Here is a 70,726-nt window from a genome sequence, read left to right as displayed (position 1 = left end):
TTGAAGAGGCGCCGTTGCGCCTAATTCACCACACTGTCTGTGTTGGTGGACCATTTCAGTTTGTCTGTGATGTGTACACCCAGGAACTTAAAACTTTTCACCTTCTCCACTGCTGTCCCTTCGATGTGGATAGGGGGGTGCTCCCTCTGCTGTTTCCTGAAGTCCACCATCATCTCCTTTGTTTTGCTGACGTTGAGTGAGAGGTTGTTTTCCTGACACCACACTCCGAGTGCCCTCACCTCCTCCCTGTAGGCTGTCTCGTTGTTGTTGGTGATCAAGCCCACTACTGTTGTGTCGTCTGCAAACTTGATGATTGAGTTGGAGGCGTGCATGGCCACGCAGTCGTGGGTGAACAGGGAGTACAGGAGAGGGCTGAGCACACACCCTTGTGGGGCCCCAGTGTTGAGGGTCAGCAAATTGGAGATGTTGTTTCCTACCTTCACCACCTGGGGACGTTCCGTCAGGAAGTCCAGGACCCAGTTGCACAGAGAGGGGTTGAGACCCAGGCCCTCCAGCTTGATGATGAGCTTGGAGGGGGGTACTATGGTGTTGAATGCTGAGCTGTAGTCAATGAACAGCATTCTTACATGGGTATTATTTTTTGTCCAGATGGGATAGAGCAGTGTGCAGTGCGATGGCAATTCCGTCATCTGTGGACCTGTTGGGGCGGTCTGTAAACTGAAGTGGGTCTAGGGTGGCCGGTAAGGTGGAGGTGATATGATCCTTGACTAGCCTCTCAAAGCACTTCATGATGACAGAAGTGAGTGCTACGGGGCTGTAGTCATTTAGTTAAGTTATCTTTGCCTTCTTGGGTACAGGACCAATGGTAGCCATCTTGAAGCATATGGGGACAACAGACTGGGATAGGGAGTGATTAAATATGTCCATAAACACACCAGCCAGCTGGTCTGCGCATGCTCTGAGGATGTGGCTAGGGATGCCGTCTGGGCCAGTAGCCTTATGAGGGTTAACACGTTTAAATGTGGCTCATTACAGATTTGCTTCCTCCAAGCAGTTGTCAATAGTTGCACTGCAGGAGAGTAACCTGATGCAAAGGAAACATTGGACCCCAAGTTTTTCCTGGTCAGGTCACATGGTTAGAAAAACACCTGGTACTATAGGCATGCTTCATGGGTGTAAGTACACTACATGATCAACAGTATGTGGACACCTGCTCATCGAACATTTAATCCCAAAATCAAGGCCATTAATATGGAGATGGTCTTCCCTTTGCTCCTATAACAGCCTTAACCCTTCTGGTCAAGTCTTTCTACTTGATGTTGGAACATTGCTGTGGGGACTTGCTTCCATTCAGCCACAAGAGCATTAGTGAGGTTGGGCACGGCTGTTGGGTGATTAAGCCTGGCTCGCACTTAGTGTCCCAATTCATCCCAGAGGTGTTCGATAGGGTTGAGGTGCAGGCCAGTCAAGTTCTCGACAATCCATTTATGTATGGACCTCGCTTTATACACAGGGTGAATTGTCATGCTGAAACAGGAAAGGGCCTTCCCGATGAGGGAATTTAGACGTTTATGGTAATGACTAAACTATTCCACCCTGAAACGTAATTATAAGATTATGTAACAGATATAATGAATTAGAATGATAAACTTCAGTCCAATAAGGTTTGGTCAGACAATTAGAAATGTGTGTGTGTGTGACTAAGAAAACACAGAAAACAATTAAACTATTCATGACCTGACCTGGTTAGAACTCTGAAAAATGTACGGCTGGAAAGGGAGTCCCGTCAAGGTCCCTCTAATCTCGGGGGGGTGGAACTGCCAGCTTTGTAGTGATAAACGAGTGGTGAGAACTATGAGGAAGGATACATCCCACCTACTGTTTGTGTATCTGTGTGTGTAATCCCCCTACTGTTTGTGTATCTGTGTGTGTAATCCACCTACTGTTTGTGTATCTGTGTGTGTAATCCACCTACTGTTTGTGTATCTGTGTGTGTAATCCCCCTACTGTTTGTGTATCTGTGTGTGTAATCCACCTACTGTTTGTGTATCTGTGTGTGTAATCCCCCTACTGTTTGTGTATCTGTGTGTGTAATCCCCCTACTGTTTGTGTATCTGTGTGTGTAATCCCCCTACTGTTTGTGTATCTGTGTGTGTAATCCACCTACTGTTTGTGTATCTGTGTGTGTAATCCCCCTACTGTTTGTGTATCTGTGTGTGTAATCCCCCTACTGTTTGTGTATCTGTGTGTGTAATCCCCCTACTGTTTGTGTATCTGTGTGTGTAATCCACCTACTGTTTGTGTATCTGTGTGTGTAATCCCCCTACTGTTTGTGTATCTGTGTGTGTAATCCCCCTACTGTTTGTGTATCTGTGTGTGTAATCCCCCTACTGTTTGTGTATCTGTGTGTGTAATCCACCTACTGTTTGTGTATCTGTGTGTGTAATCCACCTACTGTTTGTGTATCTGTGTGTGTAATCCACCTACTGTTTGTGTATCTGTGTGTGTAATCCACCTACTGTTTGTGTATCTGTGTGTGTAATCCCCCTACTGTTTGTGTATCTGTGTGTGTAATCCCCCTACTGTTTGTGTATCTGTGTGTGTAATCCACCTACTGTTTGTGTATCTGTGTGTGTAATCCACCTACTGTTTGTGTATCTGTGTGTGTAATCCCCCTACTGTTTGTGTATCTGTGTGTGTAATCCCCCTACTGTTTGTGTATCTGTGTGTGTAATCCACCTACTGTTTGTGTATCTGTGTGTGTAATCCCCCTACTGTTTGTGTATCTGTGTGTGTAATCCACCTACTGTTTGTGTATCTGTGTGTGTAATCCCCCTACTGTTTGTGTATCTGTGTGTGTAATCCCCCTACTGTTTGTGTATCTGTGTGTGTAATCCCCCTACTGTTTGTGTATCTGTGTGTGTAATCCACCTACTGTTTGTGTATCTGTGTGTGTAATCCCCCTACTGTTTGTGTATCTGTGTGTGTAATCCACCTACTGTTTGTGTATCTGTGTGTGTAATCCCCCTACTGTTTGTGTATCTGTGTGTGTAATCCCCCTACTGTTTGTGTATCTGTGTGTGTAATCCCCCTACTGTTTGTGTATCTGTGTGTGTAATCCCCCTACTGTTTGTGTATCTGTGTGTGTAATCCCCCTACTGTTTGTGTATCTGTGTGTGTAATCCCCCTACTGTTTGTGTATCTGTGTGTGTAATCCCCCTACTGTTTGTGTATCTGTGTGTGTAATCCCCCTACTGTTTGTGTATCTGTGTGTGTAATCCACCTACTGTTTGTGTATCTGTGTGTGTAATCCCCCTACTGTTTGTGTATCTGTGTGTGTAATCCCCCTACTGTTTGTGTATCTGTGTGTGTAATCCCCCTACTGTTTGTGTATCTGTGTGTGTAATCCCCCTACTGTTTGTGTGTCGGTATGTGCGTAGTAGTAGATAGGGGGAAGGAGAGTTATAAAATTACATGTCCTTGCATTTAAAAAAACTTTAGAACGTTCTCGTGAATAAAGGACCGTACCTTTTGCATAAGCTGAGTCTTTGCATAATAATTATTAAACCCAGGGTTTTACAAACCTCGGGAATTGGTCAAAGCTTAATTGATTGTTAGTTATTATCATTGGGATTGAAAATTCTCGTGACAGCTTGGTCCTTTCGAGCCGGATCTCAATACCTGCTTCTGTCGGTCCAGGGAGACACCGAAAACCGTGCACGGGCGGATGAAATATCCGTAGATTAAAGACCTGGCCCCTTTCTGAGGGTTCTTTACAGGCCGGTGGCGAACTGGTCTGCGACAGAAACGGTGACGAGATCCAACCGACATTGAAACCTCAGCTGCAATAATAAGGTCAGTCCTCTTTATTCACGGATACAGGGGATAATATCTGTATGATTGCCTTAAAGGATTTGAATGTACTCTGGGTGTTAGACGCTGAAATATCCAAAGGGGTTTATGTCTGGTGACCTGTCTTTAGAATTTTGTGTGGAGAAAAATGTTTTAAAAGGAACCAAGTATTCTGTGCAAATGGAAGACAGGAATTAGATATAGATCCAAATCGAACGTAAGAGTTCTGGGAATGGGGTCCGTAATGACCCTAGGCATCTGTGGCTATTTAAACTAACCGATTTAAACGAGCTAACATTGAGACCTAAGAGGAAACCTGGTCAAAATATATATTAGGCTGCGAACGTAAGAGTTCTGGCGGAGGTAAGAGTTCTGGCGAACGTAAGAGTTCTGGTGTGGATAGTCGAGATCTACCGGAGGGGCGCAAAAGAGGTCTGATTATTCCATGAAAGTGTGTCCCGTCGAGGTCCCTCTAATCTCGGGGGGATGGAACTGCCAGCGTTGTAGTGATAAACGAGTGGTGAGAAATATGGGGAAGGATACATCCCACCTACTGCTCCAGAGTCCAACGGCGGCGAGCTTTACACCACTACAGTTGACCAGGGCAGCTCTAGCAGGGCAAACATTTTACGAACTGACTTGTTGGAAAGGTGGCATCCTATGATGATGCCACATTGAAAGTCACTAAGCTCTTCAGTAAGGCCATTCTACTGACAATGTTTGTCTATGGAGATTGCATAGATGTGTACTCGATTTTATACACCTGTCAGCAACGGGTGTGGCTGAAATAGCTGAATTCACTCATTTGAAGGGCTGTCCACATACTTTTGTATATACAGTGTATCTCATGTTTGTTCATTGTTACTTGCTCTATAAAGAGTGTTGTTTTACATTTACTATGGGTGTTTAGAAGCCTGTGTGTGAAAGCTTTGATTAAAGCATCACTATATTTTAAAAGAGCAACTCTTAGGTGAACTTGATTTAGCTTGCCTTGCACACCAAGAGGGTGTGGTTAATAACCCCTTAGAGATCATTATGCTGTTACTCCACCCTCACAAGATTACATTTATTTCATGAATCCCTTTTTAAATCAGCAGTTGTCAAAAAGTGCTTTACAGATATCCAGGCTAAAACCCTAAACAGCAAGTAAAGCAGAAGCAGAAGCACAGTGGCTCGGAAAAACTCCCTAGAAGGCAGGAACCTATAAAGACACCTAGAGAGGAACCAGACTCCAAGGGGCGGCCAGTCCTCTTCTGGTTGTACCGGGTAGATGCCACTGGTGTCACCAACCCCCACAGCTGCTAATCTAAGGGTTTTCAAATGGATGCATTTCTATTGGCCATGGTCTCACAAGGGCAGAGTGGACAGAAGTACAAGGGTCGTTCCATTCAGTTTATTTTGTGGATCACTTCGCAAAATACAAAAGTCAAGAGTGTCATTTTAAGTAATTTTACAGCTTTTTTGGGCTCCTATTACATTCTTCTCTTGGCAAAACGGAAAGGAAAATTAAAAGGGAAGAAAACACACCCCAAATAATCAGTTATAGAGAGCCATTGGTGTTAGCATCCTCTGTTTGAAGGCAGCAGCAGACCACCGCCAAACCCAGGTCGTATCATACCCATACTTCTAAACCATACAGGTTGGTTATGATACAACCCTGAGTCTGGGGATGATATTTATCTTGCACCCGTTCTCTCACTCGCTCTCCGTCATTTCTTCGCCATGTATCTTAAAGGACTGTAGTGGTCCTTCATCTTCCCCTAGTTTGAGGAACAAAATCTTCGAGGTAAGGGTCATCACAATGCATGGGCTTCGGTTTGCCATACAGTACAAACACAGCTTTGCTTGTCAATAGTGTCAAACTATATAAAATACTTTTTAATGCTAAAAGTTCTATACATTTTTCCAAAGATCTAATCTCGGTCAAATAAGTATTGTCGTTAAAATCTTAAACTGATCCATAAACCTCAAATTAAGCAACCTAACCAAATGCTAAACTGAAATACAGCCTACTCACCCATACAAAAATACTGGAAATGAAAAAAGCATACCTTTATTTCTGCTGGTAAATTGAGAGAACCTCTGGTTTTCAAGAAAAAACTAGCTCAAAACTAGATCAAACTAGCTGGTCCCTACTGCCTCAAACTTAACGAGAGTAGCACTGATCTGAAAAGACACGAGAGACAGACAGAGGCGGGCGGAGGAGGAGGATGGAGGAGGAGAAGGTTCCTTGGAAAGGTTCCAAGGGAAAGAGGATTGGCTGACTGTGTGCAAGTGTATAAAAAGGAGAACAGGGGGCACGGTGAGAAGGGTAGAAGAGTAGGGAGATTTACCAGTAAACCCACCCTTGATCCTTCCTCAAATTAGTCATTTGACCCAACAATCTGGGAATAAAGGGATGATCCTGTAGTTTGATCCTAATCCCATGTTACATCCCTGCAGTTTGCAGAGATTTGAAGGATTGGCCAGGTACATCTCAGGTAAATCTTGTTTCCAGATTAAGGCTCATCCCTGTATTGTGGCATTTTAAGACCCCAATGTCATGTAACCTAATATGCATGGCAGGCAACAGGCAGTAGGCGGATGGCAGAAAGGTTTCACATGTGATGAAGCTCAGGGGAAGGGCCACTGACAACAAAACTAAGCATCTTATGTAGCTAACACTAGCTGTAATAACTTCAACTACTATAGCATACAGTTAATCAAGTAAACCAATAAGATGGGGGAAACTTTTCCATCATTACATAGTGGGGTGGTGTCGCTACAATGGCCTATTTATTGCCCTACTTCCTCACGCCATTTGCAAACACTGTATATAGACTTTCTTTTTTTTCTGTTGTGTTATTGACTGTACGCTTGTTTATTCCATGTGTAACGCAACACTAACTGTGTGGTTGTTTCTGTCGCACTGCTTTGCTTTATCTTGGCCAGGTTGCAGTTGTAAATGAGAACTTGTTCTCAAACTAGCCTACCTGGTTAAATAAAGGTGAAATAAAAAAAATGACAAAATAAATGCAGACACACCAATATGCAACACACTCTCATGAGTTATCGGTTGAAGAACAAAACAGTAACTGAAAAATCGTAGCCTGAGACACTTTGCAGATCAAATGTCTGCGGCTGCCATCCCTGACAATACATGCAACAATATCGTGAAGAGTGAAAACATATTATTTGTTAGTGAGGAATGTTGATCAGAATTCACCTGATCAACTCTCAGAAACGTTCTAGACACCCTTTCAAGGGAGGGAGGGAGGAATGGACGAGGGGGTGGGGTGTATTGGGGGCTGATGGTGCTCTAATTGGCTTGCTTCTGGCTAGTCGTAAGCTTTCTGTTTTCACCCGTTCAAGGTCTAGAATTATAAACCGTAATCTCTGTCCCATGTCAAAACCAAGGAGCAGTTTAAGGGTCAAATGCCTTGCTCAAAGGCCATATTTTTTTGGTACGAATTAGGGATTCAAACTGTCCCACCCCTCTAACCTACCTGCTGTTCGTTATATGGCACTCTTTTTTTGTTCCATGCTAGCTACATCTTGATACCAGTAGGTTAATTTAGATCTGAATGTGCACTGTTCAAATTAAGCGCTTTGCAATACCCAAAATAGCGGCAACTGAGCTGCCACCAACTTGAAGGAGACAAAACTTTATTGAAACACATCATATTGAAATGTTTTGAAACATGACACGGTGTATTGTAACACCACTTAATTAAGAGTAGAATAAGGTTGTAAACATAATTTTGGTGTTTTGAGTTCCTGCCCAGCGCAAAATTAGACCACTTCATCTGGAGAATTTGAACAGTTAACATTGTTTTATGTATTTAATAATTTGCCATTTTGGCAGGCATTGTCAAGCACAGTGTTCACATCACCATTAGTAACTGGAGATTGAACAGCAAGAATTGAGAATTCTGCACTTGCCTTTTCATTAACAATCATGATATCCGTTCATCATGATCCATTACACCTCATGGCACAACAAGCTAAATATTAATATGAAAATATACTTTTCTTTCATCAAACTTGTATACAACATTGTGTGAAATAATTATGAAGTAAAAAAAATGTGAATTACCCAAAATCATAGCCAAGTGGCAAGATAGAAAATGCAAGCTGATTAAAACCACTTCCAATGAGTTCAGTCACTAAATGTTCTCTCTCTTTGGTAATCCTCATGAAAGAAACATACATTTTCAGCAACACATTAAATTGTATTTAATCTTACATTATTTTGGTCAAATTAAATTAACAAATCATTTAAACGACTGCATAATTAAATATATACTGTATATATTTTGGGGGTATTTTTTTACAGTTTATTGAGACAGGTATGAAATGACAGAGGGGATACAGATAGGTGTGAGAAATAGTCTTCGGTGGGGAGAGGGGTGTCTTAGTGTGTTACTGCTAGACCATGGACTCTGCATGACTTGCATACATTTTTTTGGGGGGGGAGTCAATTTCAATTCACCCCAGAATCATTTCTTACAGTGTGGCTGTGTTCTTGAGTGGATAAAATTCCAAAGAAATGTACAATCTTACTGCCCCTCCTGTTTCTAATCTGTCTAAATAAAGCATTGAAAAAATAAAGATGGAATTCCACACAAAAAAAAAATACTACAAAAGTGTACTACAACACTTTACATTGGGTTTACATTCAAACACCCTCCAAACCTCAGCTTAGGTGCACGTCTTTTCAGGGTTTCATTACCCAATCATGGTGTTCTGAGACGTTCTAATTTCACAGTGTGACTTGTACGTGTACGATTGAAAAATGCATTGAAATCTAAACAGTCTTTCCCAGTGCTCAGTGTGCTAGAGCTTCCCTGTACTGTAGACAGGTATACAACAAGAGCAAGGCTCTCTATGTCGGCTCTCGATGTTTGCTTAGACCCTATAATGAATTCATTCATTGGTTGATGGATTAGCACTTAACAATAATTAATTGTTAAAGTGGAGTTTCCAAACATTGTGGAGGTGAGTGCCACTGCCCGTTCAGCTCCTTCTTTCTACCACTGTTCACCACATCCCCTTCCCCCCTTAGGTTATGTTTGGAGGAAGGTTAATGTCCATCAGAGATTAAAATAGAAACTGGATAAGGCAGTTACCACCTCATAAGAGCAGCCAACACAGCCTCGTTTAAATCATTGATATACATTACAAACTCCAGAAGTACGGCAATGCTTTCTATCCAAGCACTGTTCCCACCAACAAAGAATTGCTATAAATTCAATTCTTCTTCTTCTTCTAAATTGTATTCTTTCTCACTGGCTCTTTAAGATGGATTACTGCGCCCGACAAAGTAAGGTCTCTTCTGGCAAGGTCATGGTCACGGGGGCAGCTTAATCCGAAAGTTTATTCATCCACCGACAAGATCAGGAAGATCCGCAGGAGAAGCTTGTTCCTGACATCATTTATAAGAGGTTTATAAGTGGTTTATGGTCATATAAAAGGGAGCCTTTCAGCATCATAGTTCACATCTAAGGGACGGACAAGTAGTGGTCTGAGTCAGAGAGGAGCCAAGATGGGAAAGGACTTCCATCTGTACGAGAACATCTCTAAGGTCAGCCCATTTGAGGGGCCACAGTATCACCTGGCCCCAATATGGGCTTTCTACCTACAGACTGCTTTCATGGGCTTTGTGTTCTTTGCTGGAACACCTCTAAACTTTATCATTCTCGTGGTGACAGTGAAGTACAAGAAGCTGAGACAACCGCTGAACTACATCCTGGTCAACGTCTCGTTAGCAGGTTTCATCTTTGTGACGTTTTCTGTGAGTCAAGTGTTTGTTTCTAGCGCGAGAGGATACTACTTCCTGGGTTACACCTTGTGTGCAATGGAAGCTTGCATGGGTTCAATAGCAGGTAAATTCAAACGTCATCATAAGAACAACAACAACAAAAATGTACTTTAACGATTCCTTTTTTACTCTTCTGATTATTTGCATGCAAACTCGTTCTTGTGTTCGATGTCTTTGATATCTCCTAACATGTTGATGGCTTCTTCTCTCTTCCTCAGGGTTGGTGTCAGCTTGGTCCCTGGCTGTCCTTGCCTTTGAGAGATATGTGGTCATCTGCAAACCCTTCGGCACCTTCAAATTTGACAACAACCAGGCTCTGGCGGCTGTTGGCTTCACCTGGGTCATGGGGATCGGATGTGCCACCCCACCGTTCTTCGGCTGGAGCAGGTACTGATCCACAAACACTTTGATCTTGTAGTGTGTTATAGTCTGGATTAATAAATACTCTTTGTATTTGGCTATTATTAGGCTATTTGGTTCACATTGCACACACAGGGAATGGGGAAAATGGTAATTATCCTCAAATTTGTTAAAAGCACATGCATATGTTTTGCTGTACGTGTAAGGTTCTGAGCAGCAATTAATGTCACTAATTGGCTTCAACGTTTGCATCGCTCGCTGCTTTTCAAGTTAGATAAGTCACTGATTGATATGGGCAAGGAGGAAACCCTGCAGAGAGACAATGCGTGGGGCTTTAGTAGAAGTAACTTGGGTTTGTTTTACAGGTATATCCCTGAGGGTCTGGGCTGCTCCTGTGGACCTGACTGGTACACAAACAACGAGGAGTACCACTGTGCCAGTTACACCAAATTCCTTATTGTTACCTGTTTCCTCATGCCCATGTCCATCATCTTCTTCTCCTACTCCCAGCTGCTGGGAGCACTACGGGCTGTGAGTACAATGCTTTCTGGGTAAAAAAAACTAAGTAGAGTAAATTATTTGATTTGGAACCCACATGTGACCAGTGTGCGCATGTGTGTGTAGGTGGCAGCTGCGCAGGCTGAGTCAGCTTCCACCCAGAAGGCAGAGAAGGAAGTATCCAGGATGGTGATTGTGATGGTGTGCTCCTTCATTCTGTGTTACGGCCCCTACGCCCTGGCAGGCTTGTACTTTGCCTACACAACAAGCGAGAACAAAGACTACCGCCTGGTGACCATCCCTGCTTTCTTCTCTAAAAGCTCCTGTGTATACAATCCTCTTATTTACGCCTTCATGAACAAACAGGTGAGTCTATAACCCCCGAAATGCATAGATATACACCAACATAGTGGCACACACACACACTCAGTCATTGACAAACACTCAGAAATGAGGCACATCAGAGGTGAGTCAGAACAGGACACACAACCGTATCATGTTCATTGTCAGTCATATAAATCTATCTACTTCTCCCTCAGTTTAACGCCTGCATCATGGAGACTGTGTTCGGAAAGCAGATTGAAGAGACTTCAGTTTCAGCCTCCAAGACTGAGGTCTCCACAGCATAAACTGTGACGCTGGTCTCAGTCCATCAGGAGCCCATCCCCAACAGCCAACACCTGACCACCCCTTACCTCCACTGCTTCATACCAGGAAGGTCCTACTGTCAGAGAACTTTTCCAAACTCCGTAGTATTATTCTTATCATAATCAGTGTGTGATTTGTATAGGGTTTGTGGTGGTATTGTGGGCCATTTTATTTCTTATTCATATGGGAACACCCCTTAGCACACCATGAGAGCCAAAAAGGGGTTTATTTTCTCCTGCGCTTTCTTTCCCTCTTCCTCCTATCCACCTCTCTCTCACCTCTCCCCCACAAATCACACCCTGTTTAAGACAGTAATGAATCATGTACATTTCATTCTGAATATTGACCGAACCTGTCTGATGATGGCATATATTAGCTTACCAAAGCTGCAGTCTAAAAATAGCAATGCATGAAAAAAAATGAAGAAAAATACGAGTTTAGCAGTTTTATTTTTGTATCTCCGGAATGGGGGGTCTTGGGGTGGATTCAATAAACCATCAAAGGTTCCCTAACACATGATTGAAAATGTGAGTTCAGGGCAAATAGGGTTTATTGAATCTACTCCTTGATGAAATACTCAACATGTTGATTTATTGTAACATATCTAAGGTAAATAAAGATTTATATTGTATTACGATGCACTTTTATAACAGTGGTGGACAGTGTTTTATTTCAACCACGATCACCATTTATTGGATGTCTTAACAAAAACCATTAACACAAACACAACCAGACAAACAAACTCTTAAAAAGAAGTTGTGCCTTGAGGCTCAAACTTGAACAAATAAGTTTACTCAATTAGTTTTTTTTTTATTGAGAAATGGACTGTGGAATCAAAAGTACAGCATTCAATCCAAAAAATATGAATGTCCATACACTGTGCATAAATTCAGAAAATAAACACTTGCTGACTATGTAAATACTTCAACATAATCTTAATTGAATTTTAAGCAAGCGTAATTCAGCAACGACGCTGCAATGCACCAACCTTTCAGTTCAGCACGCCCCACAGGAAGGAAGTACAACCGCTCTTATTTCTAACCAATAGAACAACAGACGCGCTCTCACACTTGTGCTGCTACTCAATAGTCCAAAACGGTTTCCTTTTCTTGTTTCACATTGGTCATCTAACATACTTCTTTCACCTATCATTTGTTTCTAGACCAATGCAGATGGAGGCAAGGAGAGGAAGCCACTGTAGACTGCTGAGAGGCAGTGATTGACAGCGGAGAAGGCTACAGAAGCAGTGATGAACTGCTAATAATAACGGCCCTAGTCATGTAATAACGGCCCTAGTCATGATAGACAAATACAGTACATATGAAGAAAAGGGGGTCAAAGAAAGTGTTTATGGAGAAACAGAGCAGGGTGAGGGATGATTTCACTGTAGTGGACTCACGTTCCCATGACCCCCTGATTCACTGATATTTAGTGTCAGTTTCATTGGTTGAGCTCCCAAAAGACTACTCAGAGAAGGCACACACTGGGTTAAAGGAAATGTAGGAGGCTAATGTTGGGTAGCATCTCTCATCTACTAACTATACTAAGAAATGATGGGCTATCACTACAATCAGTGTCATTCAAAACATGACTGTAAAAAACACCAAATCATTCCCACACATGAAGGGTTTGGTGGAAGAATTATAAATGATTACAACTCCAAAAGGAGTATTCAGTGCTTGTGAGTATACCATTGTGTTTCAAACCAAGGCAAAAATAATGACCAATCTAAACTACCTATGTACGTAACAGAACAATAAAATGAAGTGTTGGGATGGGAAGTCAGTATATATAAACACACGTAACTATTAGGTGCTAGCAACCACAAACGAATTGGAGACAATGTACTGTATGAATAGGTTTCGTACAAAATATAAATCAAACCAAGTATAAAACTGTTTCATCTAGCTAGGACTAAATCATCTAAAACTCATCGTGCCGTACCAGCGCCTCGCCAAAGTCAGTTGCTTGACTTCCTACAAACAGGTCGTACTTGTTCAGGATCTCTTCCTTGCTGAGCTTTCCATCCTGAAATCAAAACAAAAAGGATATTTAGTCAACACAAGGTTCAAACAGACACAGACATTGTGAGTGAAATAAATAAAAGGGGAGAAAGAGAGAGAGAGATTGAGATTGTCTCACTTTGTTTGAGTCAGACTCGTAGACGAGGTGTTTGGCCTCGGCCTCTGCGTGGTCGTAGTCTGAAGGAAGGATCCAGTCCATAGTCTCCTCCCGATCCATCTTCCCGTCTTTGTTCTTGTCCCGGAACTCTGAGAATTGCTCGCGCTCTGTCGCAACCCAGTCTGGCTCCTCCATCTCATCTTCATGGTTGTACATGTCACCTAGGAAACGAAGGAGAGGAGGTAGAAACATCAATATACTACATCTATTGAATGGGGACCTCGGCATAAAGTGACTACTCACTGAGTACACCAAACATTAGGAACGACTTCTTCAATGCTTCCTATAGTTGTGTTAAGTTGGCTGTATGTCCTTTGGATGGTGGACCATTAATGATACACACAGGAAACTTTTAAGCGTGAAAAACCCAGCAGCGTTTCAGTTCTTAAAACAAACCGGTGCGCCTGGCACCTACTACCATACCCTGTTCAAAGGCACATACATCTTTTGTCTTGCCCATTCACCCTCTGAATGGCACACATACACAATCCATGTCTCAACTGTCTCAAGGCTTATAAATCCTTCTTTAACCTGTCTCCTCCCCTTCATCTACACTGCGTTAAGTGGATTTAATTAGTGCCATCAATAAGGCCTAGTCACTTTACCCTGCCTTCATGTACATATCTACTTCAAGTACCTTGTACCGCTGCACATTGATCAGGTACTAGTACTCCCTGTATATAGCTCCATTCTTGTGTATTCAATTGTGTTAGTTACCATTACATTTTTTCTAATCATTTATTGTACTCTGCATCATTGGGAAAGGTTCGTAAGCAAGCATTTCACTGTGAAGTCTAGACCAGTTGTAGTCTGCACATGTGATAAGTAACATTTGATTTAAGGGATCATAGCTTTCACCTGGATTCGCCTGGTCAGTCCATGTCATGGAAAGAGCAGGTGTTCCTAATGTTTTGTACACTCACAGTATGTCCACTTCAGTCCTTACCTATGTATTCATTCAGGTCAATGAAACCATCCCCATTCTTATCAATGTCTTCCATGGTTTCCTGTAGGGTAAACAAGGAGGAGAAAGAGGAGGATGGTCAGGGAGCCGACCGGTGAACACTGGTCCCGTGTTTCATTTTTTACAAATGCCTTTTAACCTAACTAACACAGAGAATGAAACACACATACCAGCACCACTATGTCCTTCATGTGGTCGTACTCCTCTGGGTGTAGGAAGGCGGTGAACTCCTCTTTGTTGGCGATCTGGTCTCCGTTCTGGTCGGCCATTTTGAAACGCCTCTCGTCCCTCGCCATCATGTGCTGGTAGTTGTAGCCATCATCTGGTTCCGGGTCATCTGTGTGTTCAAAGGGAAGCGGCTATGATCTCTAGTTAATCACACGTGATACACCCTGACCTGAATTTCACACGATAAATCAACCAAATCAGTGAAACTAATACTAAAGGCCCTGCAATTATCCAACCAATCATAACCAACACATTTATGTTTTGGACCAATTGCATTTCCCGGGCTCATGCTCATGCATGCTCACGTCATGCCCTTCTTACCCAGATAGGTACCATAAGTTACGTTCCTGTATTCCTCCCAGGAGATCATGCCGTCATTGTTGACATCAAAGTCCTTCCATTGGCGGTCCACGTTCTCATAGATGTACTTCTTCTGAGCCTTCTTAATCCACGCTTTCAGCTCCACCTCAGTGACAAAACCATCACTGTCCCCATCAATCTTCACTACAATCACACTGTAACAGAAAGGGGAAGAGCAAGAGAGAGAGAGAGAGAGACTGTTAAAAAAATGAAAAATGTAGTTCAAAGGAGGACAAACTACATTTACTATAATACCAATGTAATAACAGTCAACACCAAGATCTAGAACAGTCTACGTGAAAGTGACAGCCTGTTCTTTGAATCTGATGATGGGAAAGGGGAATTCTACCTCCTCTCCATTTACTGGCAAACAAGTCTATACGTTGATTAACTTTTACTGAAAAGAGAACATACTTCTTTGTATGAGTGACAGCATTAGTTTAAAATTGCAATAAGTACTTTTACATTTATATTACTCTGCCACGTTAACATACAGGTAACTTGTAGGTAGCAAACTACATGAACAGTCTCTGATTGGCTCCTCAACTAGGGCTATGACAGTCTTGGAATTTGAGGTAACGGTAATTGGCAAGGCCAATGTACACGGTCACCGACAGAACCGTTCAAGGGATAAGGGGTCAAAAAAGGAGAGATCACAACTCTATTTGTACACTTGTTTACATGGATATGCTTCTTAATAAAAGCCTACTTGAAACAAGCCATTACACATTGTTATCATCATGACATTTCATTATTATTATCATTTCAGGTTATTACTTAAATATTAATCAACAAATGATTCTGTCTCTTCTGCCACGAAGAGAATCATTAGATCACTTATTCTGGTATTGCAACTATGTAGCTTGTTCCTGGTCACAGGTTCAGGAATGGCTGAAAAATCACAACATTTAATCGAAATGAATCCTACTAATAGTACTGTTGGGAGATTTGGAAAGCCATAGTCAAACAATCAACAACATAATAATACTTTCAGTAAAAATATTTTTCTTCAACTTACAATCTGTAGATACTATGCAATTAGAAAGAATTTCAGAATTCTAGGGGCGCCACCCGGCGTGCCACCTAGGCGAGCCTGACGAGCCGGCCGAGGCATGAGCAACGGACAAGCCGGGTGGAGCGTAGAAGGTGTGAGGAGGTGTGATGGTGCGGGAGTGCTTTGCTGGTGACACTGTCTGTGATTTATTTAGAATTCAAGGCACAGCATTCTGCAGCGATACACCATCCCATCTGGCTTGCGCTTAGTGGGGCCATCATTTGTTTTTCAACAGGACAATGACTCAACATACCTCCAGGCTGTGTAAGGGCTATTTGACCAAGGAGGAGAGGGATGGAGTGCTGCATCAGAATGACCTAGACTCCACAATCACCCGACTTCAACCCAATTGAGATGGTTTGGGATGAGTTTGAATGCGGAGTGAAGGAAAAGCAGCCAACAAGTGCTCAGCATATGTGCGAACTCCTTCAAGACTGTTGGAAGAGCATTCCAGGGGAAGCTGGTTGAGAGAATGCCAAGAGTGTGCAAAGTTGTCATCAAGACAAAGGGTGGCTACTTTGAAGAATCTCAAATATATTTTGATATGTTGAACACTTTTTTGGGGGTACTACATGATTTCATGTGTTATTTCATAGTTTTGATGTCTTCACTATTATTCTGCAACGTAAAAAATAAAGAAAAACCCTTGAATGAGTAGGTGTGTCCAGACTGGTACTGTAAAACAATGTTTAATTTTGTCAGCAGAATATATATTTTTTTATACAAAATAAAAAAGAAACGGAAAAGCCAATAGAAATGCCATGTTGGAGAGGATCTGTCGCATTTACGTATTCACACAACATTAATGGAGTCAAAATAAAGATATGCCTACCTTGACCTTGTCTGTTGGCTTTTCTGCATATACTATTTCGACGCACAAAACCATTCAAACGAACTCTCACTTGTCTCAAAATATTTGCATAACGTCACAGACTCTGTTGCTGCGATCATTCAATGGCAGTGGCATTGACATATTTTCTTCAACGAGAGGACGCCATAATGAGAGAAATAATGTAGCCTAAGCTACTGAAAAGAGGCCTATTACAAGATTACATCACGACAGGAGCGCTTGATTCTTAATAAAGAAATGGAGTCCGGACTAGGGCTGTTGCAGTGACCGTATTACCGTCACACCGGCAGTCACGAGTCATGAAGGCAGTCAAATTCCACGTGACCATTTAGTCATGGTAAATTGGCTTCTCCAAGCTCTGATGCTGCTGATGGTCATTAGTAGCCTACCAAACTTGCCAGCTGCCTGGCACTCAACACTCGATTGTCCCTCTAATCACTCTGACATCAATGCAAATGAATTCGAAAATCTAATCAAACACTTCATGAGAGCCCATGAGCTCACGTTGCGCAACATTTCAATAGGCTATGCAATTTGTCGAGAAAACAGAGTGATGGCTTCTAATAAAAAATAGGAGGATGAGCTTTCTATAGGCCTACTATATTTATTTCTCAACTTTCCTAATATTAAGCACATTGCTTATATTTACAACAGGAGTATAGCCTACTTGGCTGGCATGAAAATAAACCACGGGGAAAACCGTCCTCTATTCGCTATTTAAGTGCATAGATGACATGTAATTTTTTCAACTGACCCTGTTTCGATACAGGTGCATGACAATGGTCCATTCTAAATCAAAACAAAAATAAATTTCACATATATTATTTAGTATATGTAAAGACAAGATTAAATCAAGAATAGTCTGATGGGTGACAATATTAGCCTATCACTTGTGAATAATGCCCAGCATAAGAAACCATGTTTTTTTTTTGGCGACTTTTTCGAGTCATCTAGCCTAGCCCATAGGCCTATATGTTTTAATACGGTTTGTATCACAACTAAAGTGGCCAAATAACGTCTAAAATCAGGCACATTACAAGGGGTGTAGAGCCTAACTGGCATACATAGGCAGCGCGTGAGTTTCAAATTTGGGGGAGATCATTTTCACCATAAAAATGCACCTTTATAATAAAAGCATTGCATGCATAATTGCATTTAAGGTCACTTTTGATAATGTTTTCCGCTAACGGAAAATGTGCGCTTTTAGCCTACTACCATGTGCGCATTGCTGCGCTTATAATGTGAAGAAATAGCCTAATAATTTATCAACATTTTAAACTAAACATTCAGATGTGTTGCGTCGGCAACATTGCGTAAACAAGTTTTTTTCATGCTAGTTTTTGTATTCATTTGGGATATATCGCATCCCACAACAGTCCCAGACTATGTTTGTCAAATTTCTTTCTAGCACAGAATAGGTCGAACTTTGGGGATAGTAGATTGACATTGGCTAGTGCTTTTGCTGTTCGTGCTTTTGCTGTTCTGTCTTCACTTGTAGCCTGTAAGAAAGACCGGATCACATGATGGAGCACGCAGCACTTAGGGAGAAGGGAACAATGGCCACTGGCCGCAAAAGGCATACATTTTTGGGGGGTGCATTACGGCCACACAAAGGGGATGCTGCTGTGAAATTCTCGGCATTATCAAATATTTGTCAAATTGTGAATGAGTGACTGATATAGTTTATACAGCCTGTGCAAAAAAACTAAGCAAAGCTCATGCGTTTCAAGCTACTTTTTTCAAATCATCATTAAAGTCACATCATGACGGGGCTTCCCGAGTGGCACAGTGGTTAAGGCACTGCAGTGCTAGCTGTGCCACGACTGGGAGACCCATGGGGCTAAGCACAATTGGCTCAGCGTCATCCGAGTTAGGGGAGGGTTTGGCTGGCACGGATCTTCTTGTCCCATCGCGCACCAATGACTCCTGTGGCGGGCGGACACAGTCGCCAGGTGTACACTGTTTCCTCTGACACATTAGTGCAGCTGGCTTCCGGGTTAAGTGGGCATTGTGTTAAGAAGCAGTGCGGCTTGGTTTAGTTGTTTTTCGGAGGACGACACTGCTCTTGACCTTCCGACTCTACGTACGGGAGTTGCAGCGATGAGACAAGACTAACTACCAATTAGGGTATCCAGTTGGATACCTCAAAACATACAGCCCAACGATTGTAGAACAACTAAAGATACATAAATAACTCAAAATTAAGCATATAGGAATACCTATTTCTTTGTTAAACACTCAACACAGAATAACCGCATGTGCACGCACACTCCTTCAAATCGTTTGGAGAAAATATAATTTCTATTTTATTCAGCTTTCTTCAAAATGTATTCTTCATACTATAAAATAATGCCACGGAATTCTAAGCAAATCTTTTCTGCATAATAACTAGTGCAGCCCTCAGCCATTTCAGCCAGATCAGGAACTAACATAAGGACAACTCACGAGTATGCTATTCTGTTCTTCTGAAATAGACTACATTTTCTTCATATCATGCTTCTTTAGACCTGTCTAAAATAAATCATGGACTTATTAGACTTTTTCAAATGTAGATGTTCCAAAGGTCTGCATCAGTGGCTTGTAGGCTACGAGTGTTAGCCAGGAGATGCTAAATGTGTTTATGTTAATTAACGGTCAATTACCGTGAGACCAACAGTTATTTGTAGCCCTAGTCCAGATAGTTTCCTAACGTAGCCTTTCTGAACGGACATTTTGGCCTGTAGAGAGAATCAGCGAACTCACACACGCACACCCCCATAAAAGCATTCAACAATCAAAACCACCAGCATACTGTACTTCAGACACAAGAGCAAATATTTATCCTTTCACTAAAACATAATAAAAAAACCTAGGCCTACCTTAGGCTTTCCTGAGAGTAGGTTGGAAGACATTGACAATGAAAGATAGTATTCTATGCTATAGAATGAAGATCAAATTGACCATCATTAAAATAGAAACAAATACAAGCAACATGTCCATAGCCTCTTTATCAGCGACGTTGATTACGGAGGGGGAGAGTATTTTTCAAATACTGTGAGTAGCTATTATAATGGACTTCATTGACTTACTATGTGAGGTGAAGAAAATATGACTTAGAAGCCCAGCTGGGCACTTTCCTACTTCTGACATTTGCGAAAAGCAGGCCAGATACTTCTGTGCGTGTTCAGCCGCTCTCTCCGTCAACATTAACTAGTCAGAGAAACCAGACACATGCTCACTGCTCACATGGAGCGCGTAAATGATGATATGAAATAAACCAAAACTTGTTTATCACAAGTGTAGCGGGTTTTTAACGGTGCAAACAACAAGAATGAGAACGGTAAATTACTGTAATTAATACATGCATTAACAGAAATGAATGTAACAGGTGACAGATGACAGGAATTAATGGGAAATTGCCTATTTTACAAATGATATCCTACCACATAGGCATTCCTAAAAGTACATTGCGGGCCTAGGCTACTATTCTACTTTGCGGGGATAGGAGGACAGCCATTTTGGGGGTCTAGTTTAGGGCAGCATATCAGCCAGAACCGGGCTTGATCAGCGTTGATTCGTTTATAATTTAAAAAAAGATCCTGTATCAAATTATACCATGCCAGGTTGGAGAGGCTTGGTGAATTGTCCATTTGACACAACATTAGCGCATTATAGGCCTCAGAGCCAGAACTACCATGCCGACTGCTGTTGAATAATTAATGAATAGTAAGAAAAATCTAAACTTTTTTTTAAGGAATACAGATTTATTTACTAGCAAGCAATGAAAACGTGTACTGTATAAAAGAAAGTCCACACATCAAACGTTTTAACTGAAGCGTCATAGCCTATAGCACTCTACATCCCACTCTACAAGCAATTAGCTGCTCAAGCAAATGAAAGCTGTAAAGAGGAGATGTAGGTAAAGTTTATCTACATGAAAATAATATTAATACAATTTTTTAAATTCTAAAATGAATGTAGGCCTATTTAAACGGTTTTGACGGTTTTATTTTCATGACGCTCTTCATCCATAATCGTCAGTTACACGGTTATTCAATTACCGTCACAGCCCTACCCTCAACTTGATACTATTGATACACAGCCGAGCCGAGGAATGGTGGCCACATTGGACTACTGAGACGCAGCCAGGCAGAGACTTGAGTCTACTCACCCTAGCCTGCGCTTGCTCTCCTCTGGGCTGAGCTCGTCAAAAGATTTGGCCTCCTTTTGTCCCAGGAAGGCATCGTGGTCGTAGTCGAAGCCCTGAGCATCGTCGTGCTCGCGGCTGCTGAGAGGTGCATCGTGGTGAACGCGTTCCTTTTTCTCGGTGGGTTTACTGGTGGCATAGACCACGCAGAGGGCAAAGCACATGAGCAACGGCCTGATCTCCATCCTATGAGAGAGAGAGAGAGCGCGCGAGAGAGAGAGAGAGATAGCAAGATTAAAGACACCTCCTCCAGAGTGTTAACATCACATCTGCTGCTCATTAAGGCTGTTCAAAGTCTTTCAGAATTTAAACATCTCTTTGACATTATGGTGTTACAGTACTTGTTTCACATATTCAACTGTTGGTTGTTTATTAAACTGTTGCTGCTGGCAGCATGTCAGCATAGACTTGTGATAGGACATTTAAAAATGGAAGAAAAGAGATAGTCCTGTAGACAGGATAGGACAGATGAGTCAGGCAGGAAAGCCAAAATACATGTCTGAAGTGCATGCATGATGTCATGATGTCGTATTTGCAACATTGAGGTTGTTATATTGTTAACAGTATTTGAATGCAGATCAGGGGAACCACAATATCAAAATTGCTCACTATAACGGTAAAGTGGAAAGAATGTAGCGTTTGGCTGTCTGAACACAAATATAGGCACAGTTTGTTAACCTACAATGTATCAACGTATACACCATTCACAGACGGAATACACTTTATGTAATATGTCACATTTCGCTACATTACCAAATGTGGAACAATACAACAGAAATCAGTTGCTGACTGTAATGTAAGCTATTTTGTCTTCAGCCACTTCATCATAATAAGAACGCCTGCTAGCCGCTAGCTCTCTTGTCAGACTATTGGAATGTGCCTGAATTGCATATCCTACCGTTAATGGTTAGCTGATCATACAAAGTAACACTATCAATATTAGCGTGTAAGAGAAGTAAATATCATTGTATTACCTACCTACCTGCCTGATGATTCCAGACACAATATCTACACTATATCTGTTTCACAAGTCAACAGTTTAATAAACACACCCTAGCATCGGCCTCCTTCCTTCTTAAAGGAGATCCAATGAGATTACAAATTTGAGCCTTTACGAGCTTTGATTGGTCCACTTCAGCAAAAAGGCACATTTGGACGATGACCTAACGTTCCATAATAAAACGTTTTTTCATCGTATTCAAGTTTGATTGGCTTACACGAAAAGCGTTGTAGTGTTTGAACCAATCGTGTTTTAGAGAATGTTTTTACATTGGGTAAAATCTCAGCTGTGGACCCTTTGTCCGAAACCTCATCCTGGGCACCTGATTGGCTACTAATTGCCACGTCCCCAAATTTGAGTAAATCTTTCTAGAACTGTCATCATCCGCTGAAGTTTACATGGATATGTTTTGCAGTTGCTGTTGAACATGGGATAAAATATAAATATATGTGAAGTGAACATGTTCTTCTGCGTTTCAGTCCGTCTATCAGTCATCAGTCTTGAGTGGACCTGCCAATTTTAACTAGCTAGCTTCAGTGTCGTGAACAAGACCTAAATGTATGCAGCTGATTAGGTGTTACATTTATGGGGAGATGGATATGGTAGAGGGTAAATAAAGAAATTAATTGACAGTATAATAAATGATGTTTAACATTTGGGTTTGAACTTTTGTGGGATTAGATGTCGCCCTAACATGAATTGTTATTTTTTTTTGCCCGCTATTTCACTGTCAATGGAGGTAGGCTCAACTCACTTTGGTATGAATGTATGTGCAACATTCACTGAAAAATCGAATAAAAGTTTATTGGTCGAGTACACAGCAGATGTTATAGCAGGTGCAGCTAAATGCTTGTTACTAGCTCATAACAATGCAGTAAAATGCCAAACATGTACACAAATAATAATAAAAATAAATAAATACAAATATTGAAATGTCGGAACAAATCCAATTAACCCAAATAGCACTGTAACAGTAATCCAAATGCAATCTATACTATATGCACAATAAATGTACACATTATATACTAAGAATGATACAGTATGTACAGCAGTAGATAAATTAGAGTGAGCTATGTCAAGAATTAGTCGAGAATACAGTGCTTAAATACACAGTAGAAAACCCCCATGTCAAAAAACAAAACAGAGTACGGAATATAAATATACATGTATGTGAATGGTGTGTACACTGAGTATAGGAACACCTTCCTCATATTGAGTTATTCAAGTGGTAAACTGTTCTTGACACAAACCGGTGCGCCTGGCACCAACTACACTGAACAAAAATATAAACGCAGCATGTAAAGTGTTGGTCCAATGTTTCATGAGCTGAAATAAAAAATTGCAGAAATATTCCATACACACAAAAAAGCTTATTTCTCTGAAATGTTGTGCACAAATTTGTTTACATCCCTGTTAGTGAGCATTTCTCCTTTGTCAAGATACTCCATCCACCTGAAAGGTGTGACATATCAATCAAATTATTAAACAGCGTGATCATTACACATGTGCACCTTGTGCTGGGGACAATAGAAAGGCTACTGTAAAATGTGCAGTTTTGTCACACAACACAATGCCACAGATGTCTCAAGTTTTGAGGGAGCTTGCAATTGGTATGCCGACCACAAGAATGTCCACCAGAGCTGTTGCCAGATAATTAAATGTTTGGTAGTGGGTCCAACCGGATTCACAACTGCAGACCATGTACTCCCAGTCATGTGAAATCCATAGATAAGGGCCTAATGAATTTATTACAAATGACTGATTTCCTTATATGAACTAGTAACTCAGTCAAATCTTTGAAATTGTTGCATGTTGCGTTAATATTTTTGTTCAGTATGGCCTGAAAATAGACGTTGTTAATCAGTTTCTCGGTTCCAGCTTTGATGCCCCTGTACTGTCTCCGTCTTCTAGATGAAAGTGGGGTGAACAGGCTGCTCTTGATGGTGCATCTGTATAAGTTCCTGAGGGTCTTAAGGGCCAAGCCAAATTTCTTCAGCTTCCTGAAGGGGCTTGAATATTTGAGCTCTCCCCGTAGATGTTGCGGTGACGTAGTGTCCCCATGAGTGTCAGAACACTGAGGCAATCATGGTGCAACTAGAGAACATTACCAACCCCTACGCTCTGTATTGTCCCACCACCACAGAAAGCACCGAGCTAGGCTGAAACACCTGCATTTTGGAGCTGCCTTATTCAAAAAAGCAAAACAGAGACTATGTTTGTATGTAGCTTTATTCACTTTTTTAAATACATTGGTTGCAAACTGGTATGTGACACGTATTAATGCCAAAATACCATCCAAAACAGGCACAAAAAATAATCTATATATTTTTTTAGCTAAACAGCTGGGGCTCAAAACAGGTCGGTCTCTGCCCCACCGGCCCTGAATGACGGGTCGCCACTTCCCGATCCAAATGTTTTAGATGGAGATATTGATAACTTAGGGAGCTAAATATAATCACCTGCGGGCCCAAGCTGTCAGTGGGAAGGGAACATTTCAGGTCCTCAGTGATGTGCACGCAGAGGAACTTGAAGCTTTTGACCATCTCCACTGTGGCTCGCTTCGGTGTGGATGGGGGCGTGCTCTCTATGCCATTTCCTGTAGCCCATGATCAGCTCCTTCATTTTGTTGACTTTGAGAAAGAGGTTATTTCCCTGGCACCAATCCACCAGGGCTCTCACCTCCTCCCAGGGTACCCCAACAGGCGTCCCGCAGGCCAAATTGGGCCCGCAGGTGATTATATTTAGCTCCCTAAGTTATCAATATCTCCAAGTTATCTCTATCTAAAACATCTGGATCGGGAAGTGGCGACCCGTCATTCAGGGCCGGTGGGGCAGAGACCGACCTGTTTTGAGCCTCAGCTGTTTAGCTAAAAAAATATATAGATTATTTTTTGTGCCTGTTTTGGATGGTATTTTGGCATTAATACGTGTCACATACCAGTTTGCAACCAATGTATTTAAAAAAGTGAATAAAACTACATACAAACATAGTCTCTGTTTTGCTTTTTTGAATAAGGCAGCTCCAAAATGCAGGTGTTTCAGCCAAGCTCGGTGCTTTCCGTGGTGGTGGGACAGCCAGCGGAAAATACAGAGCGTAGGGGTTGGTAATGTTCTCTAGTTGCACCATGATTGCCTCAGTGTTCTGACACTCATGGGGACACTACGTCACCGCAACATCTACGGGGAGAGCTCAAATATTCAAGCCCCTTGGGTGCTGCCATAGAGTTAAATCAGAAAAGCCCATCCAGGAAGGCTCAAGGTCATTGGCTACAGATAAAATGATATCAAAGTTTTTAAATTGAACCTTTATTTAACTAGGCAAGTCAGTTAACAACAAATTCTTATTTACAATGACAGCCTACCAGGGAACTGCCTTGTTCCGGGGCAGAATGACAGATTTTTACCTTGTCAGCTTGGGGATTCGATCCAGCAACTTTTTGATTACTGTCCCAATGCTCTAACCACTAGAATACCTGCCACCCCAAAATCACATTATATCTACCGTAGCTTTGATTGGACCGATCATGTCAACATCATACTTTCAAAATCTTAGCTAGCAAGCTAGACAAGCAGTCATCGTCATGAATCACGTCAACAATCTACTGGAAAATCCTTTTCAATCCAACATTGGAAATCGCAAATTCAACAATGAGTGGTTTGGAAGGAATCAGTGGCTAACTGCAAGCGTTGCAAAGCAATCACTAGCCTGCTATTCAGTGGAGAGGGTGTGTGGTCCAAGTCTGGGTTTAAGGGTCTCTATTCCAAGTTTAAATGGATAAACATTCAACACCATGGGTAAGAAAAGGTTGAATACATTCGCCATGCTGTCAATCCAGCATGACTTCTGCCGTGTTCAAAACAACCGGAAACTCAGAACTGGGAAATCTCAGACTTCAGTGAGTTCAAGACAACTGGGAACTCAGAAAAAACAAGTTCTGACTGGGAAAATATGTTTTGAACGGTGATCCAACTCTGAATTCCAAGTCGGGAACTCAGGCCTATTTCTAGAGCTCCGACCTGAAGATCACTGATGCCATGATTTAACCTTGTTTTTTTCCAGTTGTCTTGAAAGCACCATAAATCCAGAGAATTACTTTCCTGTTCAAGTGAGCACAGCACAACATGGTGAGTCCAATAATATATTGTATGCTGCCGCATAAATTATGTAAAATGCCAGGGAGATATGTATACTGTAGCTAAGAAAGTAATACTCAGTGTAAGTTGTGTAGTAAGCTGATGGTGGCCCATGTGCCTCACCTTCATTATTTGGTCCCTTTCCTCCTCATAACTTGGCCTACTGTTTTGACTTGGTGGTGGACATGTAGCCTAAAGCCTGTTTTAGAGAAATGCAATAATTTAATATTGTAAGAGCTTTCATTGTCTGCTTTACATGCCCTCTTTATTTAGCTTACGGTTCTGACTTGGTATACAGGGAGAATACTGTAAGAACGGCCCATGTTCTGAATTCTGTCGCTGTACATTTCAAAAATTCTGAACAAATAGTTATATTGACTACGTCCGTCCTAGCTCGCTCATTAATGTCTTAATCGAAATTACCGATGGCCTCTTATCCGCTCGTCGTCCCCTAATGCCATCATTTGTACATCTCAATTGTCAGTAGAATCCACATTTGTTTTAGCAAGTCAGCCATATCAGCTATGTTTTGGTTAAAGGCAGTAAATGATGCTTTGCCCCACAAAGATTTACATGCTAAAATCAGCAGTGGACCTGTAAAGCAGATCCCCTGAATGTTCTCTCCATAGCATGTGTTCTCTTATCAGTAATAGATTAGGGAAAACTGACAAAAGAGAGAGGAAACCTTTAGACTATTGAAACCATAACACATGTATATAAATGTAATTAATGGATAATAGGATGATTTATGAATATTTATAATATGCCACACCATTAGTTGTGTTTTCTATGATGCATGCAGACATCTGACAGTAAAGTGAAAAATAAAACATGATAACCAACTATTTATCAGCGAAGACTGAACCAAAATAATTCTCTACCCACAGCAGGTAGTTTAGCGGTCAAGAGTGTTTGGTCAATAACCAAAACATCGCTGGTTTGAATCCCCGAGCCGACTAGGTACAAAATCTGAAGATGTGCCTTTGAGCAAGGATAATTGATGAAGGATAAAAGCATAATTGCTTATGTAAGTCTGCTAAATGACTGAAATGGTATGTGTGTGTATATATACATAATTGACTGGAACTCTCTCGGCTGCAACTGTTGCTCCAGCAGACACAACAGAGACACACTCCCTAATGTCATCTGCGACGTTGCCTGTCTGAATGAATGAATACATAACTCAATTATATAATTTGTGTAGGTAAACTATTATCTATTGATAAAATAATCCTTAAAAAATACTTTAAAGATATTCGATCTGCATATCGATTCAATAAACAAAGAAGATTATGCCTACATGTCCTTTCAGGCAGAATGTTTGGTGCCTAATCAAAGGGGTCCTTTCCCGCACAAGGAAATCATTTTTACTTATTAACACAAGTCTGATGTTTATGTTGACAGAAATCGAAGGTAATAATATGTTTTAGACTATATTCCATAATGAACGACATGTAATGATTACTAATATATATATTGCCGCTTATGTTTGGTTTATGCAGACGATTGACATCGACGATCTCAGTGCTCGCGGGCTACCAAGCCATTTGTTTACCTCTACTCAAGCCGAAGCGGCCTAACAACAGTTAGCTAGCTAACACGTTAGCAACGTAAAGTTGGCTTAGTGTGTGCTGTTTTCTCGACACTTGTGGTAAAAAAAACATATGTTTTTACACGTTATTACATTGTTCTAAAATCATTGTACGTAATCGTCGTAATTTAGCAATTGTACGGCTAACGGTTCTCACCTAACCGTTGTGTGTTCAGCAAGTTGGCATGCTATGTTAGGCTAGCTATACGTGCGTCGTAGGTAAGACAATGTCAACATAGCTAACGTTACCTTAACAACACTATCAAACAACTACGATTTAATAGAGAAAATAGGCTCATAACGCACGTTGATAAACATTTAATTGGAGGGTAGTCAACTTGTTGGGGGGGGGGGGGGGGGGGGCATTTTATAACGTTAAGTTACCTATATAACGTTAGTTAGATATGGTAGTTCGCGGATATTAGAAAAATAACTAGTTAGCTAAGCTATTGGAATGTTCAATCACTGACAATTAATATTATGACGCTTTCACCAACGGCTGGCTAAAACTTTTAGCGGCTCGACCAGTCACAACACAGCTAGTATTGTTTTATCGACATTTTGTGATGCATGTGTAGCTAGCAATGTGAATTAGCCAATGTTATGATCAGCGAATATTAACGTTAAGTCAAAGTGTATGTTATTAACTAGGCTTGCCTAGCTCTGATATGTGTAACACTGCTAATGAGAATGACTACATTTGTTTTTTTGTTTTTCTAGAATGCCTGCTGAGGGCAAGAGATCATTAAACATGGATGATAAAGAGGTGAGCTCCTTTAGTAACAAGGAGAAAGACAGGGATGCTGATAGACGGCCCGCCTCCTCCCGGGATAAAGTGAAGGATGAGGCAAAGATGAGTGGCAAGAAAGATATTGGTAAGGCTGCAGAGGAAAAGAGGAGGCGGCTTGAGGAGGACAAAAGAAAGAAGGAAGAAAAAGAGCGAAAACGAAAAGAGGAGGAGAAACAGAAGGCAGAGGAGGAGCAGAGGAAGAAGGAGGAAGAGGAGAAGAAGCAGCAGGAGGAGCAGGAGAGGAAAGTTCAGGAGGAGGAGGCCAAGAGACAGCGTGAAGAGGAGGCAGCTCAACTCAAGTAAGAGCTCGGGGGAGGAACCACGATAATAATGTATCATGTTCTACTGTAGGTGCTCTCAACATCATGAACTTTGTGTATGGTCAGTATTTTTGAATTCAGATAACTGCTAACTTGATTCTCCATCTTTCTTCCCACTTCAGAGAGAAGGAGGAGGGCCACCAGCTCCACCAGGAGGCCTGGGAGCGCCACCAGTGCCGGAAGGAGCTTCGCGTCCGCAACCAGAACGCCCACGAGGGCCGTCCCGAGGAGACCTTCTTTAGCCGCCTTGACTCCAGCTTGAAGAAGAACACAGCCTTCGTCAAGAAGCTGCGCACGCTCACCGAGCAGCAGCGCGATGCCCTCTCCAACGACTTTGGCTCGCTCAACCTCAGCAAGTACATCGGCGAGGCGGTGGGCTCTGTGGTGGAGGCCAAGCTGAAGATCTCTGACGTGGGCTGCGCCGTGCACCTGTGCTCCCTCTTCCACCAGCGCTATGCCGAATTCGCCCCACTGCTCCTCCAGGCCTGGAAAAGGCACTTTGAGGCGCGCAAGGAAGAGAAGGCACCCAATGTGAGCAAGCTGCGCACCGACCTGCGCTTCATCGCAGAGCTCACCATCGTAGGCCTGTTCACTGACAAGGAGGGCCTGTCGCTCATCTACGAGCAGCTGAAGAGCATCATCGGGACGGACCGCGAGACACACACGCATGTGTCAGTGGTCATCAGCTTCTGTAAGCACTGCGGGGACGACATTGCGGGCCTGGTGCCTCGCAAGGTGAAGGCTGCACGGGAGAAGTTTGGCCTGGCCTTCCCTCCCAGCGAGATCATCAACACGGAGAAGCAGCAGCCCTTTCAGAACCTTCTGAGGGAGTACTTCACCTCGCTCACCAAGCACCTGAAGAAGGACCACCGCGAGCTGCAGAACATTGAGAGGCAGAACAGGTGATGGGGCCAAGGTTACTTGGAGAAACTTTACTTGGAGAAACTTTTCTACATGACCTATCTCACTTCTTCTCTTGTATTATTGATTTCAGTGTATACTCCTGCCACAGTACATGACGATTTGCCATTTTGAGTAACATGCTAAATGTGTTTGAGTGTACATACTGACAGCTCCATGTTTTTTCTCCCTCCAGGCGTATCCTCCACTCCAAAGGGGAGCTGAGTGAGGACAGGCACAAGCAGCATGAGGAGTTTGCCACGTCCTACCAGAAGCTGCTGGCTAACACCCAGTCTCTGGCTGACTTTCTGGATGAGAACATGCCAGAGCTTCCACTGGACAAGACTGTGCAGGAAGGTAAAGAGTAACAACCCTTGTATACTGTTTATTACTTTGTTATAGGGACAATGTAAAGACTGAGCTTTTTGTTGTACTTTTGGGTGATTTGTGTTATAAAGCCACATTGTATTCATATTTTATTGCTGTTGGTTATATGTAGCCTACAGTCTTTGGTGTCAGTGTGTATCTAGCCATCTTCTCTCCTCTCTGTGTGATAGAGCACGGCCCTGGCATTGACATCTTCACCCCTGGGAAGCCCGGGGAGTATGACCTGGAGGGGGGCATCTGGGAGGACGAGGATGCCAGGAACTTCTACGAGAACATGGTGGACCTGAAGGCCTTCGTCCCCGCCATCCTGTTCAAAGATAACGAGAAGTGCAAGGACAAAGAGGAGGCTGCTGCTAAAGGTACAGCCACCTACACATATGCACGCATGCAGACTCACACAGACACTCACGCTGTCTAACTGAGCCTGCTCTTGTTGCTGTGTCCTTTCCTCAGAGGCTAAAGATGCTGCGGCCACCACAGAGGAGTTGGAGTTGGAGCTCGAGGCTCTAGACATCGCTGATGACCCTCTGGAGCTGGATGGACCTGACGAGGCAGAGAACGAAGCAGAGCTCGCCAAAAAACTGTTGGACGAGCAAGGTAAAGATGAAGGTATTCTCTATCCACCCACCAGCCACCAAGCAGCACACACCACCCAGCGCTTTGCACACCCAGCTTTCCATTTTGACAAAGACAACAAGAGGGCGGCAATAATCTAATATCTACAACCTCTGGATAAAGGAACCATGTTGGTTATTGTCATGGACCGTGTCTTGGTGTTTGTGTGTCTTTTCCAGGGATCAAGTTAGGGTATGAGAGAGGTCAGGGAAACAGAGCTAGGGCCCACTCATGGGTGCTCAGGGCCAATCAAGTAAACAGAGGTGTGTTGCTGAGCATGTGGAAACCAGACAGTCATTCACAAGGTTTCTAATATTCCACATGTATCAACCCCGTTCCTAGGCTTATACCTATGTTTTGGCTTTGCTCTTTCTGTTTCTGTCGCTGAGTGACTCTTAAGTTAGCTAAGGAGATATTTGGAGCATGACTTTGCTCTATGCATGTTTGACTGTGTCCTCCCTGTTTCTGTATGAAGAACAAGAGGATGAGGAGGCAAGCACCGGGTCCCACCTGAAGCTCATTGTGGACGCCTTCATCCAGCAGCTTCCCAACTGTGTCAACAGAGACCTCATAGACAAGGCAAGGAGAGAACACACACCGTCAGCATACCAGAAGGATGTATTCCCAGCTTGACAATTTGAGTTTAGCCACAAAGGCAACGGTTCACAGTGAAATATGGTACTAAGTATACAGTTGTGCCGTGAATTAGTCTGACTGTAGGTGTGTTTGTTCACAGGCTGCCATGGATTTCTGCATGAACATGAACACAAAGTCAAACAGGAGGAAGCTGGTCCGAGCTCTCTTCACCGTTCCCAGACAAAGGTACCACACACACCATAAAGCAGATAGTTAATTTGGAAGGATTTGATCAGGAAGCTGGTCCGGACTCTCTTCACCGTTCCCTGACAAAGCACCCACGCATGCACACGCAGATAGTTAATTTGGAAGGATTTGATCATGTATTGATTTGTGTGGGAATAAGTGTTTTTTCCTCCCCCCACATTTTCCCCACTAGGTGGTGCTGTTGCTCATTTAATTTGAAATGGCATAAAGGAAGTTAATGGTACTTATGCTATTGTAAAGCTCATGGTTGTATTGTGTTCGCCCAGGTTGGATCTGCTGCCCTTTTACTCCCGTCTGGTGGCCACCCTTCACCCCTGCATGTCCGATGTGGCCGATGACCTGTGCTCCATACTCAAAGGAGACTTCAGGTTCCACGTAGGTCCCAAGACTTTACCTCAGCTACTAACACCTTCCTCGTTGTGTCTTTCATACAGAACCACTGTCTCATTAAAATAGGACCTATACTGAAGGAAACAAACCGTTTTGAAAGAGTTTTCAATACACAATGCTTGTTGTGTTTCCTTGTAGATCCGGAAGAAGGACCAGATCAACATCGAAACAAAAAATAAAACTGTGAGGTTTATCGGGGAGCTGGCCAAGTTCAAGTTGTTCTCAAAAACGGACACTCTGCATTGTCTGAAGGTAGGGGCTGCATCTCTCTCACCAGGAAGCTGTGCTATCATTAGCTAGGTTTCCATCCAATTGGCGACAGATATTCATGCGACTCTTCTAAAATCTGCATGAAAACAATATTCACATTTTCACACCATTTTCATGTACCAAATAAAAAGCAGGAGTTCAATGTTTCCATTTCATTTTTACCTCTACCAATAGTTTTGTCACAAACTGTTGCTATAAATAGGTAACTTGCCCAATCTGGTTTTGGCACATGCTCTCTAGATAAGTTTGCTGATAACGTGGACAAGGGTAGGTTCTAAGTTATATGTTGAGATATGGATAAGAGCAATATAATTAAGCAATAAAGTACGAGGAGGTGTGATACAGTGGGGCAAAAAAGTATTTAGTCAGCCACCAATTGTGCAAGTTCTCCCACTTAAAAAGATGAGAGAGGCCTGTAATTTTCATCATAGGTATACTTCAACTATGACAAAAAAATCCAGAAAATCACATTGTAGGATTTTTAATGAATTTATTTGCAAATTATGGTGGAGAATAAGTATTTGGTCACCTACAAACAAGCAAGATTTCTGGCTCTCACATACTTCTTCTTTAAGAGGCTCCTCTGTCCTCCACTTGTTACCTGTATTAATGGAACCTGTTTGAACTTGTTATCAGTATAAAAGACACCTGTCCACAACCTCAAACAGTCACACTCCAAACTCCACTATGACCAAGACCAAAGAGCTGTCAAAGGACACCAGAAACAAAATTGTAGACCTGCACAAGGCTGGGAAGACTGAATCTGCAATAGGTAAGCAGCTTGGTTTGAAGAAATCAACTGTGGGAGCAATTATTATGAAATGGAAGACATACAAGACCACTGATAATCTCCCGCGATCTGGGGCTCCACGCAAGATCTCACCCCGTGGGGTCAAAATGATGACAAGAACGGTGAGCAAAAATCCCAGAACCACACGGGGGGACCTAGTGAATGACCTGCAGAGAGCTGGGACCAAAGTAACAAAGCCTACCATCAGTAACACACTACGCCGCCAGGGACTCAAATCCTGCAGTGCCATACGTGTCCCCCTGCTTAAGCCAGTACATGTCCAGGCCCGTCTGAAGTTTGTTAGAGAGCATTTGGATGATCCAGAAGAAGATTGGGAGAATGTCATATGGTCAGATGAAACCAAAATATAACTTTTTGGTAAAAACTCAACTCGTCGTGTTTGGAGGACAAAGAATGCTGAGTTGCATCAAAAGAACACCATACCTACTGTGAAGCATGGGGGTGGAAACATAATGCTTTGGGGCTGTTTTTCTGCAAAGGGACCAGGACGACTGATCCGTGTAAAGGAAAGAATGAATGGGTCCATGTATCGTGAGATACATGGCCCCCTTCCATCAGCAAGGGCATTGAAGATGAAACGTGGCTAGGTTTTTCAGCATGACAATGATCCCAAACACACCGCCCAGGCAACGAAGGAGTGGCTTCGTAAGAAGCATTTCAAGGTCCTGGAGTGGCCTAGCCAGTCTCCAGATCTCAACCCCATGGAAAATCTTTGGAGGGAGTTGAAAGTCCGTGTTGCCCAGCAACAGCCCCAAAACATCACTGCTCTAGAGGAGATCTGCATGGAGGAATGGGCCAAAATACCAGCAACAGTGTGTGAAGACTTACAGAAAACGTTTGACCTCTGTCATTGCCAACAAAGGGTATATAACAAAGTATTGAGATAAACTTTTGTTATTGACCAAATACTTATTTTCCACCATAATTTGCAAATAAATTCATAAAAAATCTTACAATGTGATTTTCTGGATTTTTGTCTGTCATAGTTGAAGTGTACCTATGATGAAAATTACAGGCCTCTCTCATCTTTTTAAGTGGGAGAACTTTCACAATTGGTGGCTGACTAAATACGTTTTTGCCCCACTGTATATGGCCATTATACCACGGTCTAAGGACTGTTCTTAGGCACCACACATCCTTGCTATTATAAACTGGTTACCAACTTAATTAGAGCAGTAAAAATACATGTTTTGTCATGCCTGTGGTATATGGTCTGAAATACCACTGCTGTCAGCCAATCAGCATTCAGGGCTTGAACCACTCAGTTTATAATTTGTATTTGATAATTGGTAGCCATGCATCAATCATCATGTCACCAGCATTCATATAACACCTTCGAAGCTCATCACCACCCATCACTTAACCACCATGAAGTTCATCAGAACTTATTTCATCTGCCTATAAACTCTTTGTACATTTCCATGTCGTAGTGGCGGTACAATTTAGCATATCTTGTGACTCCAAATTTACATCAACATGATGGTTTATTATATCAGTATTTGCGCATTAAGGAGTTTTCACTGCAACTCTCACATAATTCATTTTACCTACACAAAGTGACAAATTGTTTGTCGACATTTCTGAAATTGTATTGACACTTCCTGTTTCCATCACAACTGTCGCCATAAAAAAAAAATACATGACTTCACTCGCATAAAAACTGTGGATGGAAACGTGATTACTGTTACAATTATTGTGTTACACTGTCATCATCATGTGTGTGTGTTCTACAGATGCTGCTGTCAGACTTCTCCCATCACCACATAGAGATGGCCTGCACCCTGCTGGAGACCAGTGGACGCTTCCTTTTCAGATCCCCTGACTCCCACCTCCGGACCAGCGTCCTTCTGGTACACACGCACACGCATGCACACGCACACACGGCAATGAACGCACGTACGTGTGCAACACAGGAGGTTGGTGGGACCTTATTTGGGGAGAACGGGCTCGTGGTAATGACTGGAGTGGAACAGGTGGATTGTTTTTCAAATCCAGGTGTTTGATGCCGTTCCATTTGCTCCGTTCCGGCCGTTATTATGATCCGTTCTCCCCTCGGCAGCCTCCACGAATGTACAAGCAAACACACACACACCTATCGAACACTGTACTGGAATTCCCCTAAGGTTGTGGAGTGCATCCAGAGTCCCGGAGAGAGACCTGCTTTGGCCTCCCTAACTGGTGCCAAAATCCAGGGTTATATCTGGTTTATAAAGCTCTATTAATCCAGCTTTATTGTCCCTAAATTGCTTTTGGACGAGGTTGTTCATGTCGCATGCACAGCTGCCATATTTTCTAGCTTACGTTTGGCAAGATAATAAGACCACACGCCTTTTTGAGGGCTTTTAGCTGTGTTCTGGGCTATATTGAATGACTCACTTGTTTTTTTGTACATTTGCGTGTCTCAGGAGCAAATGATGCGTAAGAAGCAGGCGCAGCACCTGGATGCTCGCTACGTGACCATGGTGGAGAATGCCTACTACTACTGCAACCCCCCGCCCATGGAGAAGACTGTCAGGAAGAAGAGGCCCCCGCTGCAAGAGTACATCCGCAAACTGCTCTACAAGGACCTCTCCAAGGTCACCACGGAGAAGGTAGGAAGATGATTACATTTGAGTTAGAGTTAGTGCATTCATCTTAGGGTACAGTGAGCTCCAAAAGCTTTGAGGTTAAAGTGCAGACTGTCGGCTATAATTTGAGGGTATTTTGATCCATATCGGGTGAACCGTTTAGAAATGACAGCGGTTTGTACATAGTCCCTTCATTTTAGGGGACCAAAGGTATTGGGTCAAATTCACTATGTGTATTAAAATAGTAAAAAGTATTTGATCCCATATTCCTAGCACACAATGACTGTACAAACTTGTTGGATGCGTCTGCTGTGCTTCAGATTATTTTGTGCCAAATAGAAATTAATGGTCAATCATTCATTTGTGTCATTTTGGAGTCATTTTTATTGTAAATAAGAATAGAATGTGTTTCTAAACACTTCTACATTAATGTGGATGCTACCATGGTTACGGATAATCCTGAATGAATCGTAATGAGTGTGATGAGTACGGATGCACAAATATCATACCCCCAAGACATGCTAACATCTCACGATTACAATAACAGTGGAGGTTAGCATTTTGGGGGGACTATGATATATAGGCCTCTGTAACTTTCTGTGGCCTCAGCAGCCTAAAGTGCCTGAGGCGTCACTAAAGACCAGGTTCGATCCCAGGCTGGGTTACCACCGGCCGTGACTGGGAGTCCCATAGGGCGGTGCACAATTGGCCCAGCGTAATCCGGGTTAGGGGAGGGTTTGGCCAGGGTGGCTTTACTTGGCTTATCACGCTCTAGTGACTCCTTGTGGCGGGCCGGGCACCTGAAAGCTGACTTCGGTCGTCAGTTGAACGGTGTTTCCTCCGACACGTTGGTGCAGCTGGCTTCCGGGTTAAGCGGGTGGGTGTTAATGAGCGTGGTCTGGCGGGTCGTGTTTCGGAGGACGCATGACTTGACTATCGTCTCTCCCAAGCCCGTTGGGGAGTTGCAGGGATAAGACAAGATCATAATTGGATATCACGAAAAAGGGAGGGTAAAAAATAAAAATATTAAACTTTCTGTGAAATGCTTTGAGAAATTGAGGCTGCTTTGAGGCCAAAAGGGGGTGTAACTCAATATTAGGAAGGTGCTGCTTTCAGACTCGTATTATACTGCTCTATTTATACACTTGCCCCCCATCCTCCCCTTCCCCAATATACATGTAAATATTGAACAATAAATGGTGCCTTCTTGATTTATACTTATGCTAAAATGTATTCTATTCTACAGCCATTTACTTTATGTTTGTGTTCTTTTATTATTTCTTATTCTTGTTGCATTTTCAAGAAGTAACCTGCAAGTTGGCATTTAGTTGGATGATGTATACCACTAAAACTTGAAACTAGTAAGGGAGGGAAAAAGTAAAGTGCAAGTTCATGGTGCCTCATTTATACAGTCACTGGCTTATGCATATTCATCATAACACTATTGAGGGGAAAAAAGTGGTGTGATTCCTCCCCCCCACCCCGATTAGTCTGGAATTTCTTTAACATACAAAACCACAACAGAAGTATCACAAACACCTGCCAATTATCATCTTACCTTCTCGTTCTCCGCTTCCTTGTCTCCCTCGTTTCCGTCCTCTTCTCTCCTCCCTCCCCTAGGTGTTGAGGCAGATGCGTAAACTCCCCTGGCAGGACCCAGAGTCTAAAGGCTACCTGATCTGCTGCATGGTCAACATCTGGAACGTCAAGTACAACAGCATCCACTGTGTGGCCAACCTGCTGGCCGGCCTTGTGGCCTACCAGGAGGACGTGGGCATCCACGTGGTGGACGGGGTCCTAGAGGACATCCGCCTGGGAATGGAGGTGAGCACCATGGGAGGGGGTGGGAAGCCCAGGGTGGTGAGCTGTTTCTGGGATTGGAGGTGAGGACCAGGGAAGGGGATCTTGTTGGAGTCAGACCCAGATTCAAGAGTTCATTCCTGGATGTTAGGGCCATGTGAAGAGTCCTAGCAAGAGAAATTGATGGTATGTTTCTTATGACTTGAATGATTGATTGTTGAGGCTACGTGTTGTCTACCGTGTGAACAGGCTGCATGCTAGGTTCTTGTGGGTAAGGTCTTCCTGGGGCTTCATATTTATGGTGTTTCAGAGCACGGAGGCACTCTGACATTCCATCTAACCTGCTTTCTCTCTCACTCTCCTCTCTGTCTATCCATCTCACCCCCTTTTCTCCTCTACCCCTCTCCTTTGCAGGTGAACCAGCCCAAGTTCAACCAGCGTCGGATCAGCAGTGCCAAGTTTCTGGGGGAGCTCTACAACTACCGCATGGTGGAGTCAGCGGTCATCTTCCGCACCCTCTTCTCCTTCATCTCGTTCGGGGTGAACCCGGATGGCGGCCCCAGCCCCCTGGACCCCCCCGAGCACCTGTTCCGCATTCGCATGGTCTGCACCCTGCTGGACACCTGCGGACAGTACTTTGACCGCGGCTCCAGCAAGAGGAAGCTGGACTGCTTCCTCATCTACTTCCAGGTCAGTCGGTTAGACTGTTTGACCTCTCCTTATTTCACTCCTCTCAGCCTCTGTCTCTCGCTCTCTTACTCTTTCTTTCCTTTAAGAAGCATTTTGATACTGTTGTGACATAATGTCAATGACATTAATTTATTACAAGACTGTCCCTAAACTCTGATGTGGTGTTGTCTGTCCTCCAGAGGTATATCTGGTGGAAGAAGAGTGTGGAGGTGTGGAGTGCAGAGCACCAGTTCCCCATCGACATTGACTACATGATCAGTGACACCCTGGAGCTTCTCCGACCAAAGATGAGGCTCTGCATCTCCCTGGAAGACTCCGCACGACAGGTCACCGAGCTGGAGAGGGAGTTCCTTGTTAAACTGGGTAATAGACCGAGAGAGATTGACACACAGGAACGCATGCATAAGGGCACACACACATGTACGCACACGACAACAAGGTTGTTAAAGATCCTTGTCATACGTCAGTCCCCCAGATGTGTGTGTGTGCCTGCAAGTCTCAGAAATGTATTTGTGTTTCTGTAGCAGCTAGCTCCTTGGGTTGGCCCAGTCCTGCTCTCTGTCCTCCCTGCTGAGCAACATTCCCATGTGTGTAGGAGGGTGCTTCAGCTCTGGGCACTCTGTCTGTCAGACAGGTCTAATTCCCTCATAATAACACACATACCTGGCCCTCTCACACACAAACACACAGCAGTCAGACCTGCCTCTGCTGTAGACTGCCACTTAAAAACATTCACTCTTAAGTCAAGACGAATACATATTTTCTGAAGTAAGGGGAATATTAATCAATACATGAGTAACACCCCAATGACATGATATGTGAATATATCGTTGCCCTATTGCACCTGCTGTTCTAATGTGGAACAATACTGAAAGTGTTTCTTTAGCTGAAATGCTCATTTGTAGTGCTCTCTGAACAGTTGATCAATATCTGATGGAGAGCAAAGAGATGCACAGAGATAAAAACACAATCAAGAGACAGACAGGATGTAGATAATGAAATACCCTGAGAGACTTAGAGAAGGAAGAGGGTAGCATTCCTTTTGCAGGTGTAATGGACAGTCAACAAGCACAGCACTTATACAAATGACTGATGATTGGCTGAGAGAAACTGATGATAAAATTATTGTGGGGGCTGTTCTTGTTAGACTTCAGTGCAACTTTTGACATTATCGATCATAGTATGCTGCAGGAAAAACATATGTGTTAGGGCTTTACACCCCCTGCTATAATGTGGATAAAGAGTTCCTACTTCTAACACAGAGGGTGTTCTTTAATGGAAGTCTCTCAAATATAATAGAATCAGGAATTCCCCAGGGTAGCTGTTTAGGCCCCTTGCTTTTATTTTTTTTTTACTAACGACATGCCACTGACTTGAGTAAAGCCAGTGTCTATGAATGCGGATGACTCAACACAATACACGTCAGCTACTACAGCGACTGAAATGACTGCAACACTCAACAAATTGCTGCAGTTAGAGTGGGTGGCAAGGAATAAGTTAGCCCTACATATTTCTAAAACTAAAAGCATTGTATTTGGAACAAAACACTCACTAAACCTTAAACCTCAACAAAATCGTGTAATAAATAATGTGGAAATTGAGCAAGTCGAGATTACTAAACTGCTTGGAGTAACCCTAGATTGTAAACTGTCATGGTCAAAACATATTGATGCGCTAGTAGCTAATATGGGGAGAATGCTGTCTGTCTAAACTACTGGCACACAGCTCGGACACCCATGCATACCCCACGAGACATGCCACAAGAGGTCTCTTCACAGTCCCCAAGTCCAGAACAGACTATGGGAGGCACACAGTACTACATGGAACTTTATTCTAGATCAAGTAACTGACACAAACAGTAAAATTGGATTTTAAAAACAGATAAAAAAAAAAACACCTTATTTGGGGGCTGTGAAGCAACACAAACATTGGCACAGACACATGCGTACACACACAGGATAACATACGGGCTATACATACACATGGATTTAGTACTGTAGATATGTGGTAGTAGGTGGAGTAGGAGCCCGAGGGCACACAGTGTGATGTGAATGTATTGTATGTTTTTAAAATGGTATAAACTGCCTTAATTTAGCAGGAACCCAGGAAGAGTAGCTGCTGCCTTGGCAACAGCTAATGGGGATCCATAATGAATACAAACACAAACATATCCTGACTCACAGAACAAGTAGTCAGCTGTATTAACACACACACAGCATTGTTCAAGGTTTCAAGGTGTTGACATGGAATGTGAGAGAACACTTTCGAAAACCCTGTGCGTGCGTGTGTGTGTGCGCGTCTGTCTGTAATGTGTGTGTTCTGAGTGATTGATGAGGGTGACGTAAGCCACAGGCTGTACAGTGGCCTCATTGTTGCACCTTTCATCCTTTAACCAATATAAGGCAATGAAGGCATTCCTCTGTTTCTGTTGAACCCCGCTTAACCAAGTTCTACTGCTTAGCAGCGTCTCTTCACGACACAACTATCTGCTCCTCTACTGCTCTCAGCTCGTCAGGCTTCTGAAGTTATATTCGTGGTCTCCAAGCACTGTGTTGAAGCACCTGTTTTAGTTTCACCGTGAACGTCACAGTGACTTGTATTTCTTGCAATGACTTGCTTTTCCTGCAGTTTCACTTCCTGTTTCTAAACGGGCTTGTCGTTTGCGTCAATCTGTCCTCGCTCCTGGACGTACTTCAAGTAGTTTAGGATATTATCTGTGGTAAATGTCTATGCTTTGTGTATAATCTGATTTAGTATGGAAAGAGCCAGGGTGTAAAGCCTGTTCAGAACATGGAGCGGTGGCTCACGAGAGGAGCTTGTTTCCAAGGACTGTAAATCAATGACTATTATGCAAATGATTTAGCGTTTTCTCTTGATCTCTTGCTTCGAGACTTAGTCTCGCAACCTGACGTTGCGCCGTTCCAATAAAGGTGTGTGTGTGTGTGTGTGTGTGTGCGCATACGTTTGTGCCCTGCAGGACTGGCCATGGATGGGCAGAAGGACGGCCGGCCCTCCAGTGCCATGGGGAGCGAAGGCGAGGCTTTAGACGAGGATGACGATGATGACGACGAAGAGGGAGGGGCGGACACAGAGGAACAGTCTGGAAATGAGAGCGAGATGAACGAGCCAGAGGAAGAAGTGATTATGTCAATCTTTTATTCATGGGCATCAGACCATTCATTGCACGTCTAAGACACAAGTCTCTCATAATAGGTGGATACTAGGTCACTCACTCATTCCCTCATCCCTATAGTTTCGTAGGGGCAAACTGAGGACAGAAGCCCAGTCCTAAGCAGGATACTGTATAAGAAAGTGGGTCATCTTGTGCGGCTAGAGTGATGTGTTGACACCACGGTCAGAAAAGCATGACGGGTCAACCTTCTGTAATTCTTTGTTCCTCCTTCATAAATCAACTCTATCATGCCAGGCCTACCCCTCCCAAGCACTCCTGGTTTAGTGTTTGTTTTTCTACCTTCCACAAGCTAGCACACAATCACCCCCCCCCCATCTAAGAACCCGCTGTATGTTCCAGGAAGGGTCTGAGAATGAGGAAGAGGAGCGGGAGGAAGAGGAGGAGGAGAACACCGACTATCTGACCGACTCCAACAAGGAGAACGAGACAGACGAGGATAACAATGTAAGAAGATGTCATGGAGGGAGGGAGGGGGAGAAAGGTTATTGTGTTGCTGACGGTCTTGCCCTGTAGGAGGTGACCATCCGTGGTGGCGGTCTGAAGCATGTGGCATGTGCTGAGGATGAGGACTTCATCCAGGCTCTGGACAAGATGATGCTGGAGAACCTGCAGGTACAGTATCTTGCCTATTCTCTCAGTTCACTGTGTCTGTACTACTTTAGTTCAATAAATGGGTATTAACAGGGGTGGTGTCTGCGTGTGTGTGTAGCAGCGGAGCGGGGAGGCGGTGAAGGTGCACCAGTTGGACGTGGCCATCCCCCTGCAGCTGAAGAGCCAGCTGAAGAAAGGTCCTGGTGGACCCGTCTGCTCTGGAGAGGGGGACGCAGACATCTCAGACACCATGCAGTTTGTCATGCTCACACGCAAGGGCAACAAGCAGCAGGTACACACACACACACACACACAGGAAAGATCACACACACTGAGTATGGACGCACACACACAAACTTGTTTAGGTCTTCTTCGCTGTGAGCTCAGTTAGATCCCTCCACAGAATCAGCACTGTCAGACAGACCCAGCGATAATATTGACTCTTAACTGTGTGTGTGTGTGTGTGTGTGTGTGTGTGTGTGTGTGTGTGTGTGTGTGTGTGTGTGTGTGTGTGTGTGTGTGTGTGTGTGTGTATTTAGGCCCGGTCCGCGGGTGGAATGTAAGGTTTTGGGGTAGAGACGACAAGCTCTTGTACTGTAGTAGGGTCAGGGTGTGTCCACAGTCTCTGCCCAGAAAATCAAGACGTTAAAGTAGAGCTCACTAAACTCAGTCCACTACACCTCCAGCAACTACATTTACCGGATTATAAACCCCTATGTAAACATTACGTTTTGACCAAATAACAGCACCGGTTACAGACGGTCTTTGTTGGTATAAAATGAAGCTATATAAATGACTTAATGCATTATAAATGACATGTCTCCATACTCCCCCATGGTAAACACAATATCCTCTCCTGTAGTGTGTTTCCTGAGGTGAGAATAAAGGGGTTCAGTGTGTGTTAGTCAGCGTCACATCTTCTCTATGTGACGTACCTGGACCCCTCCCTGTCAGACACATTCACTGCATTCCTCTGTCAGCTCCACACCATGGGAGTGGCCCTCCCTTTCTCTGCTGCCTGGGCCTTCGTCTGGGAAACACGTTTAAGTTTTAGGGAAAGTAGAGATCACAGGGAACGTTGTCAAAGGTTGAATAGTAAACCAGGAGAGCATGTTTCTGCAGTGTGAATACTGAGCCCCGGTCCCGTTGTCTGCCTACAGCATGAGATGTCCTTCTTGCTCCTTATCAACCCTTAAATGTGCCTTGTTTGAGATCTCCTAACTGCAGTTGAAGTTCTTGAATGTGTGTCTGTTTTGTCTCTTGTTTTCTAGTTTAAGATCCTGAACGTGCCTTTATCTTCCCACCTGGCTGCCAACCACTTCAACCAGCAGCAGGCAGAGCAGGAGGAGAGGATGAGGATGAAGAAGCTCACTCTGGACATCAACGAGAGACAGGAGCAAGAGGACTACCAAGGTATTATGTAGGGTGTCCACTCACTCGGAGCGGGTGAAAACACGCTTTGGTGACCAAATGTAACTTCCTTATGTCATAAAATACATTTCACCAAGACAAATAGAATTATTCGCGTTCTGAATCATTCAGCATGGTCTTTCTCGAACATATCACTGGCGTTTATATCCAAAATGTCGGACTTCGTAACCTAATACAGCCGACAATAAACAAACAGTCGCCACTAGCCAGGCCTCCGCCCAGCACCCTGCCCTGATACTTAATCACTGTTACTAGCCGGCTACCACCCAGTGCTCTACCCTTAACCTTAGAGACTGCTGCCCTATGTACATAGTCATTGAACACTGGTCACTTTAATAATGTTTACATACTGTTTTACCAACTTTACATGTACATACTGTATTCTAGTCATGGCTCATCCTATATAACTGCGGCTGTACACCTTTTCTATTCATATACTGTCTATACACACCATTTCTATATATACACATACAGAGACATACATACTACCAGTCAAAAGTTTGGACACACCTACTCATTCAAGAATTTTTCTTTATTTTGACTATTTTCTACATTGTAGAATAACAGTGAAGACATCAGAACTATGAAATAACACGTGGAATCATGTAGTAACCAACAAAGTGTTAAACATATTTAATATTTTATATTCTTCAAAGTAGCCACCCTTTGCCTCTGACAACTTTACACACTCTGCATTCTCTCAACCAGCTTCATGTTTCTGCAGGTTGCAAAAGAGCTAAATTAGCATGACACGAGCTGAATTAAATGTAAAAGGCTTTGAAAATAAAAAGCTTGGTATAGGCTCAGTGCTCCGTTGACATTTCCCAGAGATACGCTTGTTTTTGTGTGAAATCTTCTAAGTGAAAAGCGTATAATATGAAATGCGTATACTTAAATATGAAAATACTATATGTCATGTCTCAAAACCGATATCCATCTTACCTCTATTGTTTTATGTAAAAAAAAAAAACTCCATTGATTTTAGTTCTGGCCATCCTACAAGAGTTAAAACTCGTAAAGTTTTGGAACGGGTTACGATAAGAGACATCAGGCTTGGACAATTGGTTTTCGTAGAGGAGTGTCTACACAGCACTATTTTACACATTGGTCAAAATATGTGTTTTTGATTGAAAAGTACTAGTAAGAAAAGGGACAGATGGAGAATGAGGCATGCATTAGGGAAATAAATGGGGAGTGTGTTTGAGAGATGACGAGAGAAAGTAGCAAGAGTACTACCAACATTCCACATGCCTACACTTTGTTGGTTTGTGTAGCATTGTGTTAACATTGTTGGTTTGTGTAGCACTGTCTTAAATTCTCTTGGTTCGTGTAGCATTGTGTTAACCTTCTTGGTTATTATGTAGAAATGATGGCGTCTCTGGCCCAGCGGCCCGCTCCTGCCAACACCAACCGGGAGCGGCGGCCGCGCTACCAACACCCCAAAGGGGCACCCAACGCCGACCTCATCTTCAAGACCGGAGGAAGGTGAGACTCGCTCCTCAACTTACCTACGGACTACTCTCTCACACACACACACCACCAGTGACAGGAATTAACAGCAGACTACCAGCATTTGGCTGGTGGAAATAGGGTTGGCATTAGAATGGGATCCTGTCGAAGGACGTGGTGCTTGTCAACTTACTGACTCTCCCTCCTTGTTCTCTGCACCTGAACAGAAAGCAGGAAACAAAGCAGGAGAGAATTGAAAGGTACGAAAAGCGTGACAGACAAGAGAGGCAAGAGAAACACGAGTGAAAGGACAGATATGAGGGCCAGGAGGATAGGGCCAGCCAGCTCAGCCGGACACGCTACTGACAGACTCTGCACTCAGGCCTGCTTATGTTAAGACGGGAAAGGGTTTTAATGTCTCCCAACTGTCAAACCATATTTTGTTGGCGTATGAGTACTCTGATCAGAGACAGATTTGTCCCCCTTTTATTTTTGCACTGTGAAAGAAGCTATATCTTAAATTCTGTAAAGATTGCTTTCTATTTTTGGAAATAAAGATTGCATGAATTTTCTATTTTCATCAGAACAAAAATAGTTTGTGGTTCTTTGTCCTCCTCATATTTGTCTTGGAAAAGTGACTATAAAGAATTCAGAAAGGAGGTATTTAGATACGCGGCAACATCACGCATCATATTCATGCCTAACATACATTTGACAGATGCTTATTTATTTTTTGATTTCACCTTTATTTAACCAGGTAGGCTAGTTGAGAACAAGTTCTCATTTACAACTGCGACCTGGCCAAGATAAAGCATAGCAGTGTGAATAGACAACACAGAGTTACACATGGAGTAAACAATTAACAAGTCAATAACACAGTAGAAATAAAAGAATAAAAGGAAAAAGAGAGTCTATATACATTGTGTGCAAAAGGCATGAGGAGGTAGGCGAATAATTACAATTTTAGCAGATTAACACTGGAGTGATAAATGATCAGATGGTCATGTGCAGGTAGAGATACTGGTGTGCAAAAGAGCAGAAAAGTAAATAAAAACAGTATGGGGATGAGGTAGGTAAATTGGGTGGGCTATTTACCGATGGACTATGTACAGCTGCAACGATCGGTTAGCTGCTCAGATAGCAGATGTTTGAAGTTGGTGAGGGAGATAAAAGTCTCCAACTTCAACGATTTTTGCAATTCGTTCCAGTCACAGGCAGCAGAGAACTGGAAGGAAATTATACTGATGGCAAAGTACACAATGATGTTTTTGATGAATAACAAAACTTTATTTTGGATTGTCACTCACAATTCCATTTTCTTACGAACAGACGCTAGACCATCGCAACCTATGGATGGAAGGAGCTGCAGTAATGATGGTACTGAAGGAGTGAACGGGGATGGATATTGGGGTAGGAGGTTGAGGGAGGGAGGGATGGGTGGAGAAAAGGGGGTGGATGTTTTGGGGATTTGAGGAGGGGATAAATATTACAGTGAGTGTTCTGGAAGACAGCTACTGCAGTAAAAGCCCTGCTCTGTCCCCTAGGAGACGCTGATTGGAGTCTAGCTGAGGGAGCGAGCGAATGAGAGAGCGAGAGAGGGCGAGCGGACCATCGGTCTCGCCTGAGCAGGGAGTGAGTCCGCCAGCCGCCCACTGACGCAAGCGCAGACTCCCACACCTAACCCCGCCGCCGGAAGAAGAGAAAGAGAAAGGGCATCAACGAGGAGTGGGGAAGAGGGGCGCACCCCCTTCATCCAGCTAAGGCGTTCCAGAGAACACCCCTTCCTTTCTGTGCGTCGCCCGGGACGACACCAGCACAGCAGCACAAACACCCACCCCGTCTCAACAAGAGAATGAACCAAAAGATGAATGAAAGAGCGACTGACCAGCTGACGGACGGACGTATGTACGGACAGACAGACATGGACGCAGACAAACAGACGCGCGGACAGCTAGGCAGCAGGACAAGGGACCACAGTCGTCTTCTCTTCGCTCCCGTGCCGGATGAGGATATGGTGTACAAGGGCTCACAAGAGGAGGAGAACGGACAGAATGTGTGTGAAAGCAAAGGGGACGGGTGAGGGGTGGGCCGTCTTTGGAGATGGACTGTGCTTCTCTTACTAGGAACAGATCTGTCATTCAGTCTTTTTATCTCTTTATCTAGCTAAATCACACACTGTTCAAAGGCAGCTTCGAGAGGGGTATGGAGGAGGAGGAGAGGGAGCACAGACGGGTCACCACTACTAAATGACTTGATAAACAAGGGAACAAGGAGGACAAGATTATGTACAGAAAGGCGTGGTTGCTTGTGTGTGAGGAAGGGTTGCAGATAGATGTAGGATCTTAATTTGAGCCAGTTTGCTACAGCAGGACAATAATCCTGCAGCAATAGGAAATGTGAATTATTATGTGGATTATGATTAGTGGATATTTTTGTAGGGGTTGATACATTTTTGTAAGGGAAAATCAAGTCTGAAATTTCTAAGTGGAAATTACAAACTTCAGAAGCCTTTTTAAACCTCATACACTAAACGTTTTAAAATGCCCCGCATTGCAGCAACAGTTCTCCTGCAACAGGGTGATCAGATTAAGATCCTGCATCTGTACCATAGAGATGGTTTGCTCCTCCTAACCCTGTTGGAAATGGAAGACCTTGTCACAGTGACGACCCTGACCCGGAGGCGGGTACGAGACCAGTGTTGACTGACCAGCGTTTCATCATCAGAAATAAAATATAAGTGATGAATATAATACATATTCTTTATTTTTTCAGCATTTTGGCTTTCTAGATGTTTCCTTTATTTTCATGAAAAATCTATACTTTTTTGGGGTGATATACAGGTTGTTGATTTGGAATTTGTGTGCCGTATTGTAGTTTTTGACAAATGGATAAGATACTTATCTGTGCTCTTGCCTCCTGAGTCCTACTCAGTGATGATAACTTCTGTTTGATTATTTCTGTCTGTTGAATCTATAGATAGATCATCTGTACTCTACTGCATGGGCCTTTCTGCACCAGCTCTGTAAGCCAATTTCTGCCTGTTTCAGTAAAAGTGTCCGTTTGCGACTCACTCCTCTGGCTCGACTTCTTTACTGGGTCCATGATCTTTGTCCCACCCAGGGTTGGGTAGGTTACTGTCTAAATGTAATCTGTTAGTTACTAGTTACTTGTCCAAAATTGTAAAATGCTACTTTTGGATTCCCAAAACTCTTAACGTAATCTGATTACAGTCAGTTGCTTTTAGATTACTTTCCCCTTATAGGCATTAGAAGAAGACATACAGGTATGTTACCAACATAACCACATCATTGCTGGATAAATAATGTTAAAATGTACATAGCTGGCCATATATGGATGTTCATTTTTCTTTATGGGTTGGTTATGTAGGCTTCTTCTAAACCACCCCTTTCTACAACATATATGATTAAATGAATATCATCATTATAGTCACTCCAGTAAATGTTGTAACCCGTGACCTTCAAGAATAGGACTTGGAAGTATAGATTAGACAAATTGTTTTACCTGAGCATAAAATGTTTGCCATATGCTGCACTTGCTTTTGGCCTATTGTCTCCCTTTTTGTTGGTGACACTTTGATGTCTTGATAATATGCAGCTGTTTAAAGGGCAAATCCACAGATGAAACAAATAACAAAATAACCACCTCTGTTTTGTTAAAAAGCTGAGGGATGGGTCTGGAGAAATGTAATCACTCTCAGATTAATTGACAGAAAGAACTATGGACGCAAGGACTGACCATCCCTGATATCAAAAGTATTGTTTTAACAAACAAGCTTATATTTTGGGTTCTGATGGAGTACGACAGTTGATCTAAACTCAGGAGACATTTATAAGTTATATTCTTCAAGAATCAATGGATATATATATAATTTACATGTAAAAATATGGATGTAGCAACTACAGATTGCCCCTTTAAGTATATCAAAAGTATTCGAGTTTGAACATGTGTCCTTTTGGCCTATGGATTTTAAAAAAATGTACCAGCATGAATTAGATTCAGCAATAAAAGCCCCACTTTTATTCCACAGGCTGGGATCCGCACTGTGCAGCTGTTGCAAGAGCGCATTTTTCACTGGCTGACCACTGGTTTCAAAAACAACGATTGATAGGCATCTTAAACTTCTTGAATTCAACCATTAATGGGTTCAAATACACATTTAGATTTGTGAACAGCCATCAACAACGACCACTATCCCGTAAGGCGCAAATGGCTAAATGAGAGAGCAGCAGTGTGATTCACATCAATGTGCTATGTAGATATCAATAATAAGTGATATCCGTATCGCCGTAGACTACACCACTGCTGTCATTCTTACCTCCAAGCATTTATTCAAGTTGGATAATCGTTGGAATTCCGACAGCAGTCTCACCATTGAAAGGAATAGCTTGGACTGTAGCCTACAAAAGCCTATTCCTGCTCTTTTCCCGCGATCCATCAAACCCATGTGCTGTGTCATCATAGTGGTCTCTAACTTGTGTTCAGACTCGCTCAGGTGGAACAAACTTAACTTTGCGCCATTTTTCAATGCTGATTTGAATGTCATTGAGAAAACAGAGGTGTCAAATTTTTATTTTTTTTGCAAACCTCCTTTCTGAATTTTAAAGTAATCCTCGAAGTAAAGCATCTTGTTTTTCAAAAGTATCTGTAATCTGATTACAATATTTTTTACTGGTAATGTACAATTACAGTTACCATTTTGTAATCCCTTACTCCCCAACCCTGGTCCCACCAATATGGCTGGGAGCCTTAGCTCCTCCATTGATGTACCTATGTGTGTATGAGAGGGAGTGCAAGACAGTATTATGGGATCTGTGTGTAAGAGAAAGAGGTAGTATTGCACAGGGAGTATGTGTGTTTGTTAGAGGGCACTCTTAAAGGGTTTTTCTGCTGCCTCTAATTACAGACCCTAAACATGCTTATTTCCTCAATTCCTGTACCTCCCCTCAACACACACACACACACACACACACACACACACACACACACACACTCCTTACCAAAGCTTTAGTTGCCCTTGCTCACACTCCCAAAAAAGCCAATGCCCCAGATCTTCTTGGTCACACACACTCAGATACACACTTAGACCCATGCCCTATAGAGGAAAAGGAAGGCTCTCTGTTTTGGCTGGGTAAAGTGGTCTGAACTCTGCAGTGTAGACCGCATACCCATGTGAAACTGGGAGCGGCCGTCCACCGAGCAGAGAGAGAGTACACAGTGGGCTACAGCTCTCCAGTGAAATATTCTGTACGAAAGAAAGTATCTCAATAATCTTACGTCTTCCTCTGTCATCCGATCTGAAAAAGGGAAAGACAAAAACAATATTGAGAAAGACTTATGGGAAGTTTGACTGTCCAATTATTTCATCTTAGTGGCAGAAAGGAGATAGGGAACTTTGGAATCATGACCTTCATGGATGGACAGTCAATGAAGTAATAGAATGAGGGCTTCGAGTGTAGGCTGAGGTGAGTTGATGCCCTGGAAAGCTTGTCTGTTTACTGTGCCATTAAAACCATGGTGAATGAATTCCCAGGGAAGAGAAATCATTATAAACCATACACTGAGATTCTACTCGTTCATAACATGGTATAGTAAATGCCCTGCGAAGAATAACAAACTCTGGATAGGATAAGTCATGTTTGTTACTCTCTTTATTAGGTGACACAGACGTACATTAAACATTGTGTACAATATGACAATGAGACAAAACTATAAAAGGCGCTGTTGTACCATAGCAGCAACTTTTGTTGACAATTTGTAAATGTTAATTGAATGTCATATAACGATTTTGTACTTGAGTCTTTTTGGTTTCTCTCCCTGGGTCTGCAAACTACAGGTATATTTTCCCAGTGTGTGTTGGTGTGTATTAGATACTTCATGAGTTACTGTAGATGAACTACAAAACCGGAGTCTGACTTTTTTCATTAAAAAAAAAAACTTTAAAATGGACAAACATGTTTCACACACACGCACACACGCACGCACACACACACACACACACACACACACACACACACACACACACACACACACACACACACACACACACACACACACACACACACACACACACACACACACCAGGGTTATGTACCAATACATCTGCAGTCCAGTGAGAAACAAGAGGCATCAGTTATGATGACAGATAAATGACACACTGCAAATGCAAGTTCAGCTTACAGTACATGAACAGAGTATTTCTGGATTCTGTGGCTTCAGTGCTTGTGTTTTGGACATTGCAAGCCCTTGCCCGTCCTCACCAAGTTACGTTTTTTTCCCCTCAAAGTAGTAAAAGTCTACTTTTCAAACCACATTCAGTGGTTTTGTGTGGGAGGCACGTCCATGGAGTAAAAAATACCCTTTAGCCAGCGCTGTAGTTACATATCACTCCTTTCCTAGAAACTCAAGCCTGTTTTTTCCTGCAACTTACATTCACAAAAATGTCATATGAGGAGATAAAACACATGGGGTCACTTCAGAACTTCCAATAATTGGATAACCCTCCAGCTGAGCATATGAGGTCCATGAATGCAAACTACTTGAATCGCTGCTTAGTTTGCTTGGTATGCCAATCAATTGTTACATTCCTAAGCTTTGCTCTTGCATGGGGGAATGTACCCCCCTTCCGAGTGACCTGTCATTAACATACCATGAGGCAGCAGTGGAAATCAATGGGTGCATAAATACCTATCAAGTAGGATATCATCAATATTTATGAGTAGGATGGTTACCGTCCTCACAGGGAATATAGATACATTCTAATAGATTAGTGTAACGTGTACGCTGGGAGTCGGGGAGCACGTACAGGGAGTGAATTTAATAAATAAATGAACATGGAACAATGCAAGCAACACAAGTAGCCTATATACATGAACCAGCTAGTCAGAAACAGAGTCAATAACGCCTGAGGAAAGAACCAAGGGGAGTGACAGCTATAGGGGAGGTAATCAGGAAGGTGATGGAGTCCAGGTGAGTGTCATGAGGCACAGGTGCGCGTAACGATGGTGGCAGGTGTGCGTAATAATGAGTAAACTGGTGACGTTGAGCGCCGGAGAGGGAGTAAACGTGACAATTAGTGAGTGAAGTCAATTCAACCTTATTCTGCCGGGAAAGTCCGTCAAACTTTGTCCTTGTTCACGCTCATAAGAGCTGAACGGTGAGATACATCACACTCCTAATAACCCCCTGGATAACAACAACGCTGAAATCGGTAAACAAAGTAACATGTTGTGAGGCTCTTCAGTTCTCAGGTGACTTCACAGCCAGTTTATAATGGTTCAAGTCCACTTTATCAGTACCTGCCTCAAACGGATCAGTAATCAATATAGTGTCATACAAAGTAAGCGTAAATATATTGGGTATATATATATATATATCCATCTTTGGAGAGCGAGAGCATGTAAGGATTCTCACTGGTAGCTAAGGATGTGACATCCAGAAGGTGGCAAAGGTAGTAAAAAGTCTGTGCCCAAAGACATTCAGCTGTCTGCATTACCTTTTGAACAAGTCCGTTTTTTTGTCTGTTTCGGGCCCAGAGAACAATAGAGGTACATGTTTTCTGTAAAGTACAATATGTCTTGATTCAGAGGCAATGTAAAACACTTAGTAGGACCACAGTTAAATAGAGCACAATAAAGAGACAGTGCTTTGATGCATGTGGGAGTTGTTGGGTGAAGGCATTTGTGGGTATGAGTGCACGTGCACGTGTGTGTTTGAGTGCGTGTGTGTCTGTTTGACGAATGTGTGTGTATACATGTCCGTCCGTGTGTGTGTGTGTGTATTTGTCAACTAGGCCATGTGACGTGTCGGAACTCGTTTGTCAGCATTCAGCGCTCAGAACCGGGTGTGCCGGTTTCAGCCCGGATCCTGTTTCATTCCACCGTAATGTAGGTATCCTCTCCTGTCACGCCTCACACCCTTTCAGAAAAACTCCAGAGGCCTTTGTTACGTCTGAATGGAGGTTATGCAGAGTTAGAAAGTGTCTTTCAGCAGTCCCAGTTTCCGGAGAGCTTCTCTGCGCGACTCATCCGTCACTCCCCGTCCGGAGAACTGCACTGTGATCCCCTGGGAGCGGAAGGATGGCTTGGAGATGGACTTCGGCCGGGACTCCGGAGAAGTGGGAGACGCCACCGCCCTGTTGGCGCTAGGGGGAGTGCTATAGCGGAAAGGTCTGGAGGCTGGAGAAGGCACTGGGGCTAAAGCTTTGCTGGGGGACCTCACTGGGGTGTGTGTGAGGATATCAGGGGTGGAAACGGGAGAGGGGGTGGTGTGGGATGGGGTGACCATTCTGGTCTTCCCCCCGTAGCTCTTGACCTCGTAGGACATGGTTTCTCCTTTGGTTGGGATGGAGGGGGAGGTTGGTGGAGGCATCCCTTTGGCTGGGGTGGAGGTTAAGGCTGGGGAAGGCATCACTCTGGCTGGGGTGAGGGTGGAGGCTGGGGGAGGCATCACTCTGGCTGGGGTGGAGGCTGGGGGAGGCATCACTCTGGCTGGGGTGGAGGCTGGGGGAGGCATCACTCTGGCTGGGGTGGAGGCTGGGGGAGGCATCACTCTGGCTGGGGTGGAGGCTGGGGGAGGCATCACTCTGGCTGGGGTGGAGGCTGGGGGAGGCATCACTCTGGCTGGGGTGGAGGCTGGGGGAGGCATCACTCTGGCTGGGGTGGAGGCTGGGGGAGGCATCACTCTGGCTGGGGTGGAGGCTGGGGGAGGCATCACTCTGGCTGGGGTGGAGGTGGAGGCTGGGGGAGGCATCACTCTGGCTGGGGTGGAGGCTGGAGGAGGCACGTCCCTGCTCTCAATGTCTGGTTGGGTTAGGTCAGCCCTGGTTGTGGTAACAGGAGCAGGTTTCATTACCTTAGTCTTACCCCCGTAAGGGTTGAAGTCACTGTGAGAGGTCACTGGATGGGCCTTACTGCCATGGCAACTGGTGGAGGGAGCAGCAGCAGCAGCCTTAGAGGGGTTCACCACAATGGTCTTCCCGCCGTAGCTGTTAAAGTCCTTGGACGAGACTTCGGGCGACGGAGAAGCAGGCTTGTTGTCATGGATACTTGCATGAGAGGTGTTGGTGTTGACTGTTGCTGGTGGCAAGGTCTTTGCCTGTCTGGCCACATCTGGTTTAGTCACGGGTGTCAGTGTAGGGGTAGGCATAGGAACGGGTGTAGAGGTGGCAACCGGAATCGGGGCAGCAGTGGGTTTGGTGTTTGTGCTGCTGTTTCGGTTCAAGCCCAGTTTGGACAGTGCCTCCATCCGGGACTTATTTGGAGTGGGATCCTTGAAAGACACACTCCGGGTGGGAAGGTTTACTTGGGCCTTCTGCAGCCCATGGAGCTCCTCCGCCTCCACAGGGTGGGTTGTCCCTGATAGGTTAGCCAGCATTTGAGACTTCCTGTCCTGGAGGTTCACACTAGCCAGCGAATGGCTGTGGTGCTGGTTGCTGCCCATTATCATGCTGATGTTGTTGGGGTAATGGGTGGGCTTGGCTGAGGTGGTCGGGTCCTGTTTGATTGGATAATCTGGGTGGGTGGGTGGTCTCTCTAAGGTCTCTAAATTGAGGCTCCTACGGCAGTTGGGCAGGAGGGAGGAAGAGAGGATGTTGGTGTTCCCCACACTCCCCTGGTGCTCTGCAATCTTCTGGGCGATGCGGACGGGGGTGGGGACGGAGCCTACAGGCTGGTACAGGCCGTGGCCATAGGGGGCACTGTCCTTGCCAGGGAGCGGCAGGTTGTACTCTGTAGGGAAGTTTTCCATCACCTCACGCCTCGGCTTGTTCTCAAAATGCCTCTCAGGGTTGTTCATTACCATATTCTGGGTGAAATCTGCAAAGAGAAAGAGTTTGACAAGTAAACTCATCAGTTCTCTACACGTTCGGTATCTTCAAAAGACAAGGTCAATGGCAAATCTATATCTTCAAAGAACCATTGGGTTCAAAGAACCATATTTCCTGTTGTAACGATGTACGCAGAGAGTCGGGAAGCAAGTTCGGGGAGTGAATACATTTTAACAAACAAAACAAGAAACACAAACAGAGCACCGACATGAAGCAGGAACAACGACGACTGGGGAAGAAACCAAAGGGAGGGACATATAAAGGGCAGGTCATCAAGGAGGTATATGGAGTCCAGGTGAGTGTCAGGCGCGTAATGCTGGTGACAGGTGTGTGCCCTAACGAGCAGCCTTGTGACCTGGAGGCCGGAGAGGGAGCACAGGTGACACTTGTATATGCACTATACAGTACAAATGTCCATGTTGAGTAATCTGTCATGCTGATGATGGTGAAGTCTGATCTCATTTGACTGTAGTAATTCTAATGATCCAAGGGACTGATAATCAAATGTAAACATTACTGTTCAGGGTGGAGCAAGGAGTGAACTGTTCTGTACCTGGCACGGGGGGGTTGAATGGTGCATGTGTGGGGTGGACCAGATTAGTCTGTGCTGGGCGAACCAGGTCTATGATGTCCTGGTCCTTGGTGGGCCTGTCCAAGGCTGAGAGGGGTGGTATGGGGCTGAGGCTGGGGGCGGACGCCCGGACGGGGGGTCCTGGTCCATCAAGCTCATCTACTGCTGGGGTAGTCAGCAGGGAGTCGATGGTCTCCTCAAAGAACAAGATACAATCCTGCTCCTCCTGGCTTAAGAAATGCAGCGCCTTATCCTCCTGTAGGGGGCGACACAGAGCAACACAACACACGAGTTTACTTGGATGGGAAGCGCCAACTACAGGGACACACTAGTAGATCATCAGAAACGTAGGTTAAAGGTGCTCTTTGGTTAATAGGTAATTGGTAACACGAGTTACATTAATGTGACATACAGTATCGTATAACAGTATCTCCTATACCATAATCAGGTCTAGTGTATGGAATATACTTCCTGTTGCCCAAAAAAGTTATGTTAAGGATGTAAACAAACACAGATCCTGTTGGTTTAGCCTTTCCCCTCATACTCGAAAGGACCACACACACACACACTACACTGAATGTCGATCTGCTGTTCGTCTGCCGTTCGTTCGGTGTGCTGTGTTTTAGGGACCATCCGCTCGTGGACATCTGAGACCTGGAGGAAGGAGCCTACACCCTCCAGCAGGGAGGCCTCACTGCCTACCTGTTACATCACTACCTGTCCCTCTGTACAGAGCACATACAGCCACAGAACACAACACAATAGACATAGGGTATACAATGATGGGGCTGCTTTGACGGCTGCTGGATGACACCCCGACCATAGATTTTTTCCACTGCTCCCTGGGGTCTGTTTCACTCAAGATAATACGCTGAATCAAAGGGCAACCTGGTTAGATTGTTTAAAATGAACCTTAATGGGTTTAGGAAAAAGGTATTAGGTCAACAGAATGCACAAATGAGCTAGAGACTAGCTATATATACTGAAGATCCCCCATAAAACAATGTGTCATCTAAATACACACATGTAGGCAGTAGACACACAAACCCAGGAAAGTGCACACAGACACAAATACCTGGTTGACAATGGCCCATTTTTTATTGCAACAAGAAAATAAACAACGGATGCACCTATACACCCTTTCATCAACCATTACCACCACTGTCAATCAGCGACAAACCAAATATTTTTTGTTTGCTGTTTCAGGTTACAACCCTGTGCCTGTGATTACTAGGGTGAACAGGTTACCGCAGCGGGATAACATCTCGTTGCTAGGCATCGCTGTAGGGATGGCGAGATCAACCTTTACCAGAGGTAAATCTTTACCACAACACAGACCTGTTCTACTCAGCCACACACACACACACATGTACGCACGCACCCATGTGCACACGCACCAACACACACATCTGCAGGCAAACTCATTTGAAACCAAACACAAAGACCACTGACTTCTGTTGTGTGAAGCAGGACCAACAGAACGGCACCTTAACCGGTTTTCCCTCAGTCTCTCTGTTGTGTGTGTGTCATCCCTGAGGCATGCAACAGGATGTAGTCATTAATCCTGTGTAATGTCTCAGTGACAGCGTGACAGAGCCACAGAACACGGAGCATGGAGACAGACTTTGCTGTATAAACAGGTCAGTCAGGTTTTTTTTTTAAGTCACACACTGAAAAGCACCTGCTCTAAACCAGGAACAGATGGGTGAATACTTCAACTCTATGCCCCCCTAATATGGGTGTGTAAATTGTGAACAAAGGGAGAAATATTGAGACATTTTGACCTAAGATACCAAGAGAATAAACCATTAACAGAAAGTGTTTCATATAAGTTATACTCACAAATGGTTTACTGTGGGAGCTTCTATCAGCGCCGTCGTGACCCCCGTTGACCCCGAAGTGGAGGTTCGGATTGGCCTTCACTCGGACGTCCATGGTTATCGGGTCAAATGCCAGGCGACTCGTGGGCATCTCATGAGGGGCCAGGGGTTTCCGAGCAGTCCTTGGAGAGAAAGTCGAGGGAACGTGTCTGCTCTCACTCTGAATAGCCTTTTAATCTCCTCAAACAGTCTGGAAACAGAGAGAAGTGGGGACGGCTTTCAGGAAAGGAGGCTAGGTCAAACAATAACATAGTAGTAGGTGTACAGTAGAAGACTACTTCCCTGATAGCCTGAACAAAGGGTGTACAGTAATAGAATGAATGTAATAATACAGTGGTGTTTTGGTTTACTGTAACATCAACATCATGTTGACTGTCTCAATACTCTCAGGGGAGACAGCTGGTGAGAACAGAACACTCTCCCACAGCTCCCCTGGGAAAATGTCTTCCTCATTCCTTCCACCCCCCAAAAAAACATATATTTCATGTAAATACCAAACTCTCAAGCCAAAGTTTGAACTCCAAACAGACACTGACTCAACCATCTCAGCTGAGGTGAAGTACCAGTCATTTTGCAACAGGTTGTCATGTTTGCCACTGCTGGTCGCCTCAGCGGGGCAACACAACCAAGTCATAGCCAAGTTCAGTAGGTCCCTCGACTAGTGCGTCGTTCTCTTAATACAGTTATCATACCCTCTATAGCAGGTAGTTATTACAATATACCTAGTACATACAGTGCAGGTTTTTGCACCCGTCACGCCGTGGGTAGTCATGGCCCGGCATTGTCTAGTACAAATCTCATAAACTGATAGACGAGTTGTTCTGGATCAGGTATGTTAGCGACGAGCAAATAGGCTCCACCGGACAAGCCCTCCTTGTTTATGACCTTCAAAATAAACTTACAATGGATGCTCAAAGCTGTTGATGGGTGATTTGTCAAGGTGACTGCTTTGACACATTCCATTCTCGCCATTGGTTTCGATGTAGCCTATGAGTTTATGTCATGATCAAATAAAGACCAAAATTAAGATATTTTGCAGTGGGACACTGGGACTTCATAATCCCTATTCCCAGTATTTTCTTTGCGGATTTGAAATATTATACCCAATTAGTCCAAAATACGCTTCCATAGTCACAAGGTATGGTAGACACATTTACATTGAATGTACTGTACTTAACTTTCTTAGATATGCACTTACCTTTATAATAATCTTAAAACAACCATAAGCTTCTGAGAAAATATATATCCAAATGTCCCAAAACGTCACACTGTATACAGGGATGGAGTAACAAACTCTTCCTTTTCGTAGAACAAAAACAAAAAATCGTTAGCTTTGTTCTCAGAGTTCTCTGCCCTCCAGTCTCCTCGCAGTACAGGCGTACTTGGCGACCTCTCCGTGCGTAATGTAGCAGGTCTCCTGTTCCAGTGAAGCGTCAAGCGCACAAGACTCCACCCAATACCGCAGCTGAGCAGTGAACTGGAGCTTTCTTTCAAGTGCTGGAGACCGCCCACTGACTACTAGAAATTATCAAGAGCGTCTTTCTCCGAGTCCCAGTTAAATATGTAGGCTATTATAGGCTTTTTCACTTAAACAATTAAGCAATCTTGGCTAATGGCAGCATGGCCATCCCTTGAACTTAACGCACGCACTAATGTGTCACTAATGTGTCATCTGGAATGTTCCGCAAACCTTTTGCTTCAGACCCTATATGGCCTTAATAATTATGAGCTAATATCATGCACGAGATGTAATTAATAATCCTGTTTAGCCTACAAATCTCGTGTAGCAGCTTTTGCCCTGCCCTGGTTGGGACCAAAACTTAACAAACCCGACTCTCTGGACTAGTTTCATTACCGTTTCTACTTTGGTACAGATGAGGTTGGCACGCAATTCACGCCATACCCTGGCATTGTTATTAACATTTCATTCATAGGCAGGCATGTCTGATATTTTCATGAATCATAGTGCTTCTTTTTTTCCAGCCTAGTGAATGACATAATTATTGGCATTCCAAATAACTGTTATCATCATAGCAACACCCACATTAAAATACAAGACAATTGGAGAATTGTTATGTAGTTTGGTTTACGTGCGAACATTTCGTTTAATTTGAGGACATTTTTGTATTTTTTTGGCCGCAGTTTTTGCTGCTGGCATTACAATATTCGCCACCCATAATAGAAAGAGAGTTCGTCTTTGTATCTGTACCTCAATGGCTCCTGTGAATGCATGGGCAGCACCATTGAGCGCTTTCTCAATTTTAAAGTAACATGACTTCTTATTTTGTGTTTGAAAAAAGCGTAAAGCTAATATTGGTGATTTTTTCGCCACCTCTAGTGCTGGAGTACCCAGTGGCGATCCGTCATTCAGGGAAGGCACAGTAGTGCCCCACGTGCTTTGAGCCCCACCTGTTTAGACAAAATATATATTTATTTATATATATATATATATTTTTGTTGTTGCCTGTTTTGCATTATATTTTGGCATTAATACATGTCACATATCAGTTTGAAAACATAAATTTTTTTGAGTTAATAAATCTGCATACAAACATGGTCTCTTTTTTTGCTTGTGTAAGGCAGCTCCAAAATACAGGTGTTTCATTCAGCCTAGCTCGGTGCTTTCTGTGGTAGAGGGGCAGCCAGGGGTAAATATGTGTAGGAGGAGGTAATCTTCTCATGCGGACACTATGTCACCGCATAATCTACAGAGAGAGCTAGAACATTCAAGCCCCCTTGGGTGCTGTCATATATATATATATTAGACGTTCCCATCCAAGAAGGCTTAAGGCCATTGGTCACAGATAAAATGACGCCAAATGACGTTCAACAATCTACTGGAAAATCATTTTCAATCCAACATTGGAAATCGCAAATTCAACAATGAGTAGTTTATAAAGAATCAGTGGCTAACTGCAACGGTTGCAAAGCAATCACTAGCCTGCTATTCAGTGGAGAGGGTGGTCCAAGTCTGGGTTTAAATGTCTCTTATCCAAACTGAAAAAGATAAACATTCACACGCAACACCATGGCCCAGAAAAGGTTGAATACATTGGCCATGCTGTCAATCCGGAAAAAACATTTTGAATGGTCATCCAACTCGGAATACCAGTTCGGGAACTCGGGCCTCTTTTTTTTAAATTATTATTATTATTATTATTATTTTTATTTTATTTTTTATTTCAAATCAATACATAAAGCACATGAGGGAACACAAGCATACATAGATTACAAACAATAGACAATCGAGCTAGGGGGTACAATATCACATTACAATTACACAAGGACCTTAAGGGACATGCATATACTTACAATTCTAACAGCTTTTTTGTTAGTAGAGCATTTAACTGTCTTAAAATACAGTTCAATTTCTTTTTGTAGGGTACGAAAATGTGGTTTTCTGTTTGTAAATTTACATTTGTGTATATGAAATTTGGCCAAAAGAATAATGAAATTAATTACATAAAAATGATTCCGCTTATTTCTATTGTATGTAAAGAATCCAAACAGTACATCTCTCCACAATAGTGTAAAATCTTCATAAATGTGTTCAATTATAAACCTACTGATGTCTTGCCACAGTTTTCTTACATGCATACAATGCCAAAAAAGATGCAACACTGTTTCTGGGTGGTCATTACAAAAGGAGCAATTTGAGTTGATGTTTTCCTTCAACTTCTTCATATAGTGGTTGGCAGGATAATATTTATGAATAATTTTAAAGGAAACTTCCTTAATTTTGTTAACAAGTAGGTAGGTATGTGTGTGGCAACATCCAAACTTTTTTCCAACAGATATTATCAATAAATCCATTCCAATAAGGCATGACATAAGGTATAGATACAACATCCTGCTGAAACAAGGTTCGTATCGCTCTGTTGTTGAATGGACCAAAAGAGAAACAAATCTTTCCTACTGATGAGTCAACAGGGTCAACAGAAGGTAGGCTCTGAGGGTCAGGTCTTGACATGTTCCTGAATAACATAGCAACACCTGAGGGAATGGCATCTAAAACAATTGCAAAATCTTTAGGTGTTACAGGGACCTTGTAAAGTGATAAGAATTCTTTATAACTGAGTAAAAGACCCTCTGCATTTACCAGTTGGCTCACCAATAGGATATTATTTCGGAACCAATATTCTAAAAACAGAGAGGTATTTTTATACAATATATCCCGATTATTCCATATATAATATCTGTGTGGAGAAAAATTGTGTTTATAAATTAAGGACCATGACAAGAAAACCTGCCGATGAAAAGCAGAAAGTTTCACTGGAACTTTGTCAATATTATAATTGCAAACCAACATGAAGTTAAGGCCTCCAAAAGTAGAGAAGACATGATGAGGAATAAAATTCCAGATAGAAGTGGGTCTTCTTAGAAATTGTTTTATCCAATTGATCTTAAAAGTATTATTTAAAGTAGTAAAATCCAGAAAATTCAGTCCTCCATTCTCATAAGTGTTCATTACAACAGTTTTCCTAATGAAATGGGTACGGTTTCTCCAAAGAAAGTTGAAAAGCATCTGGTCTATCTCCTTGCTTATTTTACGGTCAAGATATAAAGATAGCGCACCATATGTTAGTCTAGAGATACCTTCAGCCTTGGTTATTAGGACTCTACCTTTTAAAGATAAGTCCCTCTGTAGCCATTGATTTAGTTTCTTCTGGGTTTTTTTAATAAGAGGGTTCAAATTTAGAAAGCCTCTAGACTTCTGATCCTTTGTAATGGTTATGCCTAAATATGTAAGTTCTTCTTTTACTGGAATACCATAATATGAAGGTGTCACACAATCTTTGACAGCCATGAGTTCACATTTCTTAATGTTAAGATATAGACCAGACGCTTTGGAAAAGGATTGTACACGTTGATCGATATGGGAATTTGGTTAGCGTCTTTCAGAAAAAGTGTAGTATCGTCAGCCAGCTGGCTTATAATAATTTCTTTACCAGCTATGGAGATACCTTGTACAGGACTATTATTTAAAGCATTTGCAAGAAGTTGGGTGATTAATAAAAACAGGTACGGAGAGATAGGACAACCTTGCCTAATTCCTCTCTTTAACTCAAATCTAGGTGAGGTGCCATATTTCAATTTGATAGAGCTGTTACCATTTGCATAGAGAGTCTTAATAGCCTTACAGAAAAAATCCCCAAAGCCAAGTCTCTCAAGGGAGTGGAAGAGAAACTGATGCTCTACTGTGTCAAATGCTTTATAAAAATCTAAAAATAGTATGAAGCTATCCTCAGTTATTAGGTCTGAGTAGTCAAGTACGTCTAATACTAGTCTGACATTGTTAGAAATATGTCTGTTCCTCATGAAGCCAGACTGTGTTTCATCAATGATTGCATCCAGGACTTCTTTAATTATTTTTGCAAGTAGTGAGGCTAATATCTTATAGTCATTATTAAGAAGACAAATTGGACGCCAGTTATCGATGAGCAGCACTTCTTTTGGGGGTTTAGGTATCAATGTTATTAACCCCTGACTCATTGTAGGAGGGAGAACATTGTTTTTAATACTCTCTAAAAAGACTTCAAATAGGAAGGGAGCTACTTGTTCAGAAATTCAGTAATTCCATCAACACCTGGTGATTTATTGTTCTTTAGATGTTTGATAGACTCTATAATCTCTTCAACTTTGATGGGTTCATCACACTGTTTAGATTCTATATCACTGATAGAGTGAACATTGTTCAGTGAGTTAAACAACATATCTGTGGATTCCTGACAGTACGTAGAGCTATACAATTTTCTGTAAAAATTGCTGCAGTATTTAGCGATTCATTTTTGGTCATCTGTAATAACACCATCAATGTTTAACTTATGGATAGTGTTATTTTTAGAGTGAAATTTCTCAAGTCTAAAGAAATAGGATGAATTCTGTTCTCCCTCCTCAATCCATTTTTTCCGAGATCTAATAAAGGCTCCTTCTGCTTTTAATCTATATATATTATCCAGTTTATTTTGTAACTCAATTAGTTCCATCTTCTCCTCCCCCAAGAGGTCAGCTGGGGACCTCTGAGAAAGGGAAGTTATCTTAATGATCACCTTTTCCTCCTCAGCTCTTCTGGTCTTAGCAAGATTACTACCATATTTTCTAAGATATTTAGACACCTCAAATTTAAAGAGCTCCCAGTTCTTGCAATAAGATTTTTCTTCACAAGCCTTTTCCCAAAAGTGTGAGAGCAGATCTTTAACCTCAAATGTAACTATATCATTATTTAATAATGAGCTATTTAGCTTCCAGTAGGATGCTCTATCAAGGTTCGTATCAGGGGTAAATATTTTGATATCAATGTAAATAGCCTTATGGTCTGTGAGGGGAGTAGCTCTTTCTAGAGCTCCGACCTGAAGATCACTGGTGTCATGATTCAACCTTGTTTTCTCAGAGTTCCCATTTGTCTTGAAAGCCCCATAAATCCAGAGAATGCCAGACTTTGATGACAACATTTGCCGAGAAGGACCGTCGCGCAACCTTCCTGTTCAAGTGAGCACAGCACAACAATGAGTCCTAAAATTCCTTGTATGCTGCTGCATAAATGATGCAATATGCCATGGAGATATGTATACTGTAGCTAAGAAAGTAATACTAAGTGTAGTAAAGGTGTTAATAGCCCATGTGCCTCACCCTAATAATATGGTCCCTTTCCCCCTCATAATTTAGCCTACTGTTCAGACTTGGCGGTGCATGTACAAGATTTACATGCTAAAATCGCCACTGATCACCGCCCTCTAGTGGCCCCAACAAATTAATGCATTTTCTTCTCATTATTTTGGTTTGGGACTCCCAGTGGCGATTTTAGCATGGAAATCTTGGTGGGGTAAAGTAAACTTTTTTTCTTTTGGGATACATGCCAGCAAAGCCACTGCACAACACAACACCAAACAATACATGAATTGCACTATAACGGTGACAAACGGTGCCCACAAAACTGTTAGGGCCTACATAAAGCTGTCCCAACAGCAGAGCTTTCTTTTCAGCACCATGGAGTGAATCCTTACCACCGCTACGCCTGGCAATCGGCGACACAGTTCATTCAGCCTCATTTACTGCCTAGCTGATATGGCTGACTTGCTTAAACAAATGTGGTTTCTACTGATAATTGAGATGTACTAACTATGGCATAAGGGAACGACGAGCAGATGAGAGGCAATCCGTAATTTCGATTAAGACCTTTATGAGTGAGCTAAGACGGTCGTAGTCAATAACTATTTGTTCAGCACTTTTGAAATGTATAGCGCCAGAATTCAGAACATGGGCCGTTCTTACATTTTGCCAAAAGGCACCTAAAGACTCTCAGACCATTAGAAACAAGGTTCTCTGGTCTGATGAAACCAAGATTGAACGCCAAGTGTCACGTCTGGAGAAAACCTGGTACCATCCCTACTGTAAAGCATGGTGGTGGCAGTATCATGAGGTGGGGATGTTGTTCAGCCGCAGGGACTGGGAGACTAGTCAGGATCGAGGGAAAGATGAATGGAGCAAAGTACAGAGAGATCCTTGATGAAAACCTGCTCCATAGCACTCAGGACCTCGGGTTGGAGCGAAGGTTCGCCTTCCAACAGGACAACAACCCTAAGCACACAGCCAAGACAATGCAGGAGTGGCTTTGGGACAAGTCTCTGAATGTCCTTGAGTGTCCTATGCATTAGAATCATCCACTTTGTCACATATGCATTATTTGAATCGAGCATTGACGACTAGCAGTTTTTTCCTTGAAGAGATACTTTGGGATTTTGGTAATGAGTAATGGTAATGCCCTTTATTTACTTCCCCAGAGTCAGATAAACTTGTGGATACCATTGTTATGTCTGCGTGCAGTTTGAAGGAAGTTGCTAACTAGCGCTAGCGTAATTGCTAGTTAGCATTGGCTTGCAAAACTACCTCTAACTTCCTTCAAACTGGACACAGATACATAATGGTATCTACTGAGTTCATCTGACTCTGGGGAAGTAGATAACGCCTCATTGGCAAAATCCTGAAGTATCCCTTTAACAAAAAAGCTTGACACGAGGAGGCCTCACACCTTTTAAGAAGGAGAAGAAGTCTAAAAGTAAACTTTTTTAAAGTATGTTCCTGGTATGTTAGTTTCCCTGGCACCTTTTCCATATGCTAACGTTTTAGCATTTGTGGCAAAAATCAAATCTCAAATTTTATTCGTCACATGCGCCGAATACAACATGTGTAGGTAGACCTTACAGTCATGGGACCTATATTAGCATTTTTTACTCATCATGTCCAAATCATCCAAAACTATATCAAATGTATTGTGAAGCTCAATAAAATCACTTATAGACGATTTGAACATGATGCACAAACTTATAATATAGGTCCCATGACTTGAATGGGAAAGCATGTCATACCTTGTCCTTAGACTGCTTACATGGAAGTAAACCCAATATGATATTTTGTAATTTGGGTGAATTATCCATTTAATATCTTTTGAAAAAAAGATTGGCATCTGCAACAATTATGATTTGAATAATTCAATGGATGTTTTGTGCATAAAGTGATGATGAAGTGTCTCCATGTCTATGGGAATTGTCTTCCTGGGCCGGACTGTAGTTAAACTGCAATACCGAAAGTGTCCTCAACATCAGCAAGAGAGAGTAGCTGATCGTGAACTACAGGAAACGGACGGGCGAGCATGCCCCCATCCACATTCTTTGGAGCTACAGGGGAGAGGGTTGAGAGCTTCAAGTTCCTCGGTATCCACATCACTGAGGAATTAACATGGTCCACACACACCCACACAGTTGTGAAGAGAGCACGACAGCACCTCTTCCCCTCAGGAGTCGGAAAAGATTTGGCATGGGCCCTCAGATCCTCAAAAAGTCCCACAGCTGCACCATTGAGAGCATATTGACCTGCTGCATCAGGTATTGGTACATCAACTGTAAGGCACCCGACTGCAAGGCTCTACAGAGGGTGATGAATAGAGCCCAGTACATCATCGAGGCCAAGTTCCCTGCCATGCAGGACCTCTATACCAGGCAATGTCAGAGGAAGGCCCCAAAAAATTGTCAAAGCCATATGTTCTCTCTACCACCACATGGCAAGCGGTACCAGTGCACCAAGTCTGGAAACAACAGGACCATGAACAGCCTCTACCCCCAAGCCAATAGACTGCTAAATAGCTAATCAAATGGCTAACCGGACTGCCTGCATTGACCCCTTTTTTGCACTAACTCTCTTAGACACACTGGACTATCCAAACACTGACACCCCACACACACACACACACACACACACACACACACATTTTCACACTCACCACATATGCTGCGGCTAATGTCTTATTTATCTTGTTGCCTTGTCACTTTACCCCTACCTATACACTATCGGTCAAAAGTTTGAGAACACCTACTCATTCAAGGGTTTTTCTTTATTTTTTACTATTTTCTACATTGTAGAATAATAGCGAAGGCATCAAAACTATGAAATAACACATATGGAATCATGTAGTAACCAAAAAAAGTGTTACTACAAATCAAAATCTATTTTATATTTGAGATTCTTTAAATATCCACCCTTTGCATTGATAAAAGCTTTGCACACTTGGCATTCTCTCAACCAGCTTCATCTGAAATGCTTTTCAAACAGTCTTGAAGGAGTTCCCACATATGCTGAGCACTTGTTGGCTGCTTTTCTTTCACTCTGCAGTCCGACTCATCTCAAACCATCTCAATTTGGTTGAGGTCTGGGGATTGTGGAGACCAGGTCATCTGACGCAGAACTCTATCACTCTCCTTCTTGGTAAAATAGCCCTTACACAGCCTGGAGGTGTGTTGGGTCATTGTCCTGTTGAAAAACAAATGATAGTCCCACTAAGCCCAAACCAGATGGGATGGCGTATTGCTTCCGAATGCTGTGGTAGCCATGCTGGTTAAGTGTGCCTTGAATTCTAAATAAATCACAGACAGTCACCAGCTAAGCACCCCCACACCATCACACCTCCTCTTCCATGCTTTACGGTGGGAAATACACATGCGGAGATCATCTGTTCACCTACTCTGCGTCTCACAAAGAGACGGTGGTTGGAACCAAAAATCTCCAATTTGGACTCCAGACCAAAGGACAAATTTCCACCCATCTAATGTCCATTGCTCGTGTTTCTTGGCCCAAGCAAGTCTCTTCTTCTTATTGGTGTCCTTTAGTAGTGGTTCCTTTGCAGCAATTCGACCATGGCAGTCCTCATGAGAGCCAGTTTGAGCCAGTTTCATCACAATGCTTGATGATTTTTGCGACTGCATTTGAAGAAACTTTAAAAGTTCTTGACATTTTTCAGATTGCTTGACCTTCATGTCCTAAAGTAATGATGGACTGTCATTTCTCTTTGCTTATTTGAGCTTTTCTTGGTCTTTTACCAAATAGGGCTATCTTCTGTATACCCCCCTACCTTGTCACAACACAACTGATTGGCTCAAACGCATTAAGAAGGAAAGAAATCCCACAAATTCACTTCTAAGAAGGCACACCTGTTAATTGAAATACATTCCAGGTGACGACCTTATGAAGCTGGTTGAGAGAATGCCAAGAGTGTGAAAAGCTGTCATCAAGGCAAAGGGTGGCTATTTGAAGAATCTCAAATATGAAATCTATTTTCATTTGTTAACACTTTTTTGGTTACTACATGATTCCATATGTGTTATTGTCATGTACTGTCATGTTGTGTCTTGTCTCTGTCCTTTCCCTTCACCCTGTCTCCCTCTGCTGGTCGTTGTTAGGTTACCTTTTCTCCCACTCTTTCCCCCAGCTGTGCCTTGTCTCCTCCTAACCACCTCGTCACCCCTTTTCCCACCTGTTCCCTTTTTCCCTCTGATTAGTCCCCTATATCTCTCTCTGTTTTTGTTCCTGTCCTTGTCGGATTCTTGTTTGTTGTGTTTCATGCCTGAGCCAGACTATCGTCATGTTTGCTGTAACCTTGTCCTGTCCTGTCGGAATCTGCCGGTCTATCTGAGCCTACCACAGTTTGGTTATTAAAGAAGCTCTGTTTAAGTTAGTTCGCTTTTGGGTCCTCATTCACTCACCGTAACAGTTATTTCATAGTTTTGATGTCTTCATTATAGTAAATAGTAAAAATAAAGCAAAACCCTTGAATGAGTAGGTGTTGTAAAACTTTTGTCCGGTAGTGTACATACAGTGCCTTGCGAAAGTATTCGGCCCCCTTGAACTTTGCGACCTTTTGCCACATTTCAGGCTTCAAACATAAAGATATAAAACTGTATTTTTTTGTGAAGAATCAACAACAAGTGGGACACAATCATGAAGTGGAACGACAATTATTGGATATTTCAAACTTTTTTAACAAATCAAAAATTGAAAAATTGGGCGTGCAAAATTATTCAGCCCCTTTACTTTCAGTGCAGCAAACTCTCTCCAGAAGTTCAGTGAGGATCTCTGAATGATCCAATGTTGACCTAAATGACTAATGATGATAAATACAATCCACCTGTGTGTAATCAAGTCACCGTATAAATGCACCTGCACTGTGATAGTCTCAAAGGTCTGTTAAAAGTGCAGAGAGCATCATGAAGAACAAGGAACACACCAGGCAGGTCCGAGATACTGTTGTGAAGAAGTTTAAAGCCGGATTTGGATACAAAATATTTCCCAAGCTTTAAACATCCCAAGGAGCACTGTGCAAGCGATAATATTGAAATGGAAGGAGTATCAGACCACTGCAAATCTACCAAGACCTGGCCGTCCCTCTAAACTTTCAGCTCATACAAGGAGAAGACTGATCAGAGATGCAGCCAAGAGGCCCATGATCACTCTGGATGAACTGCAGAGATCTACAGCTGAGGTGGGAGACTCTGTCCATAGGACAACAATCAGTCGTATATTGCACAAATCTGGCCTTTATGGAAGAGTGGCAAGAAGAAAGCCATTTCTTAAAGATATCCATAAAAAGTGTTGTTTAAAGTTTGCCACAAGCCACCTGGGAGACACACCAAACATGTGGAAGAAGGTGCTCTGGTCAGATGAAACCAAAATTGAACTTTTTGGCAACAATGCAAAACGTTATGTTTGGCGTAAAAGCAACACAGCTGAACACACCATCCCCACTGTCAAACATGGTGGTGGCAGCATCATGGTTTGGGCCTGCTTTTCTTCAGCAGGGACAGGGAAGATGGTTAAAATTGATGGGAAGATGGATGGAGCCAAATACAGGACCATTCTGAAAGAGAACCTGATGGAGTCTGCAAAAGACCTGAGACTGGGACGGAGATTTGTCTTCCAACAAGACAATGATCCAAAACATAAAGCAAAATCTACAATGGAATGGTTCAAAAATAAACATATCCAGGTGTTAGAATGGCCAAGTCAAAGTCCAGACCTGAATCCAATCGAGAATCTGTGGAAAGAACTGAAAACTGCTGTTCACAAATGCTCTCCATCCAACCTCACTGAGCTCGAGCTGTTTTGCAAGGAGGAATGGGAAAAAATGTCAGTCTCTCGATGTGCAAAACTGATAGAGACATACCCCAAGCGACTTACAGCTGTAATCACAGCAAAAGGTGGCGCTACAAAGTATTAACTTAAGGGGGCTGAATAATTTTGCACGCCCAATTTTTCAGTTTTTGATTTGTTAAAAAAGTTTGAAATATCCAATAAATGTCGTTCCACTTCATGATTGTGTCCCACTTGTTGTTGATTCTTCACAAAAAAATACAGTTTTATATCTTTATGTTTGAAGCCTGAAATGTGGCAAAAGGTCGCAAAGTTCAAGGGGGCCGAATACTTCCGCAAGGCACTGTAGCTACCTCAATTAACTGTAGGTACAATTAAGTTGTTTTTTTAGGGTATCTGTACTTTACTATTTATATTTTTGAAAACTTTTATTTTTACACACAAGTACTGGTTACATTTTTAACGCTTAACAGGACAAGAAAATGGTCACACACTTATCAAGAGAACATCCCTGGTCATCCTTGCCGCCTCTGATCTGGCGGACTCACTAAACACATGCTTCGTAAATTGTAAATGATGTCTGAGTGTTGGAGCGTGCCACTGGCTATCCGTCAATAAAAATTTATTGGAAAGTGGAAGTGGAAAGTGTGCTTCTAGACTAGAACCCTGGGGGCCTTAATCCAGAACCCTCTTTCTACCTCTATGTTTTATGTACAATCTGTGTGTGGCAAAACCATTTAAGGCAAGTCTACATGTTATTTTCAACATCATAGAGCTCTAAGAGCTTTGCACAAATTGTACCCCTCACACTCCTGATGCTCTAGATTTACACATGTCCCCTCAAAAAGTTATGTACATGTTACAATATTATAATATTCAATGTAGCACGTTAAAATATGAGTCTTGATGATACCGATAAATACAGACAGGATGATCAATCATTTGGAGTCTAAATGTAATTAATCAAATATTATTCGAAAAAGTTGGTGGACACGTTTAAAATATTTGACAAAGTGCAAAATTATAGATAATTTCATTGTACCACCAATGATCTTGAGTCTTGACCATTAATTTAGATCTGGGACTTTTATTTAGAAAATACGTCAGCGTTCGTGATACCGGAAGTATTTCTATATTTACAATATTTTTTAAATACCTAAGGCCGCTAACTGCACGTTGCTAGTTAGTTGCAATATTGTAGCTATTAGCGCTCTTTCCTAGCTGGGAGAGAAGCCCTTTGCCTTCACTGAAACATCAATATCTTCGCTTAATTCCTTCTCTTTTTTTCATAAAATCTAGT

The 70,726-nt window shown here is 42.9% G+C and overlaps 5 protein-coding genes across 15 annotated transcripts in view; 3 read left to right on the top strand and 2 right to left on the bottom strand.

Annotated features, from left to right (window-relative positions):
• Window positions 1-9,093: 9,093 nt before the first annotated feature.
• On the top strand, window positions 9,094-11,766 carry LOC110490195 (putative violet-sensitive opsin). The gene is made up of 5 exons (XM_021563440.3): window positions 9,094-9,677; window positions 9,832-10,000; window positions 10,339-10,504; window positions 10,598-10,837; window positions 11,011-11,766. Exons 1-5 carry the CDS (start codon window positions 9,338-9,340, stop codon window positions 11,098-11,100), a joined length of 1,005 nt encoding a protein of 334 aa, XP_021419115.1. The 5' UTR covers window positions 9,094-9,337; the 3' UTR covers window positions 11,101-11,766.
• Window positions 11,767-11,908: 142 nt separating this feature from the next.
• LOC110490194 (calumenin-A) lies at window positions 11,909-22,102 on the bottom strand. 6 transcript variants are annotated; one of them, XM_021563435.3, is made up of 7 exons: window positions 21,925-22,102; window positions 20,907-21,128; window positions 14,814-15,007; window positions 14,435-14,601; window positions 14,247-14,307; window positions 13,262-13,461; window positions 11,909-13,147 (listed from the first exon to the last, which is right to left on the bottom strand). In XM_021563435.3, exons 2-7 carry the CDS (start codon window positions 21,125-21,127, stop codon window positions 13,043-13,045), a joined length of 948 nt encoding a protein of 315 aa, XP_021419110.1. In that variant the 5' UTR covers window position 21,128; window positions 21,925-22,102; the 3' UTR covers window positions 11,909-13,042. The 6 variants fall into 6 exon arrangements, with proteins under 6 accessions (XP_021419110.1, XP_021419114.1, XP_021419111.1 ...); XM_021563439.3 differs by having other exon boundaries at window positions 21,917-22,101; XM_021563436.3 differs by having other exon boundaries at window positions 14,826-15,007; window positions 21,925-22,099.
• A 5,252-nt stretch (window positions 22,103-27,354) lies between these two features.
• LOC110490193 (regulator of nonsense transcripts 2) lies at window positions 27,355-47,784 on the top strand. Of its 6 annotated transcripts, none has more exons than XM_090200285.1 (23): window positions 27,355-27,489; window positions 28,388-28,756; window positions 28,900-29,679; window positions 29,874-30,034; window positions 30,235-30,423; window positions 30,518-30,661; window positions 31,155-31,258; window positions 31,416-31,501; window positions 31,789-31,897; window positions 32,051-32,164; window positions 34,727-34,843; window positions 35,399-35,584; window positions 37,181-37,384; window positions 37,775-38,050; window positions 38,230-38,413; window positions 41,028-41,188; window positions 41,583-41,687; window positions 41,757-41,855; window positions 41,953-42,126; window positions 43,106-43,247; window positions 44,630-44,750; window positions 46,044-46,091; window positions 46,262-47,784. In XM_090200285.1, exons 2-22 carry the CDS (start codon window positions 28,389-28,391, stop codon window positions 46,048-46,050), a joined length of 3,831 nt encoding a protein of 1,276 aa, XP_090056411.1. In that variant the 5' UTR covers window positions 27,355-27,489; window position 28,388; the 3' UTR covers window positions 46,051-46,091; window positions 46,262-47,784. The 6 variants fall into 6 exon arrangements, with proteins under 6 accessions (XP_090056411.1, XP_090056410.1, XP_021419109.1 ...); XM_090200284.1 differs by having other exon boundaries at window positions 46,259-47,784; XM_021563434.3 differs by having other exon boundaries at window positions 30,518-30,673.
• Window positions 47,785-50,365: 2,581 nt separating this feature from the next.
• Window positions 50,366-58,470, bottom strand: proser2 (proline and serine rich 2). Its single transcript, XM_036944471.2, has 4 exons — window positions 58,208-58,470; window positions 56,972-57,199; window positions 55,112-55,385; window positions 50,366-54,547 (listed from the first exon to the last, which is right to left on the bottom strand). Exons 2-4 carry the CDS (start codon window positions 57,098-57,100, stop codon window positions 52,704-52,706), a joined length of 2,247 nt encoding a protein of 748 aa, XP_036800366.2. The 5' UTR covers window positions 57,101-57,199; window positions 58,208-58,470; the 3' UTR covers window positions 50,366-52,703.
• A 12,045-nt stretch (window positions 58,471-70,515) lies between these two features.
• Window positions 70,516-70,726, top strand: part of strap (serine/threonine kinase receptor associated protein) — an 8,191-nt gene continuing 7,980 nt past the window's right edge. Inside the window, exon 1 of the mRNA XM_021563430.3 lies at window positions 70,516-70,726. This exon is cut by the window's right edge and continues 364 nt beyond it. The gene's annotated coding sequence lies outside the window, so the exon portion shown is untranslated.

Source organism: Oncorhynchus mykiss, chromosome 15 (genome assembly GCF_057628025.1).
Source record: "Oncorhynchus mykiss isolate SJ-2025 chromosome 15, ASM5762802v1, whole genome shotgun sequence".
Classification (NCBI taxonomy): domain Eukaryota; kingdom Metazoa; phylum Chordata; class Actinopteri; order Salmoniformes; family Salmonidae; genus Oncorhynchus; species Oncorhynchus mykiss.
This window is presented reverse-complemented; position numbering and strand designations above follow the sequence as displayed.

Bases quoted from the DNA above. Each gene is read 5' to 3' on its own strand.
- LOC110490195 (XM_021563440.3), top strand. From the start codon at position 9,338: ATGGGAAAGGACTTCCATCTGTACGAGAACATCTCTAAGGTCAGCCCA. The intron at 9,678-9,831 runs GTAAATTCAAAC...TCTCTTCCTCAG, and splicing joins TTGCATGGGTTCAATAGCAG to GGTTGGTGTCAGCTTGGTCC. The intron at 10,505-10,597 runs GTGAGTACAATG...ATGTGTGTGTAG, and splicing joins TGCTGGGAGCACTACGGGCT to GTGGCAGCTGCGCAGGCTGA.
- LOC110490194 (XM_021563435.3), bottom strand. From the start codon at position 21,127: ATGGAGATCAGGCCGTTGCTCATGTGCTTTGCCCTCTGCGTGGTCTAT. The intron at 14,308-14,434 runs GTATGTGTGTTT...TTTACCCTACAG, and splicing joins TGAAGGACATAGTGGTGCTG to GAAACCATGGAAGACATTGA. The intron at 13,462-14,246 runs GTAAGGACTGAA...TTCGTTTCCTAG, and splicing joins TGACCTGAATGAATACATAG to GTGACATGTACAACCATGAA.
- LOC110490193 (XM_021563431.3), top strand. From the start codon at position 28,389: ATGCCTGCTGAGGGCAAGAGATCATTAAACATGGATGATAAAGAGGTG. The intron at 34,844-35,398 runs GTACACACGCAC...TGCGTGTCTCAG, and splicing joins TCCGGACCAGCGTCCTTCTG to GAGCAAATGATGCGTAAGAA. The intron at 42,127-43,105 runs GTACACACACAC...CTTGTTTTCTAG, and splicing joins GCAAGGGCAACAAGCAGCAG to TTTAAGATCCTGAACGTGCC.
- proser2 (XM_036944471.2), bottom strand. From the start codon at position 57,100: ATGCCCACGAGTCGCCTGGCATTTGACCCGATAACCATGGACGTCCGA. The intron at 55,386-56,971 runs GTGAGTATAACT...CGCCCCCTACAG, and splicing joins GCTCCCACAGTAAACCATTT to GAGGATAAGGCGCTGCATTT. The intron at 54,548-55,111 runs GTACAGAACAGT...TTCTCTTTGCAG, and splicing joins ATTCAACCCCCCCGTGCCAG to ATTTCACCCAGAATATGGTA.